Here is a 72,089-nt window from a genome sequence, read left to right on the forward strand (position 1 = left end):
GACAAAAAGATCTTGGGTTTATGATCAGTTAAGGCCTACAATCGATTAAGACGAATAATTGGTTAAACCACGACACCTATAAACCCAATTATCTCCAAGACCAGAATTCTTCATTTTCAAAAGCCCAGTCCTGTGGTTTATGTTTGTTATCACTTTGTAGCAGTGGATGTTAGCTGAGCAATATGAAGATTTTAATTAGAGCCAGAAGCTTATGCATGATGAGATTAAAATAAAGAACGAAAATGGGATGTTTAATATATTTTATCAATTTTAATTTTCTTAAAGCACATGACGCCTCTTTCCTCAGGTCACTGTGTTTACAGATTTTTCAGAATTGTCTCTACATTTCTTATTTTGGGATCTAATTAATTTTTTTTTAGGGATGCTCTTTTGATTTATATTTGTCAATGCACAAAGCCATTGACCCATTGCTGACAACATTTTCTCAAGTTGAAAGTACTTTTTAATAACTGAACTCTACATACCCAATGGCAAGGAAGTTCGTGCAAATTCAATTTTACTTGACAAGTATAACAAGATCATAACTATGTGGAAGTTAATTTAATGAGCATAGATTTGGTATTTTTAGACAGAAGGCTAATCTGGAGGAAATATTTGTGGAGTTTGTTGGTGATAAAATAATTACATTGTGAAGCACAAACACACCTGTTTGCGGTTTCCCATATGAATTTAGCTCTTCAACCCTTTGGAATTTGCTCAACAGGAATTAGTAGGATTAAGCCTTTTTATATTAGTAATTCAGCAAGGAGTTCCTTTCATTCTCTATTCCATGTGGCTCTCTCCCTACCTTGCAGATGCCATGGTACTTTGAGCTTTCAGGTGTTCAGATTTAACTCCTCAGGTATAATTCAGAGAGAATACATTTCTCTCCCTCCATCTCATTTCCCCAAATTCATCATCAGCACCCCTTGCCTTACGATCAGACTCACTCTTCATGTCAATAGAAGGATGTTCTTATGATCAAGGCTCTGTGGTAGTACAACTATGTCTTGAGCTGCAGAAGAGCCATTGCCTGAAAACTCACTGTCTGTGTTAGGGTGTAGTTACCCTGGTCTAGAGCAGGTCTGGCTGAGGTCTATATGATTCAAATAGAGTGCCAGCCATTGGCTTGGGTTGGTGTGGTTTTCTTCTCATTTTTCCTTCTCACAGAATTGATTTTGGTCACATTTGCCCATATAAAAATGGTTACTACCATTGTTTGCCATCAGTGGTTGCTAAAAAATGTTCTTGTGCAGACACCCGCAGATGGGAATGTCAGGTATGGGAGGAAGATACGGAAAACCAGAGGAGGACAATGATGGAAGATGTGACATAAGAAAAAGTTTGGGAGGGCAAGAGGATGTCAGGACAGTGAGCAGCTGAGAAAAACTGCGTGAAGTAAGGCTAGGGAAGAAAATAATGGGAAAATGGAGGGACCCTAAGCAGGAACAGGAATAAATACCTTAAGAAGAGCAGACAGTCTTGTGGATGCCATAAGAAGCAGATATGTTTTCATTTTCATTAAGGAAAATGTATACCTGTGACTCACTGAAGGCAGATTTGCAGATATTTGTGATTCAGATCTGCAATCAAGTGAGTTACTTTTCCCCAAGCTGAAGTTCTGCCAACTGCAGCATCCAATCACATCTGGCTTTGTCTCTAAAGTAATTGAAAGGCATTTCTGAGGCTAGCTGCATTCACCTGCATTGTATCAAGCCAGCGACGTGCAGTGCCTGAGATCTCTGTGTGGGTCCAGCTTGTCCTTGTGATCACGTTATGTGAGGATATTGGGTGGATCATGCGCTGGGTGCCCACAGCCTGATTAGCGTTTTTTGTTCTGCAGCAGGTGGGGTTCACAACAATCTACATTTGGCTCAGTTTGTACAGGTCAGTGGAGACCATGACAGGCTTCACACCTCTCCCAGGACTGGCCAGGTCACGTACAGCATAGACAGGGATCCTTCCTTTCCTTTTGCAGACCAGGTGGAGACACGACGTCACTGCATTTCCTCTTGGTATACACCAGGTTGAAGGCCTGAATTTCAGACTATTTTTTCCATTCTTCTGTTATGGAGACTTCTTTGGGTATTTTTCAGGATTCATTTTCCTCAGACATTCCCTCACCATGCAATGTAAAGTGGAGTTCAACACAGAACTCATCACTGGGGCAACGAAAATAAATTTGGCCTAAGTTTCACCTGAAATCACTGTAGAAAAAGACACATCTTCTGGTAGTGCTTATATCTTTTGTTATGTATAGCTAGGACAGGTATGGTGCTCCCAGGTTGGACTCTGGGGATGACCTGCATCTGCTAAGGTTATACAGAGAAAGGTGAGAAAGACTGACCTCAAACTGGCTGTCTAATTCAGAGTAGATGCCCAACTATGTGGTTAAAATTCGGTGAGACATTATTTTATTAATTTGTGGTAGCAACTGTATTAGGAAAAGTATGGTTTTGTTCCCTCTTGTGGCATCAGAAACAGATAGTCTAACATTTTAATGGAAACTGGTATTACATTTAAATTTGTGGAAGATTACATCGGATCTTTTCCAGGGGTATTGTCATTTCTTTAAACCTTCTTGGCACTTCTGAGTTATCATTGTTGAAGATCAACCAACCACCTTCCTCCCTCACAACTTCTATTCTTCCTGAAGCTATAACACATGTTAAACCACAACATTTTGGAAAATATGTTTGTATTGTTTATATCGGATTGTTTGTGAATAGGAAGTAATTTTTCTACAAAAATTAGTTACTTATGGACCAGACTTCTGTATGAGCTTGGATTTCTTTATTCTTATTAGGAGGTCTATAAATAAGAAATGCTGCTTTGTGCTGTTTCCTGTTGTACCAAACATGGGCCTCTTCTGAAAACATTTCTTCCAGCCAGGTATTAATTCACCAGGCATTCTTATCTTTCTAGTTTTAGCATCTTTTTTCAGGATTTGTGATGGCAAACAACTAGTCCCTTTAGTCTCCCTTAATAGTCAATGAAGAAAAACAGGCACTTTTATGATACAGTTCAATTGCCCCGTTGTGAACATTTAATTGAGGATGAGGTAAATCATACATTAGTGACTGTTTCTCTCCAAAGGAGTAAATACTACTAGATCACAGATATTTGGTTATCAGTGCACCCTTGTTTTGAAGATGTGTTATATATACAAATATATATCTATATATGCTATGTGTGTGTGTATATATACATACATATATACACGCACACCCCATATATCTAAGTTGTCTCTTAGTTTGAATATATGGCTTGGATTTTGTAGTCTTACTGCTCCTGAAGCATAATTTCTTGGTCATCTCCCAGACTTTTGTTTCTTTTTTTCTATGCAACAATATTATCAGGCTGAAATCCTTTCTTTTCTTGGTGAGATGAAAAGCTCTCCTTTCATATGTCTTTATGTAGGACTGGAAATCACCCCACCCTTGGGGCAGAGAGGATGGAAAGAACAAGGAAGGTGCACAGCTATGAAGCTGTGACCACACTGACTAGTAGGAGAGCTTGAGGGCTTTACTCAAGGCTTCCCATGGGCAGATGGGAGGGAAAAGTCCCTGAGGATCAGGAAACTTGCAGTTGAATCAAACAGATTTTATTTTTTTATTTTTTTATTTTTTTTAGATTTAGAAAGGAGCTTCCATTGGAAAATTACTGTTATGCTTTTGAGCTATGTTCTACCAAGAGTACAAACCTTGATGTGAGATTTGAAATCAGTGATCAGTTTTGTCTTCTATCTTCACCTTCTTAGGCAAGATTTGATGCACTATAGGCTGATGCTAGCTTTTTCTGAATTGCTTTCAGACTCATGTGATTGGTATTGGATTTGGAATATTCACTGTTTACGAGTCAAACAATATTTGGGACATCTACTCTTCACATTTCTCTTGGCATTTATATTGTGTATGCAGGTAAAGAACTGGTGTCCAAGGACACAGCATCTCTCTCTCCTCAGTTCATTCAAAGATGTAGGGAGGAGGGAAGCCATAGTAGGTATTCTGTTTTCTTTATAGAGAAATGTTACCCATGCAAATAAATTAAATGTCTTGGCATGCTAATGAGTCTTTTTTTCCCCCGCCATCTTTTTAAGGCATTCCTATTCTTTCTCTTTTCCCATATGTCCAAATTTGCAAATAATTAGTTGCCTCTGCTGAAGTTCATTAACCATTGCTGAGCCTTAAATTGAGATTCAACACCATGGTTTCCTGAAGTCAGAGCAGGCTGAGTCATTAAAAAATGACAGAGTACACAGTGTGGTGGGATGTAACTTTCTGATCCTGTGACAGATAAAGACTCTTTATAGCACTCATTAATGACTCATGCAGTATCTTTGATATCTAGAGAGTTTGTGGCCATTTTGGTTACTCTTCTAAATATCATAGAATCACAGAATCATGTGATCCTTTAGTTTAGGTGGTTTAGGTTGGAAGGGACTTTAAAGATCATCTAGTTCCAACACCCTTGACATGGGCAGGGAAACTTTTCACTAGCCCAGGTTGCTCAAAGCCCCGTCCAACCTGGCCTTGAACACTGCCAGGGAGGGCACATCCACAACTTCTCTGGGCAACCTGTTCCAGTGTCTCACCACCCTCACAGTAAAGAATTTCTTCCTTACATCTAATCTAAATCTACCCTCTTTCAGTCTAAAACCATTACCCCTCATCCTATCACTACACTCCCTGACAAAAAGTCCCCACCCATCTTTCCTGTAGACCCCTTTAAGTACTGGAAGGCCACTATAAGGTCTCCCTGAAGCCTTCTCTTCTCCAGGCTAAACACACCCAACTTTTTCAGCCTGTCTTCATAGGAGAGGTGCTCCAGCCTCCTGTTCATCTTTGTGGCCTCCTCTGAACTTGCTTCAAGAGGTCCATGTCTTTCTTATGCCGGGGGCCCCAGAGCTGGATGCAGTACTCTAGGTGGGGTCTCACAAGACCAGAGCAGAGGGGCAGGATCACCTTCCTCAACCTGCTGGTCAGGTTTCTCTTGATGCAGCCCAGGATATGGTTGGCTTTCTGGGCTGCAAGTACATATTGCCAGGTCATGTTGAGCTTCTTGTCAACCAACATCCCCAAGTCCTTCTCTGCAGGGCTGCTCTCAATCCATTCATCACCCAGCCTGTATTTGTGCTTAGGATCACTCCAACCCATGTGCAGGACCTTGCACTTGGTTTTGTTGAAGTTCATGAGGTTTGCACGGCCCCACCTCTCCAGCATGTCCAGGTCCCTCTGGATGCACATCCCTGCCCTCCAGTGTGTCAACTACACCACACAGCTCGGTGTCATCAGTGAACTTGCTGAGGGTGCACTCAATCCCACTGTGCATGCAACCAACAAAGATATTAAACAGCACTGGTCCCAACACTGACCCCTGAGGAATACTACTCATCACTGGCCTCCACTGGGACATCGAGCTCTTGACTGCAACTCTTTGAGTGTGACCATCCAGCCAATTCCTTATCCACTGAGTGGTCCATCCATCAAATCCATGTCTCTGTTTAGAGACAAGGATGTCATGCGGGAGAGTGTCAAATGCCTTGCAGAAGTCCAGGTAGATGACATCAGTTGTTCTTCCCTTTTCCATCAGCTCTGTAACCCCATCATAGAAGGCCACCAAATTCATCAGGCACGGTCTGTCCTTAGTGAGGCTGTGTTGGCTGTCACCAACCATCTCCTTAGTTTCCATGTGGCCTAACATATTTTCCAGGAGAATCTGCTCCATGATCTTGCTGAGCACAGAGGTGAGACTGACTGGCATGTAGTTCCCTGGGTCTTCTTTATTTCCCTTTTTAAAAACAGAGGTTATGTTTCCATTTTTCTAGTCAGAAGGGACGTCACCAGACCACCACAACTTCTCATATGTGATGTACCCATATTTATGTGTCTTAGCCACTTCATCTGCCAGTTCCCTCAGGACCCACAGATGCATCTCATCAGGTCCCATGGATTTGTGCACCTTCAGGTTCTTTAGATGGTCTCAAACTTGATCTATGTGGGCAGTTCTTCATTCTTCTAGTCCATGCTTTTGCCTTCTGCATCTTGGGCAGTGTGACTGCAGCCATTGTCAGTGAAGACTGAGGCAAAAAAGTCATTGAGAACCTTAGCCTTCTCTATATCCCAGGTGATCAAGTCTCCCTTTTCCTTCTAGAGAGGGTCTGCATATTCCCTTGTCTGCCTTTTATCACTGACAAACCCATAAAAGCTTTGTTTGTTGCCCTTGGTGTCCCTGGCCAGATATAATTCTACTGGGGCTTTGGCTTTCCTAACCTGATCCCTGGCTGCTTAGACAATTTCTCTGTATTCCTCTTAGGCTCCCTGTCCTTGCTTCTAACCCCCACAGGCTTCCTTTTTGTGATTGAGCTTGTCCAAGAGCTTCTTATTCATCCATGCAGGCCTCCTGGCATTTTTGCCTGACTTCTTCTTTGATGGGATGCATTACTTGTGAGCTTGGAAGAGGTGATCCCTTAATATTAACCAGCTTTCCCGGGCCCCTTTTCCCTCCAGGGCTTTATCCCATGGCACTCTAACATGCAGATCCCCGAGGAAGCCAAAGTCTGCTCTCCTGAAGTCCAGGGTATTGAGACTGCTGCGCACCCTCCACCTAAAGGTGTTAGGAGCTTGATCTCCACCATTTTGTGGTCACTGCAGACAAGGCTGCAATTTTATCAGTTGTGAGTGCTTACTTTTATCATGTTTAGCATCTTGACTGAAATGTTTTATTTTCCTGCAAAAAGGAAGATCCTGGATGACTGGAGTATCCTCTTAGTTGCTAAAAGCAGCTAATCCAGAATTTGGTGGTCTTTCAGTGCATCAGGAGCAGAAACTCTGCAATGAGTTTAATCTTTCCAGCCAAGCACAAAGCCATCAAAAAGGTCTGCCTCATGTCCCCAGATGCTTTTGCAGCGCCCAAGCAGTCACTGGTTGGCACTGTCTGCTTTTGCATTGAATTAGTGCTTGTCCTCAGCAATAAATTTGCAGATCCATGAGGTTTCATGCATTATACATGAGCTTAAGTTATCTGGCCCTCCTCACTCAACCCCTCTGCCATATTTCTGTCTCACATACTATGAGTGATGCCTTGCAATATCTCACTCTCTATTCTGAATTGTCACACGCATCAGATCAGTGTGTGTGTGATCTCCAGAGCACTTGTATCCAGCAGGTGACATCTCTGGGCCAGAGAGGCAATAACCTGTCTGGAAAAACACCCTGAAGTTATGGGGAACTTAATCTATATTTTTAAACTCATTTCAACAAATCAGGTTCTTCAGAGAAGGAAATTTCTATTGTAGAAATTGTCTTTGGCCTCTGCAAGTAAGTAGCATGTTGGTGTCTAAAACACCTTTTTTTGGGTGTTAGACTTTGTGTTCTTTACACCTGTGTTTCCCTACCATCTGGGGTGTCAAGCCCTCATTCACCTTCTCTTTGCTTATAAGCAGGCAGGTAATTAAAAAGGGATGCTAAAACCACAGAGAAATGGAAACTGTCCAGAAGAGAGAAAAATATAGCTTAGCTAAGGGAGCTGAAGAGACCAAGGAAGAGGAAAATTAGAGATAATTGTCTATATCCACCTACCAAGTTCTTCAATCTTTAGTTCCTTTTCTGTTTGGAGCAAAAGATGTAGGGTAGGTAGCCTTGTCCAACCCTAATACATCTCTCTGCGACTATTTAAGCTTTTAGGGTGAAAGAATGTGTTGGAGACTGGATGAAAAATATGTACATTTCTAACAAAAACCCCAGTAACTCTGGAGCCTCTCAGCTAACAGGAAGAAGAGACCTGAAAGGGGATTGAATCTGCTTCTGAAGAAACCATTGTGGGGATGGAAATGGTCAGCAGTTCCTCAGATATCACTCAAAGTAACAGCTACTCCTTCCAACAGCACCACAGCCATCCCAGCCCCAGCTGCGTATTTGCTGTCCTTCACAGACCTTTTTCCTTGAGGGTTGGAAGGCTTAGTGTGTCACCATGCTGGGGTCTGAAGGCAGAAACCCTCTGCACAGAAGCTTGAGAGACACACAAACTTTGAGCAAGAAGCCGGCCCGACATCTGGGGAGAAATTTGGAGGAGTAACAGCAAGCAAAGTTTGGGGAAAAAAAATTCCTTCTTCTTGGAAATGCTCAGAGATCTGTGAGATAGGCAAGGGTGAATGCTCTAAACCCACAGTGCTAGCACCTTGCTCATCTGGCTTCCTGTGCTCACCCCTGTGCTGGGTGTGAGACACGACTCCAGGTTTACCCTGCACTCATGGCTCCTTTGAGCTGCAGGGAGATGGGAAAAAAGAAGAGCATTCAGCCTGTCCTGCAAAACGAGCCTTGCAGCAAAATAAACAATTTTCAAGGTGCTGTTCTGATGTCACTCAATTCCTCTTATGAAGTCATCACTCAGTGCTTGTTGCTATAACAACCTGTTAGCCTTTTTTGCTATTACTCATGCAACACAAATGCCTACAGGCGTGTCACTGTTGTGAAGTTCACCTTTAAAATGTTCATTTAAAAACATCTCTCCTATGCAATATCTCACTAGGACAAAGCACACAGCTTTGCAGAAATATTATTTTTGAAGAAAAGCCAGCTCCAAGTCATCTTGTGTTGTCTGAAGAAAAAAATCGGAAACTAGAGGAAAGAACATTCTTTGAGCAAACCAGCATTTTAGCTGAATACTTTTCTCTTTTATGTTCAATATTTCCAAAAGGTTTTTCAAGAGCTCATTTTAACCACTTAATTTCTGGTTTTCAAATTCTCATTCTGTGTAAGGGAGTTCAGACAAAGCAGCTTTGACTATTGTGATCAAGCCTGTGGCTTTCTGTATTTGTCTTTTTTAAGGAATGGTGACAAACAGTGCAAGTGCCCCAAGGAACAGTGTTTATCACTTTGCTGAGCATTATTAAACTCATGTGAAATATATGTCACTTTGGTAACACTAAAGACTAGCAGGAAAGAAACCTATGCAACAGGACATATTATGGATGGGAAATCCCTCTCAGTGGCATTTGAAATGCTGCTGCTGGTTCTGCACCGACAGTTAACTCCATGGAAGCAATGAAAAGGTGTAAGAATGACAGTAAGCCAATAGAGTTAATCATCTTGGAAATATCTTCAAACATTCTGGGGTGTAAACAAGCTCATTGAAGTATTTATTGTCTCACTTTGTCTCTTACTGTTGAGTTGAGGGGACCTCATGACCGTGCTGCCACAGACCTCAGCACTTGGCACTCATCTCCTGCTCCTTTCCCAGTCACGCTCTCTGACAGCAAACACTACACAGATTGCCAACAAAAATCTAAAACAAATGGTGCTAACAAGCATGGGTTGGATCCTCAGAGGTGCCTTTCTCTCTCCATTGACTACAGGAGAAATCTAGGGAGATAAGCCTCCCATTTCAGGGCCAGATGGAAGTGTGCCAAGCTCACACAGGGTTGTCCTGGCCTTGGTGGCTTCTACCTATGGTGTGAAAGCAGCTACGGCTGTGCTACCTTTTGGGACATTATCCTTTAACTGATGCGATATGTGTTGTCTGAGTGTCAGAAGTTTGAGGGATGAGCACTATAAAGTAACCACTTCCATGAAATATGCACAAGCTTTCAGACACAGTTTAAGAGTTCATTTATATTTTGACTTAGAGCTTTTTCTTATTATTATTTGCCCCCCCCCCCCCCCCAATTTTAAAATGTATTTTATGGTTTTCAAAGCTTTTGGAGCTCAAGCCAATTTTAATTTTAGTTCATTTTTCTGTAAAGTGGAGCTATGAAATGCTGGTAAAGAGACATCAGTTTGTCCCAGTGAAGCTGGGTACATATGTGAACCTTAACTGTATTACACTGGGACTCCACTCCCAACTCACATCCCTGGGGGTGCAGAACACTGCTCTGGTGACAGGAATACCTGGTAGGGGATGGCTGACCTTCAGGCAGCCCCCGTGTCCCAGCACAGAGCACAGGGGTCAGCCTGGAGCTTTTTATGGGATTGCATTCAGATGAACCCTGCCTGCCACATCATTCATTATTATGTCTCCAGCAGTAGATTTGGCTCATGTCTTGCCAAATATAAATGGGCTAAACTCTCCAGAAGGTGTTCTGGGAAACATCATAAACAATGGAAGTTACAGCCTAATTTGTTTGTCTCTCAAAAAGGTTATATTCCCTCATCTCTGGAATTCACGGAAGCATCTTATGAAGTGGTATCCAGACTTCTCCTGTGTGGGGTTCATGCTTGGAAAATAAGTAAAAGTAAGGATTAGAGGTACTTAAAGACAAGTCTTATTTCAGAGGAGTAAATCTACCATTAATGGCTTAATTCTTCCAGTTTTCAGTCAGCTAAGCTTTACAGTTTAAAGATGGTTCTCCAGTCAGTGACTTATAAACTATGAATCCTTTCTTTTTCTGTTATAGACAGAAACTCATTCAGAAAAAATGCCATGGAATCAGTCCAAAACCCCATATTCAATAGATGGAAATATCAAACAAGTGTCCAAAACAGTCTTATGCCTTAATAAAAATACAAAGTTCAGCTTGCGTCCCCATGCAGTCATATTCATGTAACACTGGTTTAGCTACAGGATTCATGAGTCAGTGTTTCCACTGTCAGGTTTCTGAAATGTGGGCTGTCAGCACTTAGCTTGACCAGTACAATATCACAACATCCAGGGTAAATGACTGCTAAATTTTGTTTCGGTTCTAGTTCAGGGAGATCATAGAAGGAAGCTGTGGGAGACCTGGTATTGCCTGATTGTCACATCTGAGATTAAGACTTCTTAAATTCTTATTTCAGTGTCACTATTGATTGAGCATGCTGTTCTTGCTCTCCTCTGTTTTTCTTCAGTTACATGATCTGACCTCAGTATTTTGTGATTAACATTGTTAGAGATGTAACTAGCTTGGGAGCTGGGGAGGATAGTGAGATTTGAATGGTAAGGGAAGTACTCAAGAAACCACATATCAATGATTTAAGCACAAAACAAATGGTTGTCTGAGCTGGACACATTTGGGTGCACATTTTAGCCAAGTCCTTCCCCAGGTAGTACAACCCGCCCAAAAATGGCTCCTCCACTTATGGCTTTTGTTGGTTTAATGAATAGCCAGGGAGTTGCAGCACTTCTTTGCTACTGCCTTAGGAGGCAGCAAGAGGATGAAAAATGCTGCAGTGGCCCCATTGCATCTTTGAAATGTTTTACATCGTTCTGGACTTGAGACTGCACAGAGATATGAGGAGATTTCATGAATAGGGATTTTATTAAGTTAGGGGAGAGAAGCAAATAGTGCCCAGCTGATGGCATAGCCTTGGCCATGTTGGCTCCGTGGGGTGGGCAGGAGGGGGGCTACAGAGAAATCAGGAGCTTTGCTTCACTGCCAGAGGGACATATGACAGGGAGGAAAGGAGCTGGTAAATGGGGATACTGAGCATCTTTAAGCACGATGTCAGTCTCTGCTGTAGAGCTGAGACTGGCTTATTACATTTTCAGTTCCAGCTCTAAAAATGAGGCAGGTCTCTGTGGCATGACATTGGAGTGTTAAAAAGGCCAATCTCTTTCTGTGGTCCAAAGTGATTCCCTATTTATGTGCATGAGAAGCCTGTCAGCAGAGCCCTTCATTTGCGGGTGAATGTTAAAAGCTGTCTGTAGTAAAGGAGTCTGTGGGGAATAGTGCCCACAGGTGATCCCTCTGTGTGCGCCAGGCGGGCACAGGTCCAGGGGCTGGCTGCAGCAGTCAGGTTTCTTGCTTAGGGCAACTCATCAGCTTTTGCTGAATTACCAGGCAGCTCCTTCATCTACAACAGATATCAAATTATGCCTGAATCAGCTATGCATTACCTGAAACTCTGGGAAAGGCAGCACTATGAAAATCTTTGGGGGCTATTTATGTTACCGTTGGAAACCAGTGCCTCTGTGAAACCTGAACTTCACTGTTCAGGAGCAAACCCCACAAACACTCCTTCCTTTTATGCTTGTAGCTCATCCCTCATCAATTCATGTTCCTCAGTCATCAAAAGGAAAAACTGAAAGGAGAATGATGCCTCACCTCCAGGTATGTGCCTGTTAGACTATGAGTATGCTACTGCTTTCTCTCTCAGTTCCATTCCATGTATTTATGAGTATTGTTCCTTGTTTGATGAATATCTCAATTTGCTTTTCTCAGATTGTCAAAACAGATTGTGACTCTCACAAATGTATTGCAAGTAATTGCCAGATATTTTTTATGTGCTGTACTTGAGCTGCAGCTTAATCATTGGAGATCTTTGTGAAATCTTGATTAAACTTTATTTCATAACTTTAAAAAAAACCCTGCTTGGACTGGAAGCAGAAATCCTGTGATAAGTTATATTTTACATTCATATCCCCATTCATATTAACAGGTATACTCCTTACTCTGTAATATTAAAATCACAGAAGCATAGAAACCTTTAGGCTAGAAAAGACGCTTAAGATCACCAAGTCCAATCATAAACCTAACTGGCAGTGGTGGACTGCCAAGTCCACCACTAAACCCTGTCCCTAAGCACTACATCTACACGTCTTTTAAATACCTTCCAATGCTTGACAACCCTTTCAATGTAGAATTTTTTCCTAATAGCCCATCTAAACCTCCCCTGGTGCAACTTATAAAAGATTAAAAAATATACAAGATTTTTATAATAATCTATGTCATATTGTGATAATGTGTTATCAGGTGACTTAATAAACCTTTAACAGGCCCCTAACATGTATTATTTCTCCTGCACAGTGTATGTTATGAATGAATGTTTCAACGGACAAGCGTGTCATAGTCAAACATGCAAATGTGATTGTCAGTTTGTTTTGGGAATTTCTGCAAGGTAAAACTGAGATAAAAAGTAGTCAGATTTGTACTGCTTGCTATGAAGGATTTATTAATAGTTCTGATTTTACCTATAAACGATATTTTTTCACAGTACATTTTATGTACCAAGGAATAAATGCATCATAGGTACTCTTGAAAAACAGAGGCAAAATTTACCTTTCAAATCAGTGAGGGTTCACACATGGATGCCACCAAGAGCAAGCACAGACCATAGTTTAGCATGCTGCTAGGGATTTTGGAGGCAAAACTGAAAGGGGCTGATCAAGTAGAGGATCAGAAGCCCAGGTTGTCCCATCTCCTCATGTGCACACAACTGCCTGGTTTCTTCCAGGCTGGGTGACTGACGGACAAATAGGACTTGTTTTACAAAAGGTTTTTGAAATTATTCTCTCCGAACTTTCTCTTCCTAAGACAAAAACATTGATTAATCTCCCAACTCACAGATGTTCCTTCTTCCTTGTCAATTAACTTTCTCTAGCCCATGATACCATGCATTCTGGTGGGCTGGTACCACTTCAAGCCATTGGCTATACTCAGTATTCAAATGACTCTGACCAGATTTGAGATAGATTACCTTTAGACAGTTATGGTGAAAGAATTTGTGCAGTGACTGGAGGATATCTATAGAATATGGACATTTATTCACACTGATCACTAGCTCCATCATAAGACCTTCTTTTCTATAGTTTCCTTCACTGTAATAGAAAATAGTAACTTTCTACAGCTTTTTTGAAAAACTATTTTTTAAGAATTATACTTCTGTTTGAGAATTTAGAATAACTTGAAAATCTGTAAACTGGGATCCCAGGCATTTTTTCAAGAGATAACATTCAAGTCCCAAGGCTGCTGCAATTGTGAAATCCTTCCACTATCTGTATAATCTCTTTCTCTTCTCTAAACTAAAGGTTTCCCTCCCTCACAGCAAGGTCCATTTTTCCACAATATGGGATTACCCTGTCTGATGGATTGTCTCTAGCCCTTTAGGTATATTAACACACTGATATGTTTCTCTCTGTGCTGGTAGCTAATGTTACTCGCCTCTAAATCAAACCTTGCACACTGATGAAAAACACATTTTAATCCCTGAATTTTGAGAGGAATTACAGGTACTCAAAGGACATGTCTGCCAAGCACATAACATGTTGCTGGGGTGGTCTATCAAATCATCAGATTCCTCTAAGATTAATTGACTGGCTTTAACAGATACAAGAAATCTTACTCTATTATAGCAAAGGGTTACATCTCAACACAACTCTGAAAAAGATTACTAAAGGAAAATAACAAAACATACTATGATTTTGCTTCTATGGTTGGGAACAACTAACCACATTCACTCTCTTAGGCTTGATGTTCCTGGTCATTTTTTAAAGTTACCCATCGGTGCTTTTTTTCCCCTGGAATTGCCCTGCCTTGCCAAGCTCACCTCCAGTGAGTGGAAGCCAGTCTTATGAAGGGAGAGAGGAGAGGTCTTTTCAACTTGTAATTTTATACACTTGTCCATGCCTGAAATCCTCTCAATCAGGTTTCTTCATTTCTCCCTGGTTCTTTGCACTGGAGTTTTCTCATCTTCTTTTTAAAGCCATAATGATCTGAGGCAAGAGCCCATTGGGTGCTATGAATGAAGCATTCTGGGGTTTTCTGGAGGTGGAGATATCACAACAGATGCAAGACTTGTTTCAAACTATCTAAATTATGCACTGAAAGCAGTATTCACTATATAAAATATTCATTATACATGGATCTTGCCAAACTCATATTTTCTGTTATATTATACCGTCTTCTTAGAGATAGCATATAATATAGCAACAATTTAAAATTTGACACTTAGACCACTTTCTAATTTACTCTCTCCCTCTCTGTTTCTTTCCTTTATATCCAAAGGAAGAGACAAGAAACCTTGAAATAGGTAGCCTAAGATAGTCAGTTTCTAGGGAAGCCTCCAGTAGAGACTAAGCCCTGAAGCATTCAGATAAGGCTAAATCACAGAAATGTAAAAACAGTCCATGAGCCACAGTTTAAAGAGCCCATCAGCCTTTTCTTTCTAAGAATCCATAAGGTACATCTCTCAAGCAATACATGCACATTTGTCTAACTTACAGCATCTTCACATCTTCATTAAAAGCATGAAGATACTAAATATTTTCTCAGATGTCATAAATACTATGTCATCTGGGCAGTAAGTAGCCTTTAGATGTTATGAAGGAGAGTGATAAAAACATTATTTAGCTTCTTTTAATATTTCTCTCTTTCTCTTTTCTTCCTGCTTTTCCTTTGTGCTCTGTACAATTGGCATCTGGATTGCTTCCAGAATGGGAAAATTAAGTAAATGGATGACCTGAGTATATCAGTGAAAAAAATGTTTTGCCACAAGGTTTGGGTTTGCAGAAGAATTAATTATCCATTGCCTCCAAAAGTAAATATCCATTAAGGAGCCTTGCACAGTGCTTTATTTTAGATTTGGGAGAGATTCACTTTTACTGAATAGTGGAAACATTCAGGTTGTAAAGGATCTTGGGAGGTCTCTAGACCAGACTCCTGCTTAAATCAAGATCAGCTACAAGATTAGGCCAGGTTGTTCCGGGCTTTATTCAGTCAGGACTTTCTGAGCATTTATTTTTTCATGATAGATAGTGGTGGTGTTTTTCTAGCTGTTTGGAATGGAATAGTCTACAGTCCTAGTTTCTTACAGAGTCCCTTTACAGCCTAACTGCCAGCTTTCACAAGTGCCCTGGTCATTGCTGGGTTTCAGGTGTGGTGGCTTGAAAGTTCAAACAGAACATCTCAGTTAATGTTAAGGGATAATAGTATTACCATTGTAATGGTCTAAGGATGCAGGGAAGGAACGCTTGTACGCACAGGTAACACCTATATTTAACACCTTATTAGACAAAATGACACAGTGGAATAAAGGGATCAAATTTTCTAACTGAGTCCCTTTGTCATCTTCACTTGAGAAATTAAAAAGAAATAAATCTTTTAAAACAGCATGCGTAATATTTGATGAATAGAGTATGGACTGAAGGAGGAAGGAGAGTATCATTTCCTTTGGTAGAGGAAAAGTGCTTTGAAATGCTACATGGAAGATGTTGGAGAATGTAGGTTCCCTGCAGGATTTCTTAGACATCTTTGACATTTTAAACTCATTCAGACTCTTCAGTCTTTGATTTAGAAGAACATCCCTCTTGCATATATGTTGTAGAGCAGTCACGAGTTTGAGTGTATGAAGGAATTATTGGATAAAGTTCTTTTTTCATCTAGGATCATTCTAGCCTAGTAACTATCATAGAGGACCATGACAATAATAATTGTTCTATGAAAGAGTCATTCAACCTTAACATCTACTCAAACAACACTCACATAGACCTGTTGTGAAAATGCCAGCATCACCCATTATTACTATTACTGACTGTACTGACAGGGAGGTCTCACCCTGGGGGCAGCAAGGGCTGGCTGGTCCATGGGGACAGACAAGCTGGGAGCCAAGCATGACCCAGTGCAAACCCTGCCCTCACCCACAGGTACAGTCCCACAGGAGCTGATAACAGGGTCTAACAACCTGACATGGCAAACAATGAACCAGGGCCAAGATCGATCCAAAGGCTCCAGCCAGAAGCAGTGTGAAACAAGGCCAGAGACAGAGCTGGGAAGAAGCTGCAACATGGCTCCAAAACCCATCCGTATGGGTACACCTGCAACATCGCTGAGGCAGGGATTGGCAGCTGAAATGGGGCTAATCCAGTGTAAATGCAATAGGAATTTCTTGCAGTCAAGCAAAAGAAGACAAATACATCTTTATATCACAACAGTTAAATGTTCATTTTTGTTGAGTGTTGTTCCAATATCAAAGAGCCCTCATAAATAATCTACTAATATTGGGCTTTCATCATAAGGTCACTTGCTTAATCCCATGTAGGCAGTGACAAATAGCAAGCTGTGTCTGACTCAACCATTTCTCTCGCACCCTGTCATTATATACATTTGGAATAAAACTGCTCTATACCCTGCTGAGTAACCTTTACAAAGCGTGCTACTTGTCGGATAGAGTTCAAGGAAAGACAGAGCAATTCACACTTGGCATAACAGAAGCCAACTTCTAACTGGATTGAATTTCCACAGTAAAACTAACAATTTTGGTACCAAAATGCAAATAATTACTGTTACAGCTGTTTTCCAGCATCCACAGGTGTTCTGGCTGCCTCTCAATCTGAATGAAAGGACCAGGACTCCAGGTTAAAAAAGCTCACATTCCTGCTTCTGCAAAATTCACTGGAAGCCAGTGGAAATAATGTTCATAGGTGCACAAGTGTCCTTATGAAAGGCCACAAACTTTACATTCACTCAGGTGTTTGGGAAAATTTGTTCAAGGTTAAGATTAAGCTACCAGGCAAGGAACATACTTGGTTTCTGTGAATAAGCTGGAATTTGATGCAGCCCTCCTGTGTCCCATAAGAACATGAAAATGGTCATACTGGTTCAGAGCAAATATTCACTTAGCCCAAAAGTGTCTGTAAGCAGGTACCTATGAAAGCATAAAAGCAGAAGTCTGTATGATATTTCTTCCTGCTACCTTACCCCACCTTCACCAATTTCAGCTCAAAAGATTTCCTCTGCCTATCCTGACTTGTCTGTTCAGTAATATCCAAGGGATCTTTCTTTTATTGAATTCCCCATTTTCCCTTGAAACCATTGTTTACCTGGTATTTCCTTTCATTTTCTTTCTTTTTTGACTTCTAACAAACACTAAGATGATGGTTTTAAGGAAATAGCTGCCATTTCCCAAGGCCTCACTCCTGAGTGGTCATGCTCTGCTCAGAAGCCAGCATTTTATGTGTGAATCGTTCACCATCATGTGCATCTTTGTACATTTATCTATATTGCACTTCATCTGGTATCTTACTGCCTTGTCACTCATTTTCTTAAGGTCCTTCCCAATGTTGCTCCGTCTATCTTTGACCTTACTACTTTGAGCAGCTCTGCATCACCAGCAAACCTTTCCAATGCTCTGACCTTACTGACACTATGAATATGTGATGGAGTTGGTCTGGAGGGCTTCAGGGCTGGTAACTTCTTAGGTGTGCTCCTTTTGTCACTCATTCACGTTATTCCTACACACAGGACTGTCTTTTCTTTCAAGCACACTCCCTGCATAAAATACATGCAAATTTTAAAACCAGAAATTTAAGTATTTTTTAGCTTTTCTTCTCTGCAAATCTATCGCTGTCTTGGCTTGTCCATGCTTATTTATAAATATGGCATTCACTTTGCCCAGAAGGCAAATGGTATTACCTTCACAAACGGTTTTTCTGTATCTTCAGCGTGTATACATTTCTGTGTGTTCTCAAATATGTGTGTATGGAAATACTGAAACTAATATTTAATGTGAGTGCCTTTGACTCTATTCTCAGAAGGTTTTTAATAATTGCTATACTTTCAGATGTGGTTAATATCAGAAATGTAAGAGAAGGACTAAACTACCAATTCAACATGCCTTTCCCATGATGTTTTGTTTATTTTCACTTCATAGATCAGAGACTGATTACAGGGACTAAACATGCTGAAGACACAGGCTTTCCCTTCATGAAGATGCAGCATAATGGACAAATTAAGCATTTAATTACTTTTCTTGTATTACCTACAGTTTTAATTTTTAGAAAAGCAAGCAGATTGAGTGTTAAATTAGTTTATCATTTTTCAGTGCATGATTAGATTTAAAACAAGTGTCCTTCCTGCTCCAAAATGCAATAGTGTATTCCACTTTGTGACCACTGCTCATCTGCATGCAGAATTTTTTCTCCAGGCAGATAAAAACCAAAACAAATTAACTTCCTTAAAAGCTCAATAAATCCTAAAGCCTGGCAAACATTACGGATCTCATGCTCAGCAGTACTACTTAAGAAGGGAGATACTATTATAATGTATTTTTTTTCGAAGAAAGACTTAATTCAACAGAGATAAAACAAGTTTGGATTAATAATTGCAGTCACACTAACAAATATTAAGTCTGTTGTCATAAGCCATTATAAATTATGTCTTATTATACAATTCATATCCACATTATTTTAATGCAAAGATACTTATAACTTTATTATATTAATAAATTCATCTTCACTCATTACCTCACATTGTTGAAAGTATTTCTTCTTAGACCTTCTGCATTAAGATTTGAACTACACTAACAGCCAACTATCTGGTTTGCAAATGTTCTCCTAAAGTCTCCAACTTCTGAAATCAGAGACTTCTACCATATTCTGCCTAACCCTAATTTAGTAGTTTTAAAGCACATATAAGTTAAAACCTTGGAATCTGTCACACTTCATCAAGCAACAAGGAAAATGTGTTTCAGAATGAAAAGGGCAGTGGTCCCGTCCAAAGTCTAGAAATATATAAGCTGAAGACCAAGATATCACATTTAAATCTTGGTCTTCAGCTTATATATCAGACATCTCTATGTCCTATGAGTGCTAATACCAGTATTGCAAATGTATTGTAAGAATGGTTTCTCATGTTGTATGTCAATGTTTTTATCTAGGAGTTATATTGAACATTATCTCTACTAAAATATGACACTCTGCCTCAGAAATATCACTGTGAAACTTTGAAGGAAGAAACCTGATGAAAGTGTTATATTTAAATTGTATGATGGGTTAATTTTATTCTCTCAAGACACTGTTCACTGCTACTGCCTTTATTTTAGTTAGCTACCTAAATACATATTTTATCCTAAAGTTATGCTTTGCATTTAGCTAGATGTTTGGTGATAATGAAATAAAATGCACACATATGTAATTACATACATTGTACGGGGCCTTAGTTTTTTAGGGGCACCTGCCTGTGGTGAAAGCACCTCCTGCATAACTAGGGGAGCAGGTCTGGGGAAACCCAGCAGCTGTGTGTCCCTCCACATCTGCTTAGTCATCTGAGACAGATGATGCTACATCATTTGGCATCCAATATCAGCACTGCCAACAACAATGAATTGGTGTGAAACCTGTTTCATTTGAACTGTGCTAGATTTGGAGATGACATGATCTATAAATATTCAAGTACAAAGCTGTATGAAAGACCAGAGACAGTTCTGCATGCTAGACCAAATTCTTCCATGGCAGTCAGCAAGTTCAAGGGAATCATATGAATGAGATGTAGTTGGAGAAAGATCTGATGTGACAAGAAATGATAAATTTAAGTGATATAACATAAATTATATGATATAACAATGAAGCATTCATAGCTATAAATAATGCAAGATTAGCTTATTGCAAAATTATCATATTGCTGTCTTTTAGATGTTTTATGTATGGGTCATCCTCTAGCCCTTTTCACTGATGTGGCCTTTTACCCTCTTGGGCAGCTCTTCAGCTTCTGGATGGAAGCGGCACCTTCGGGTACTGCCAATGTGTTAGTGCTGTTGCTTGGCAGAGGAAGGCACTGGGCAGCAGGCTAGCAGGACAAAAGTATACGCCTCCTGTTTCTCACCAGAACGGCATGTGTCCAGAGCAGGCAGAAAGGACACTGGGGAAGGAAATGGGCAGGCAGAGGGACAAGTAAGGGTAAATTCAAGCTATGAGACTGAACAGCCTCTTAATACTCTGAACTCATCCCAATTTGGAAATGCCACTGAATCCTTCTCATTTCTGTGTTGAGCCTGAAGAGCCAGACAAGTCTGCCCTGAGGAGAGTCTGAAACAACAGTTGCAGTTTAAAATGGCATTCTGAGATTAAGCAGAAACTGAAAAAAAGACTAACAGCCCTCAGTCATGGCACTAAGCTTTCCCTGAAGAAATGTGAGACCCTAGCTGGCTCAGGCACTGAGGTTAGCAGATCTCACACAACCTGTGCTTTCTTCCCAAAAGGTTATTATTCTCTATGGGGACAAGGCAAGGGGGCTTTTATGGGCTGATGCATGGCTTGGCTTGCAATGATGCTCAGGTGAAGCCTGTCTCCCCACTCCTGTCAGTGGGGAGGGTGAGCATCCCCTGCTAAACTGGTGGACAGTCTCTTTACTGCATGAACCAGGCAGACGGAGCAGGCTGCAGGTGAAACCTTGGCTGAGGTGGGGAGGTGCAGCTGCACTGGGCTACATTTGCATCCTAGGTTGCTCCAGGGCTGCAACCCATTCTTCAGACTAACAGTCTCCGGGATTTAGCAGAGAAATGGGAAGGATGCAGTGGCATTTCTGTGTTGATGTGAGTTCGGAGTATCTAGAGACTGTTCTGCCTATAATGTGAAACACTGCAGTTTTCTCTAATTCTCTTGCCTTTATGGCTGGAGTTAATAAATTCCTGATATCCCCTACATGGTGCCAGTGTCTAACATAATCTGGAAAATAATTTAATGCATCAGAAGTCTTTCAGTTCCCTCTTGTGTTAGTTCATCCTTGCATAAACTGGCTGCTTTAGAACTCCCTTTTTATGTCTTTCCTTAGTAAATATTAGAGCAACATCTTGCATTGTCCCGTCTCAGGTCTTTCCAGCTGGAAACACCATAGTTCTGCAAGGAGGAATGTTGGAGGTGGACCAGAGAGTGAACTCAAATTGATAAAATGAGTTAAAGGTAATTACCAATTTACATTGCAAAGTGATTATTCCTTTGGAAGTTATTTTAACCACAAATGCTGTAAGTAACTTCTGTCTAATGTAAGTGAAAAAAACAAAAGACTGAACTTTTTTGGCTCTGTTATGTTACAAATTTGTACATGGTCACTGCAATACTGTGGTCAGTTTCTCCCATTCCTCCATTTACTTTAAAATATTTTTACATATGATACAGAGAAATCAAATATAAACAGCTGGGGAACTGCTTAGTATTATTTATTGCTTGCAGTCTGGCCCAGGGGTCCCACTTGGAACTTCAGGCTCCTGTGATGCTAATTGTCATATGTGCATGCAAACAGTGATAAATCAGTTTCTGCCTTGAGGAGCTTAGAGCCTGCTAAAAAATAAGAGATTGTCTCGTCGTTGTACATTTAGATGTTACTGATCTGTCAAGTCTCTTGTGTTGGGGAGAGGTTCCCACAACTGGCTCTTGTCCCACACTCCCCCTGCGGCTATGCGGCGTCTTGCGCTGCACCCCAAAATCTCCCCCGTGATGTCTTTGCCACCGGTTGGTGGTGTGAGGAACGTGAGGTGCAGGAATGAAAAAATTCTGCAGAGCTGCATGAAGATCAGTGGTATGCTGCCTGACATAGACTTGCCCTCGAAGGAAGATGGCGTTTGAAGTGCTGCTCCATAGGGCCAGCCCCACCATCACGCTCCTGCCCATGCTGCTGCGGTGTGATCTGATGAAGAGGGCTGCACACCTCGGAAAAGGAATAAATGAAGAGATCCCTGTGCGAGAGCATAGTATAGTCTTAAAAGATACAAAAGCCCACGAAGTTGAACCTGGAGGACAAACACTCTATGTGAAAGCATGTTTATTTGTTTCAAAAAGTTACTTGGGCTAAATTGATACTTTAGGGCCTGGATGTTAAAATCCAGTACATCGCATGTGGATTATTACTGCTTATCGTTACTTTCTTCATTAACGGTTACAAACTCCTTTGAAATCCCCAGATGACTCCTGAGGAATAAACAAGCAGAGATTATTCTGTATTGCAAAAACCTTTAGTTTCTAAGACATGAGGTGTTTGCTACTGACCTGCAGCTGAACCTGAGGTGAAGCTACCTGGGGCAGTCTGCAGACTGTCAGGGTGGATCTGCAACCTGCCAGACCATTTTTGTTTGTTTCATTTGACCTATTTCCATTTTTTTTTCACATTCCTATTTCAATTGGTTCAGTCTTATGTCTGGGCTTTCAAGAGCCAGGGATGGGGGTCACGTATACTTGCCTCAAGTCTGTGAGGAACTAACCCCCTTGAGACCATTGAATGAATGGTTTTCAAAAGCAGGTCTAGGAGAAACTGGAAAAAAAGGGGGACCAGCATCCAGCAAATAGTTGTGATTGATAAACTGATTTCTGAAGGCAAAAATCTTTTCTTCTCTGTTTCTGGCTGCCAGGGAGCAGCAAGGTCAGGCTGCCTTGCAGGGAAGGAGCGCCGGGAGCCCAGTGCGATGCAGGACTGGCGGGGCAGCCACACAGACCAACCCCAGCAATGTGCAAGGTGAGCAGACGGGTCGGATGAGAGTTCAGTGAGCACCCAGCAAGTCCTCAGCAGTGGGGCAGGTCCCAGTCAAGCCAAGGAGCCAAGTTCACAGCTACTGATCAAGGAAGTATGAGACGGAATGTAGACATACCTCTGATGGAAGTGTGGTGTAACTCTTGCACAAAGTGCAAGACCTTCAGTTTAAAAGAAGCCTACAAAGGTGGGGAGAGAATCTATAGACACAGGATTTTGCCAAGGGTCAGCAGTAATGCCCAAGGAAGCCCTATCTCATTGCTGCCAAAGCTTGGTGGTAAACCCAGGCACTGTGGATTAGGTGCAAGCGGAAAGGGAGGCAGATGACGGTAATTACCTCATACGTTCCTATGGCTTCTTATTACTTCAGTCACATAATTCAAATGAGTGACTCAATTGTCTAAAATATGCACATTTTAAGAATATTGACTGTATTTTTCAGTGATGTGAAATATTGCTTCTCTCTGCATTCATTGGAACCACAATAGGTTATGGAGGTCTGGTTTATATACTGGTTGCAGGCTCTACTGCATCTACAAACAGTCTTCACAGTATAAAGGCTGATCTTTAAAAAATGAAGAGATACTATTGTTGCAAAAAAACAGCACTTCCCAAAAATATATTTAAGCAAAACTTGCTTCACCTGTACATATCTGAAAAATAAATTACTTAATAAAATGTGATGTCAGGAAAGTCAATAGAACGTTTTTACCCCAAGTGATTTGATGGCATTTTGTACTGACTGAATGGTGCCCTCTGGGGCTCTAATTCTAAAATATAATGTAGACGCTCTCTGAAGTCAGACAGTTTTAGAAACCTGGATGGAAAGAAAATGCAGAGCTCTATAGATTACAGCACAGAATTTCCCCCGATCAGCCCAGTGCTACTGATCCTGACATTTATTTTATTGCTTTTATCTGGAAAAAGCAGCACATGGCAGCAACTGCAAATAGGTCCAGTGAAAGCAGAAGATAACACTTCTGAGGTGCAGAATAAACGCTTTGATGTGCACTTTTTAAACCATTATTTTGGAGAGAATTCTGCTTTCAGACTGAGAGTCCAGGTGTCTCTTGATTATGACAATCCTCTATCTTATCTGTATATCTTTCCAGGCAGCTTTCACACTGTATTTATGAAGTGCATACATTACTCGGGACCTCATCAGTAATAAAAAATCCAGCTATGTGAGCTGAAAATGCAAGATGTTTTCCATTTTTTGTGCAATGAGACTGAGACACTCCTGCACTGTAAAGGTCATGAGTGAAACCTGACCATTGCTAAAGGCCATTAAAATTCAAATTAAGGAGAAGTGTTGTTGCTCTGACTTAGGACCCCATTGTGATGCAGCGGAAAGGTACAGGACTGGCAGGCATGGAGCACCAAGCTGGGGTGTGAAAATCTGGAGTAAGAAACCCTGGCTTTTCCCTCAGCAATTTTGGTTCCACCATTGCTCTCAGGAGAACTGAGGGAAGTGAAAAAAGTCAAGAGACAAGCCTGAAGACAACACTTCTGGGTTCTACACACCTTTCCCAATCACACACACATATTCCTTGCAGAAGACAATGAAATAAATAAATTATTGAATTATAAATGGAGACTGGAAACACCTTTAGTTGAGTCAGAGAAGAGAGCAGCCCCACCCAGAGCCCCTGGATAATTGTTTGTGGAAGGAGAATGTCCCACTGAGGATGGATGCTGAAGCAGGCACGTGTCTGGGGTGGTGCTGTTTTCTGCATGAGTAACTAATCCCTGAGGGTCTTTCGAAATCATCGCTGGCTTGACTTCTGTCTCCAAATACACAGTCATCCCTGTCACAGTGAAACTACTGAAGGAAACACCCAGAAAAAGTACACATTAAGGATTCCCTTCTAAAAAAATATTTAAGCTCTGCTGGAGCCCTTCAGAACTCTTGACCGTTCTTCCTCTGCCAGGGTCTCTTCATTTAAGATAACCTCTGTGGTTTAACTGAGACAGATCAACAGACAAGTGTTGTATAAGAGCTCCTTTACCATTTACAGTCATGGAAACTTTGGCATTGATAGGTAGCTGAAGGGCTTCTTGAACCACCAGCATTGCACATTTATGCGGCAGCTGCAGTGCACCTGGGGCTGTTTCAGGATGTCTTCCTTGCAGATGCTTCATGGCTGCCCATTAGCAGCCCAGGCACCAGCCGGGCTGGAATCTCTCTTCCACCCCTTCCCAAGCAGGTAGCTGGCACCTCAGCTGAGTATCTGGTGTGTAAGCAATGGTGGGCTCTGAGCTAGCAAAGGCTTTCATGGACAAGGACTAGACACTGGTGCTTTTTGTTATGTCCCCTGCATAAGATATTTCCTCTTTCTGCAACTCTTTCTAGTTTGCACATGACACCTAGACCTGGAATTTTCATGGACTTCAGCTCCACTTATTTTTCATGCCAAATCACCACATCCTCTCTAATTTTATGTCCTTAATGAGGTGAGCAGCTTAAGCTATGCCTTACCCATGACACCACATCCCACCTTTCTGAGGAGCTTCTGTGAACTGCACAGGTTTACTTTGCTGCTGTACAGGGATATACACCTTTCACGGTTGGTGTTAGTAGTGTGTAGGACTGCAACAGTTCTTTTTTCCTTCTACCCTTTTCTGTCCATTTTTCCTTTTTCATTTCCCATACTCCTTATGTGAGTGAGTGTGGGTCCCCTTGAGTGGTTTGCAGCTGTACAAATGGATTCATCGGTGAAGAGGTGATGAAACCATTAAACATAATTATTATATTTAATGGAACTATAAAGATAAAACTATATGAGCCTTATTGTCTCATATTGTATGCACAGAATATACAAGCATAATTGTAGTGAAATATGGTTATTTCATGGAAAGATTTCCATGGAAATGTTAATAGATTGAACAGTATAATCAAAAAGAAGGATGGAAAGTCATAACATTAAAAATTATTATTTCATTTTTTAAGAGAAATTAATCTCTCTGAGCATGATTCTGGAAACATTCTAATTAAGCCCAGCAAGTTTTAATACCTGCTCTTTATTTCACACCTTTCAGATGACACAAGGAGAACTGTAATTACTGACAACTTTTAAGTCTAAAAGATCAAAAATGTGACATTTCTTATGGCAAAGAACATGAAAGAAGATCATTTGGAAGAATATCTATATATGTTCCTTTGACATGCAATTCTAAGAATTCTTCTGTTTTCCTTTAGATAAATCTAATTCTGGGAACAAATGGAGTGACTCTTGGGGAATGTGTTATATGCCAGAAATCTGTGATTCTACATTGTCCCTGTATCGTGCTCTTTTCAACCATCCAGTGACAGTCATTAAAATATTCCAGTGAATGATTAGATGAAGAAAACTTTTTCAAATTTCCTTTTTCCCTAACTTCTGCCCATTCTGTGATTTTAAAGATAGGAATTTATGATTATATTTTAAAATGAAATTTGCAAGCTTAGAAAAATAACTGTTAAAATAAATTCTCCTTCTCACTGCTCGCTTCCACAAATGTCACTGTTTATCCACAAGGGCAGGTCACACTGCTTGGCTGAATAAGTCTTCAGCTAGTCACACTACGACCCTTTTTGTCATGTGTAGTCATGAAAGATTTGCTGCAGAGGTAATTTAGGTCTCTTCATTCTTCCTATTGGAATACACATGATCTTTCTTCTAGGTGAATGAACTCATCCTAGCCCTTGCTATGCCCCAGGTGAACCTCCGGACAAGTTGCTGTGAATTATAATGCTTGTATTCAAATGCTGTGTTGGGTTACCACTGACAAGACTGTGGTGATTTATGTAGGAAATCTTAAGTACTTGTCTTTCTAATAGAGTCTCATTTCCAATTACAGTGAGTACACTTCTGTCTGGTATTTACAGGTCTTGAAAATGTTAAAGTAATTGTGTCAAATCTATGGATGTCGGATTACATCTGCCAAGGAATGTGCAAGTCCACCTACAGTTTCAATGCAATATCTCTAAGTTTTCAATTGCAATATTTTCTTACTGTGATGCAGTTACTGCTGAAATGACGTGATGGCATTTTTTGAATGCATGCTTTACAAACTGGTATTGTAAATGTGCCATCACTGGCATTAATACAATAAAAGCTGTGTTTGGAATTAAGTGATAACTCAGAACACACCAATGATTTTCAATTTGCTAACTAATGACTTGCTCAGTTACAAAACTTTATCTGAAATTCACCTTCTATATCTGTGAGACTTTTGTGATTCCTGGCCAAAACTAAAATTTTAAATGGTGCTTTTCAATTATAAACCAATAAATATCCATTATAGAAACAGCAGCATAGATTCAGTAAAGTACCAAGTGTTACCCACAGCGGGTTTGGCTTTACAGAGGGTGTCTGGGGCAGATTCCCTCCCTCATGCTCATGCTCATGCATGGTCTGTGAAAAGCAATGGGAATCATCTGTCACAGTGATAGAAGAGGAACTCCTGTAATATAGGTAATAAACAAATGCTGTATTGAACTCAAATTAGCATTCACCAATGAAGAATTAAGAAGCAAGGTCAGAGAAAGAAATAACACCAAGACTAAGAGGTGCATAGGCAAAAATTTATCTTTTATGTTCTGCTAGGCAGAATTTGGGGATAATAACCTGATTTTGTGTGCTAGTGAATAGCTACTTTTATTTTCTCTCTGTCACTTGATTATAAGCATGAATGAGAAGATTTATTTTAAGGGATTTTGATTGATTGGGCTGGGGGTGGGAGGAGGTGCAACCTATTTTAGAGAATGCGATGCAAAATTGATACAGTTATTAATAAGCATTTGTGGTTGCATAAGCTCAAAGTGGTAGCTGCTGGCATGAAGACGAGTCTGTGCAAGGTGCTGTACAAATGTGCAGGGACTCACAGCCCCTGCTTTGAAAAACTGACCCCAGAAACGAGTTGTCCACTTCTGTTTCTCTACCTTGAGCTTAAGTTGCCCAGTTGGGCAACTAGGTGCCTTCTCTATGATCACCAAGTGTCTAACCCTGCTGTGTCCGGTTTACATGACCCTGCATTTAAAGATTCATACAGCTGTAAGGTCTCTTAATATTTTGCACAGTGGCAGAACATGCACGCACTGCACAGGAGCCCTGTCATAACAGAGGTTGTGCTTTTCTTGTTGCTTGCCCCAAGATAGTTTCAGGCCAGCCAGTTGTGTCATCTTGGCTTTGGCCATTGAGGTTGATTTGTGCAAGACAAGAGAGAGATGCTCTCTCCTGCTGAACAGGTGTGGAGGACCAGCACTCCCCAACAGAACCTCCACACCACCTTTTGCATAGGACAGTGTTCTCTGGTCCTTTTGGAGGGGATGAGCAGAGCAGAGGACTTCTGCTCCCACCCTGTGCAGCTATCTCCTGCAGCCTGGCTGTGTCTAAGGAGTGTCAACAGATGAAAATGATTTTTAAGGTTGGGCTCCTGTAAACCTGCTGGAAAAAAAGACAAAAATGAGCTGGTTAACCTTTTCACACACTCCTTTGCAGCCTTACATCTGTGAAAATAAATCCTAGAGACACAAGTACATTATGATATACAAAGTCACCCTCTTAGCTCCAGTAAGTCTATTCTTCCACTGCAGTGCAGCACTGTGAAGTCAAAATATATTTCTTATTCTCAGAGCAATGCTATTCTGTGCTGAAACAGCTTCTACTTCCCAGCACTTTATCTTTACTTACTTTTGTTTTCAACTGACTGTCTTTTGACAGTCAGAAACAAATCGATGCCGTTTAAGTAAAAAACCCGAACAACATAAACTTCCCCCCTGCCCTGGATCTGTAGATTGTTGAGGTGAGATTCTTGACACCTACAAAGAGCACTTTTTATTTTCCCTCAGACTTTGTGATAAAACATACTCTGAAGTTGTGCTCTAGATTTTTTTAATTTTTTTTTTAGCTTAACATGTTTTGAGGAGATTAAACAGAAGACTATCCAAAAGTGAAAAATCCAGTGTCAGTCACAGATAGAACATGATTTGTCTCCAATTAATTGCCTTAGTCCTTGACAGGTTTACTCCTGCAGGTAAGTTTTTCTCTCTTCCATTAAAGATGCTGAAACAGAAGCTGATATTATCTTCCATGTAAAACCTGCACCCAGTATTTTTCTTTATCTTAGGCATGGTTCACTTTTAAGTTAAAAATATTAAATAGAATCATAGAATGGTTTAGTTTGGAAGGGATCTTAAAGACCATTTAGTTTCAATCCCCCTGCCATGGGCAGGGACACCTTCCACTAGCCCAGGTTACCCAAAGCCCCGTCCAACCTGGCCTGGAACACTGCCAGGGAGGGGGCAGCCACAGCTTCTCTGGGCAACCTGTGCCAGTGTCTCACCACCCTCACAGTAAATAATTTCTTCCTTACATCTAATCTAAATTTACTCTCTTTCAGTTTAAAGCCATTACCCCTCATCCTATCACTACACTCCCTGATAAAGAGTGCCTCCTCATCTTTCCTGTAGCCCCCTTAGGTACTAGAAGGCTGTTATAAGGTCTCCCCAGAGGCTTGTCTTCTCCAGGCTGAACAACCCCAACTCTCTCAGCCTGTCCTTATAGCGGGGTGCTCCAGGCCCCCTGATCATCTTTGTGGCCTCCTCGGGACCCACTCGAGCAGGTCTATGTGAAAAAGCGTAGGACAGTGAATGAGAAGCAGCAAACTAGTGTCCCTGGAAGTCAGCTGAGGGGTTCCTGCTTTTGGGCAGGACTGAGGCATTCTGTGACTCACTCCCACGCCTGGCTGAGAGCATTCCTGTGCAAGGTTGCATGGGGGGAGGCAGAACGTGTAAGGGTGGCTGTGGGTGCTGGGGGTGAAAGCCAGCACTGGGGGCTGCAGCCACCACTTCCCCCAAAGGTTGGCAGCTGATGCCTGTTCTGAATTCAGAGAGGAGGAGGCCTTGAAGAGGAGCTTTTCTTCACTCCCTTCTTTAAGTAATGATCTCATTTTCGCTTCTCTTTTTGAAAACACTTTTATTTTTCACTACTATTTCCCTATCTGGTAGTATTTTTTCAACTATTTTTACTTTCTCCTTTTCAATTTTGCTTCCTCCCATCCATATCAAGATTTCCTTTAATGCCTTTGTACATCAATCTTTCCATATTCCCTCCTCTATTTTCTTTGTTATTCTCTTTCCCAGGTTCACTTCTCTCTGTATCTTGCTCTGTGCCTCCTTACTGAAGGCTGGGAAGGCTGCATGCATGCATGACAGCTACAACAGCTCTGGAGAGCCTCCACCTCCACAGGCTCCCTTTGCTGTCTTCCTCTGTTTTTCCAGTTAATGGAAGTTTGGACAGATGAGGGACTGTGTAGTCTATCACACAATTTATCTCTTTAAACTAAGCTTAGCCTCTAAAAGCCAAGAAAATAAGAAATAAGTTGAGCTGCACAGAAGAAGCCGCATAACCTCAGTGAATTAAATGCTCATGTCTTTGACAATGCCCTAAAGCAGATTTGTAGGAAAAAATATAGGAATAGGAGAAGCACATGTTATATTTGCTCTAAGAATTTCTAGCCTCCATCCTGCACTGTCAGAAACTTTTTGAGCCTGCATTGCCTTTATATATTTCTCTTCAATGCATAGTATATGACAGTGACTGTAGGACTGAGGGGAAAATGTTATCTCCTGAACTAATCCCTGCACAGCTTAGCTCAGGCATTACGTCTGTCTGCGTCTTTCTACCGCAGCTCACAGAGAATGGCAAGGGCAGCGATCAATGCTCTCAGCCATTTTGCAAGTGAGGAGAAAGAACATGATTCAAATCACTTGCACAATGCTTCTATTTCCATAAAGTTAATGTAAGCCTTTCAGTGCTAGATATGGAAGGTAAATTGTTGCTACCTCTAATCTGTGATATTGCTTGGGTTGCCATTGCAAGAACTGGATACCCTTTAACAACACAGTTAGCCAGTCCCCACCTTTTCAATCAGAGCATGGCAGTGTGCCAGAATGCAGAAATTAGGCACTCAGCCCCTAATGCCTCTTATTTCCTCTCTGGCATCAATTTAGACTCAGTCTTTGCTGGCATTTTACCAGTTGTAGCAGAAAAGTATTAGAATCTAGGTTTTAACTATTTCATTCTAAACTCCATAGTTTTTTTTCACTGAACTTTTTATTTGCTAAGAAGAAATACAGATTTGTTCACCCCAGGACTATGTATGAATTTAATGAATTGTTTTGTTTGGAAAAATATTTTTTAGCAACTAGATTGTCAATATTGGAAACTTGTGCTTCTGACCTTGGTTCTACCCATGTATTTTCCCCTGTACTCAATAAACACAGAATAACTAGTCACCCAAAATGTAGTACATGTGGGTTCATTTTTTTTCTCCTTGCCTCGGTGGGTGCCTTCCTAGATAGTGGCAAGCATTGCTTTTCACTCAAATACTTCTTCTGATACAGTCAGTGAATCAGAGATACCTGTTTACAGGTGACTGAGTGCATCCCTGGATCTCTACCTCTTCTTGGGTGTAGTACTTAGATAATCTGCATGGCCCCACAGTCCAAAGACTGAATACATTTGTTAGCCCAGTTTGCCTGTTGGACACTTTGTCCTCTGGTGGCTGCTGTAGCCTTCACAAACAGACAATCATTCAGTCTAATGGCCATGAAGACTTTGTCCTTGATAATCCTAATTGATCTTTTTCCCAGAGTTGCACTCCTCTGATGGCAGGAAAGTGTCCTAACTGGCACATTGTATACATGACCCATGTATTTCCACCCTTTGCACCTGTGCACACTTGTGTTTTTTGTTAGCTCTTCTCTTTTCATCCTCCAGCTATGCTTGTGCAGTAAATATCTTGTTTCAGCCTTCATCGTGCTGAGCTAAATAAGCCAAACTGCTAAGTTTCATCTATAAAAAAAGCTCCTCTTTAGCCTAGTCATCTCAATTATCCTTTGTTCATCTCTTTTAATACACATGACTGGAATACTACATGGTCTTCAAAATAAGATACAGTTTCATTTCAGGATTAATTTTGTGGGATTTGACCCTAAACAAATACTCTTAGCTTCTGTTTTACTTCAAAAAACTTTTTGCCGTTGTGTATTTTTGTTTTGTTTGTTTGTTTGCTTGTTTGTTTGATTGGGTATACCTCTCCAGAAACTACTTGTAAGTGTTTTGCTTTGGCACCTGAATTGATAAAACAATTATTAACCTGCTACGTGCTTTCAGGTGTTGTTTGCTTAGTCAGTGCATTTACAAATGTTTTTAAAACCTTGAAATGCTTCTGATTTCTGATGATCTAACCTTCCTAGGGTGCTAAAATGTCCATCAGGCCAGAATCCTTGACGTATCAATCTAAATGGGAGAGACATCTCAGTACCAATGAAGATCTAAGCCCGTGTCATGACACAAGTTTTATAAACTCCTTGGAGTGTGTCAAACCCTCCTTATGTTGGGCTAGCAGATGCCATTTAAAGGCTCACTCTGAAAACTGATCTGCTGCAGCTTTTATAGAAATAGCTCTTATTGACAGAAATAGGGAGGAAGAGCTCTGTCCTCTTGCGCACTGGATTCAAAAGCTCTTTGGCTTTCATGCAGTAGCAGCTGTTGCAGCTGTCAAACCACACTTCTGAAAGCTATCCCCAGTACTGTAGACATAACTGGGGATAATACAGCTGAGCAGGAAACACTGTGAGGAAGAGAGATCTTCAGACATGTTCTTTTAAAACTCCAGAATTCATTAAGCTTTTGGTCACAGTATTTCTGACATTGCAGGTGCTTGCAGATTTATACACAGGAATGATTCTTCTTTCATGCTCTTCTCTCTCTCTGCAAGTGCTGGTAATGTGAATGCAAACAATCATTTTCATGGACACCAAAACCCAAGCAATTACGGAATAAAAGCCCTTCTGCTTCTGTTGGCAATGCATGAAGTGGCAGGAACCTTAATTATGCTTGAATTCACAGTAATATAATATTCAGGAAGTGAGAAAATCATCAGGGCATGAAAAAAAAAATGGTCTTTTTTGCTTTTTTATGATATTGTGAAATTGTTATGGACATGGGCCAAATCCACTTCTCGGTGATGCTGATGTAAATTAACAGGCACAATTTACTTGCAGTGAAACCTTAACTTGCATCAGTGGAACAGGAAGCCGAGTTTGCCACATACCACAATGGGAAGGTAATTTTGACCATCTGTCTAATTGCATGTAAAGCAGTTGGACAAACTGTCCTCTGTATCTTTGAAATTTGAGTCTGAATTGAGTCTGAAGTTTGAATTTAAGTCTTAACTTACCACTGAGAGAGGCTGCACAATGCCATAGAGAGATGCAGTCTCTGAATATCTTTGAATTACAGAGTTTGAAGTCCATAACCAAATGCCATGGCTTGAGTCTCCCTCGCTCAATGAACAAGAGGGAACTCAGCAATCCAACTGGAAAAACAGCATGAAACTCAAGTATAGCCAAACGGCCAATAACTATATCAAAGTGAGTTAGAGTGATGCTGATCAGAGATTCCATCTAGAAAGCATGCTTCAAAGAGCTACTCATTTTTGTCTGATCTGCATATTTCTAGCCATTTTCTAAGTCACCATAGTTTATTAAAAAAAAAAATCGACACTTGTTTTTGAAGTGTGAATTAAAATGTATAGGGGCAACATTTTCAGTAATGAGTAGTCTGAAAAGTTTGCAATTGTATCTGTCACCATGTTCCTATTGTGTGGCTTTTAAAAGTGCAGATAATCGATCTCTGAATTGAAAAGGAAAAAGCAAGAAGCAAAAAGCAAAAATGGTATGTGGTGGGATGGTGGGAGCGGGGGTCTGTTCCTGGGTGACTGGAATAATTCACTTCAATCCGGTGCAAGTACTGGAGTTTTTGTGGGTAGTAAGTGCATGAGATCAATTAATAAGAAATTATATATTATGAAGTACGGTTATAAAAGTTTTTGTTAAGTGAAATGGCTCGTGGAAGGCTAACTTATATAAAATGTTCCTTACAGTATTACTTAATCAGAATTTTGTGTTGCATTCCTGAACTTGTTGGCTGAATGTCTCGCTGAATCACTTTGGAATTACTAAAAGGCCAGTTGTTTCAGCAATTGACTGATGCTGGGAAGATGTGAATTTTCAATATATCCAATGCTGGTTTTTAATAAGGATAATTTTAATCAGAACCACTCCTAATTTCCTAGTTCACAAACTGGGATCCTGAAGCCATCTGGAGAAATGTAAGTTATTTCTAAAAGAAAAAGACTAGACCTTTAAGAGAAACTGAAAAATCTTGTCTCATTAATTTAAAGCACATTTTTTTCTACTCCAGTTTGTCCTGGTCTTATCTTTTTTGTTTTCTTTGAGATTATAATTGGACTGAAAATGAAACTAATTGGAACTGTTTGTGCAAAATGCTGGCAGTACCTAGCTGACTGATCCATCCATTTATTTTTAAATGAAAACAAAAGGAACACAAGATATTTTTGACTTAAAAATGTTAACAGTCTTTACATTTTAAATGGTTTCTCTATATGATGATATTGTCTCTGTTTTCAAACAATTTTCTGAAAAAACCCTTTCAAACGCTCTGTATTCTATAAGAACAGGATAATCCAAGCCTATAGTAACAAAGGTGTTGATTCTGGCTGGGCAAAACAATGCTTTAAAAAAGGTTTCTAAAAAAAGGGTTTTATCAAATGACCTTTGAAGAACAGACAAAGATAAGCCATATGATATACACAACCAAAAGAGAGAACTGAAGATGACAAAGAAAGAAAAAAAAAAATCACTTTTCTAACTTGTTACAGAGTCTTTCCTGAAATGCTTATATGATTTGTCAATAATCAAATTTTGTTTTTAATTTTTTTCCCCCCTGATATATATTTGAATAAAATAACAGAGAAGTACTGAATGGTATAGAACTGAGCCTGTGCTTGGGTAGTAGGCAAGATGAAAGGACCTCACTCTTTATACTTTCCAAATGACTTTTCTTTTTTTGCATTATTTATTAGATGGAATAACCCTTTTAAAACCTTGAATGAGGCAGTGTTTCAATCACACACTGGCTTGTCTGTCGAAAGGTCAGTCTCTCTAAATGTCAGCCAGCTCTTCCTTTTGTATTTATATTGAATTTGGTGATTTATCTGGTGTGTTTCCCAGCATATCTGTCATTAGACAACTGGGTTTTTAAAAAAAGGCACTGAGCCAAAGAGAAGCTTAATAAATGGTAGATGGGGGTAAAGAATGATTTGGAAAAAGAGTGCAATTTTCCCAACTCTAGCAGACTGAAATGATGTATTTTAGGTACTACATTACAGTAGTTTCTGCATACCTTGAGTCACTAAGTCCCAAGAGCACTATATCAAACAGGGAGATGATGCTTCTTCAAACTTTTAGATTGTTAATGAAGCATAGAGACCCCCAAACCCATTAAAATCAGAGAAATCTTAAGGAGGGAGTTGTCTCCTTGAGACAAGTCTTCCTCTAGAAGACACCTCCATCTGAGATTGTCACCTATGGGTCCCTTTGTGGCCAGTGAGAAGAAAGGCACTTTTGGGGCATGAGTCCTTATGTCCGTGTAAATATCTACCTTAAGATGAGAACTGGATCTTGGATGCATCCTGTTCTTATAAAAACAACCATAAAAGGAAGGTAGGTGACTGACTGAGATGTAGATGTTTACACTGGAGACCTCAGGAAGATTTGCGTTACTCAGAAGTGTCTGGACACAAGAAGGGCCTGGCACCCTGGGTTACAAAGTCCCGACTCACACCCTGCCTAAAGGACTGTCCTTCCTTTCCTACAGACAAGTATGCAAAAAAGCCCCCCAAAAAGGTTGGGAATTTGTACTTTTGGATCAATACAGCACTACAGTTTTGAAACACAACTGCTGGTCTGAGCATCCTGAATAAAGACATCTGGCATATGCTGAGTGTTCAGCAATGCTGAAGATACAGTGAAAACTGAGCTGCAAAATTCTATTACCCACACCGGGGATATGACTAAAGATCACTTTTCTTAGAAATACCAGAGTCACATACTGTATTGAGTCACTTTAAAAAATAGGTGCACGAATTAAGATCCTGTCCATTTAGGTACATGAGTTATGCTCAGCTCTTGGCATCTAATGAAACATCGTTCCAAAAGTGAGTGCCAAAATTCACTTTATAACTAACAGAGAAAAGTAAGTGCCTTTGAGGACCTCCAGAGGAAAATCCAATCTGCTGAAATGAAGGCATCTAAATTAGATGTCTGGATCCCAACCTGTGTAAATAGCTGCTATATCCTTTCATTGTGGCAATATATCAAGCAGATAGTAAATGGCAATGACACTGGCTCATGTCAGTTGTCTCCACATATACATATAGTGGAACTATATTACAGACATTGCAGGGTGTCCTATCTAGTCTCCAGCTGCTGCTGCTGCTAGAGAAGAACATCGGTCTCCCATAGATCTAATGTTTATCTGCACTGTCACGGGGACATCTCCCTACCCTCTCCAGTGGCACTGCATACCTGTGTGCAGGCAATTGAATTATGCCCTAAGAATGACTCTTCTTGACTGAACTGAGATTTCTGCACAGTGGAGGTCTACATCAGCACTAGTTATGCTCAACTGTCTTTACAGTCCCGGAGAGAAACTGGCACTTGAGAGGGCGATTCATCAACCCTTTTTCAGAGATCTACATAACGGTGCAGTCAACTCCACTCTATGAGTGTCCTTTCTGCCCACTGAATATAAAGGGAGACTAAAGTTATCAGCTCAAATGTATATAATTTAAGTAAATGAATCCTATGCTAAGTTACTGATTCAAAATCAAATCAATAGCATAAAAACAACTGGCTTTCTTATAATTAATACACTGGGTCAATCTGTCTTGACGTTTTTCTCTTTGAGGAAATTATATATTGAAAAATCAACAAAATATAAGTGTGGTTTAAATAATCTCATGCCTTTCTGGAGTAATTTTGCCCTATTTAGTGATAAGAAAATAGTTACAAATATGTTTCCATACTCCCACTTATTCCTTTTATCATCAATCGAAGTTTATTATTCTATTTTTTTCCTCCCTTTTCTCTTTCAGCATATATTTTCTTTAGAAGTATTAGAAATTCTAGGGTGGTGGGAGGGAATGAATTTAGATGGCTGACCTGGAAGTTCTACCCGATTCCTCTGTATTTGCCATTCCAAATGCTTTTTTGGGGGGTGGTTTTAATAATTTGTACTAAATGATTTTAAATCTCTTTTGGTTTTAATTTGTGAGAAATATCCTGTTGAATATTTATCATTCCCCACCAAACAGATGATTACAGAGCAGTTTTGTTCTCAATCCTAAATAAGTCATCACATGAGCTTTTAAGATAAAGTCTAAAGGATGAAGAAATTATATATAAACTGAAAAAGAAAGTTTGCAGGTAAGTTTAACATCACAGCTGCAGGTTTGGTCAAAGGAGAATTGTATTTTGATTCCCTCAACACAACACACAAGGGTACTTGTGCAGTCTTTCACTGTCAGCATTTACAGGTTGCAGTCAATGAGTTCAGCTAATTAAAGATCGCTCTGGGTCTGTATGGCTTTTGTGTTGTCTCTTTAATTCTTTAACAGGTTTACTAATCCAGAAAACACACTTTAGTTATACAGAAATTCTCCTGATGTATTAAGATGAGAAGGCTTGCTATGTACCCAGTTCAACCCCGAAATAGTTTGCTTTTTTCCCCTCCCACTATCCCCCTGGGAAGCTTGTTCTACAGCCTTACTGCTTTAAGGAGTAGGATGTCTCTTCTGATATCCACCTTCAGGTATTAAAAGACGACTGAACCCAGGTGTTGTATGCTCTGGTACCGGCTGAATTAAATTAGTGTCCTATCAGTTATGGTTTTGTCCATATTACCTGTGTTAATCTCAGTCAGCAGCTGTTGCTGTCCCAAGAAGACTTTTTCGTGTCTGACACTCCATATCAGTTCTTCTCCAAATTAAAACAGAAATGTCCTGATTTGCAAGAATTTTCTTTTGTAAATGCTTTTGTTGTGTATGAAATGAAATTTCAAAACATTGCAATTTCTTTTTAAGTGGAAGTCCCAAGCTCTGTTCAGTGCTGTTCAACAGCTCAGTACCAATTATGATGCAGACCAAGACTGAGCCAGCGATGTTGCTTTGACCATGCCTGTGCTGTGTGTAAACACAGGTCTTTATATGCTCAGAGTTAGCAAACCAGCAGTTTTCATGCATACTAAAGAAAGATTCACTTAAAGAGATAATGTTACAGAATAATGAATTGTTCCCACAAACCATCTGTTCTTCTCCTACGCTAAAAAAAAAAAATCTGAATCCAATTCCTTTGTTTTGATTAAAGGCTTCTTTGCAAATTATTGTTTCTGAACTTCAAGAAGCAGAGAATGCCTTAATGAAATCCTGGATTGGAAGAGAAATGTAATTCTTCCCTGTATACCGTTAATTAATGGATGTTACTTATCTGTGGGTTGTTAACAGTTTTAGAACCCGAACCTCTGTATTTTTGCTGTAAAACAGTGAAGCTATTGTTTATATCCATCCTGACAGAGAGTTCAAGAGAAAGGGAATAAGAAAATCCCAGGGTACAAGATCTGCCATTTGTGAGAAGTTTCAGCACTACTTATAAAAAGACGCTTCTCTGATTTAGGAGAGGAACATGTTTTTAAAGGCATGGGTTTTGCGCATACTTCACAAGCTGTCTCAAAAAAACTATTTAATTTTCTCATCTGGGAAATGCTCTGTGCAAGCCTCAAAGTTCACAAAATGCAGAACCTAATCCTTCCTTGCTCTTCTGGCTGGTCCCTCTGCTCTTCCTCCTCAGGCAAGCTCCCCTGTCACCAAAAGGCCCTCCAGTCTGTCATCAAACTGACCCCCACTCTGGGGGGCGTAAGAAGACACCAGACATGCCAAAACATACCACAAGATAGTCCTATCACAGGTCTCTCTGATGAACAGGGTCTGATTTTTAAGACCCAGCCTGAGCCAGGCAACAAATATGGGAACCATATTTCCTTAGAACCTGTCTTCCATAGCCCCACATTTTAATACCTCAAAACCAAGAGTCTTAGTATATATAATAAATGTAATTCTCCTTGATTTTCCTGTGAGTTGGGCCCCAGAAGCAGTGCATCTCAAGGGACTGAGATGGCTGACAGAGGAGAATGGCTAAGCCAACAGTCCTTGTTACTGCAGGTAAATTTCTGTACCCCTGACATTTATCTTTCCTCTCCTCCCCCTGCATGTCTTCCATGACTTGATACACAGGTAGGAAGGATAGCTTGCCTCCTCTGGAGCATCCTCGTTCTTGCTGATGGGATTATTCCTTTACCATATGTATAGTAGAAAATGGACATACCACAGGAGAAGGTGCAAGAGAAATATCCAAACTCCTGGGAACCTTGGATCTTGGCCTGTCTGATAAGACCTACACAGTGGTTGATTGCACAGCCTGCTCATGAGGTACCAAGTCCTGTGAAGGAGAGGCATACTTTAATTTCTAACCTGTGTTACAACTGCTTATAGCTACTCCTACCCAAAAACCAGCTGAAACAGCTGACATTCACTGAGCTCATTATGTGAAAAGTTTGTTCATCTGCTAGTTTATAGACGAGTACATCAAATTACTATGACTGCTTGCATTGATCTGAATTAGGACAGAGGGTTTCAGAATTATCAAAATAAAATCCTTCATGAATGAAGAAGAGCTGGCAGTTTCTACTTCCCTACAGTAACAAACAGGATGCATTCAGTGGCAGTAGACTGTATTTTTCACCTCTGCAATGATGAGAATATTTGCCTGGATCCAGTTCTCAGGGATTCCCAGTGGCCCAAATCACAAGGGAAACTATCCCTGTTTTAAAGGAAGGTTTACAGTTATCAAATGGATGAGGGTTTCCATATGCTCATAGATATCAAGATTATTTATCACACTCTGTGGGCCTTCCTTAGGATTACAAAAGCAACAAGATCATAGACTTTCTGTAGGAAAAACCTATCTGCCCAGTACCTGAGCCCTCTCAGAGGATTACAGGATCTGTCAGGTCCAGACAAGTTATCAGTGTCAAGAGCATGGTAGAATCTCTGTCAATGTCCTGTTGCCTTTCAGACTTTCTCCTCTGACTAATGTGTTTTTCAGGAAATGTGAACTCCAACTGGCCTTTGGAGTGCTAACAAGTATGGTGCTGCTCCCTTCCTAATGTCTGTGCTGGAACACAGTGCCCCATAACACTGTCTTTCAGCTTCTCTTTGAAGCTGGCTCACAGATTTATCTTAAAATGTCTGTTAACTTGGATTTGCTTCTAATATGAAACTTAGTGCTAGTAGAGCTTCTTACCCTTTTTGTCCTTCCACAGCACCAAGGAAATCCCTTAAAGGTCACCTCAGCAAATGGCTATCTTGGGTGCCATGACCTCACAGCTCTTTCCCTGGTTGGCCTTCAAAATCAGAGGGAAATCTACAGTTTGTTCAGGGAAAGGCATCAAGTTCATAGCAGTTATTTTGGATTCCAGGCCATAGAGACTTTCTCTCTCACAAGACAGGTAAAATCCTATCACAGATCTGTTCTGAAACCTCCAAGCTCAACAGCTGCATAAGTCCCATTCTTGGGAAAGAGGGTTACTGTAGAGGAAGTCTGACAGACTTCATCTACAACTTTATCTAAACTATGGACAACAGATTAAACAGATGTATCATACTTGCCTCAGCAAGACTTTCTTCCCATGAAAGAAGTAGGAAGAGTTAGTCCAGCTGTGCAGTGGAGGGCTCCTGTCCACACTCTTAGTTACTGAACATGGACACCTCTACTGTGGAAAACAACTGAACACATTTGGGCCACTGATGCCTTGGGGCTCAGCATTACTTACTTAGCATGCAAAACCTGTCTGTACTCAGAGGGCCTAATCCCAGTGGCACTGCAGGTTGTTCTTCATGCACTGAATAAAAGCAAGATTTGTATTGGGTGAGAAGTTTTATTGTGCAGGTCCCCTGAGATGCACAAGTTTTAAAAACTGACCACACAAATTAAATAGAGAGAGACTGGAAAATATCCATCTTTCTTGTAAAGTTAATGACAATCTTTCCAGCTTCCAAAAATATACTACTGCTTATGTTCTTTGCTGTCAATAGCCTGGTCCTGGATTTTTTTGTCTCCATGCTAGATCATAAAGTTGTTCATCCTTAGCTCTTTCTACATCACCCAGTGTACATAAAGAAAACAGCACAGCAGGTTTCCTTTTAACGAATCTGTTTTCTGAGTCCTGGTGAACATAAATTAGGATAATCTCCACTGAAGTCAGCAGTGATATATCAGCAAAAGCAGAGATGTGAAGATAAGTTCAGAGGAGAGACAAACAATAGGGGCTGAACCAAAACAGACTCTGAACATTGCTGAGAGTTTAATACCAACGTTTCATAAACATCTCCTTGTTTTAAAAGGCTGGATTGCAGGCCTGGGGAAAGTAGGGTTGGAACAAAATCTCTGGCAGTGTCTGTGCTAATAAGACAGACAAGACTGTGCTAATAAGGCAGAGGAAGAGTCTGTTTTACAGCAATAACAGCCAGTGGCACAAAGCTCCTTGTCTCCATAAAAATAAACACCCTTCTGTCCCAAATGTGAACTTGTCTATACTGCATAGAGGGGTATACATGGCTCATGTTATCCACAAGTGTTATGTAGGAGTCTGCTCTGGGCACCAAAAGAAACTAGTCTAGCATGAACTAGACTAACAATTAAACAATGTGGACAATCTTTTAAATGTTCAGGTTCTTATGCACTTGTTCCAGCACTATTTAGTTTACAAGCCCAGCTGCAATTTCATAGAGCCCTGCAGTCAATCCCCTGGCCAGTACAAGATCAGCTCTACCACCTACGACACTCCTGAAAAACTGCTTTTTAGCCTTTTCTTTAAAAAATGTTGTATTGGAAACTCTACACCTGCTCTAGGCAACCAAGTCCAATGCTCTGTACACACATTAATAAAAATTTTCTTCCTATGGTCCCACCTAAGTCTCATACTCCCTCAATTTATGTGCATTATTACTCATCGTGTCCACTGAAAGTGCAGAGCCAAATATAGACAATTTACAACACATATATGCCATGATTCTGGCCCATCATTTGCTTACATTTAAGTGTGGAAATATGATGAAGTAATTCAAATACCATCATCAACACACATTCTCTTACATGCCAAAGGAAAGGAGCAAGTGCTATGCCATTTAATAAAGTCTATTTCAAAATATTATATTTTAAACAATTCATCCTAAGATAAATAAACTGTGAATGAAAACTCTCCACAGTTCCACCTAGAAAAAAAGATCCAGCACTAGAATGCAGGAATGATCTTTACTTCTGTGACTTTTGTGACTTTGCTCATTTATAAAGTGCCTGTTGCTATAGCAGTTAAATGTTAGTTACAAACATGGATAAACAAAAATTCTTGTTATCAAAAATGTGTTGCAATAGTTAATGGCTGATTTTATTCCTATTTCCCAACTAAATATGCATGCCATGATCTGACATGTGAAAACACTGGCCATTGGGATTGCAAAGGCCATATATAGGGACATTTTTGGTTTATTCCTGTCATTTGCCTGAATTGGTATATATAATCCTGTGCAAGTTTCCACTGCCGTTTAGCACTTTAATAGAATAAATATCTGTAAGAATGTTTTGGAAATTTGTTATCTGGATGTATACTGCACTCAGCTCCTGGGATGAAGGACTACGTGCACTATCAGTACAGAACAACTAGTCACAGCCTAATTTGGAAGTGGTGTGTTAAGGAATATAAAACCATACACTAATGATCTAGAAGGTCTTCAGGCCAGCATGAGCTTAGGCAAGCAAAATGTCCCAGAAATATGTCCTGTCAAAAGCCCTCATGATGCCAGCTCTCTGAAACTGTACCCAAACAGTGCAGTAGGCAGAAGCTGTTGAAGGCAGGATGTCCTTCACCCTCCACCCTTGTGTGCATCGAGCCACCTTCTGAACTCCTTCCCGGGGCCATTTCTTTCTGCCAAACTCGGATTTGCACCACTGCAGTGGTGGGAGTACAACCTTGCATAGAAATGACTTCCCAAATCCGTTGCTCATCAGTGCAGACAATTCTGGAAAGAAAGCAAACAGCATTTGGCAAAAAGAAATGGTAATGAACAAGTCATTAAGGGTTTCTGGGTGCTGTATACCTGACTGACCTCTTTGTTTGACCATCTTTTTAATCAAAATGGCACTTGGGACACATTTGTCCAAAGCAAAGGCCTTGCAGATCTCCTGTGGCAGCTTTTTCAGGGAGCCACTATCAGCTTCTGACAAAATCAACACGGAAAAATGTCCCATCTGTTCAGATATTGGGTGCATAGCTGGAATTGAGCACAGAGCTGAAAGGCAACACAGGCAAGGAGCGGAGTGCAGCAAGGCAGCAGAGACCAGAAAGGACCAGGGGATATGACTCAGTGTCTGACAGCATTTTCTCTGCAAAATAGAAGGTAAAAAGATTTCTGTCTTTTTCTGGCTGTGATGGAAACATAACACTTGGAGCACTCTGGTTTGTCCAGGTTGCTTACACAGCTGTGGGGTACCAGCTCATGACAGTCAGTCACCTCTCTCCTTCACAGGGTCTTTCCACAAACACGTCTGCTGACGCAAGGCTTCCCTTAGCCCTGTGGTGTGACATGGGCTTCACAGCTCCAGCACCCAAGGACACACAAAGCAGGCTGAAGCAAAGCCTGAGCACCAAGCCTCTACTCTTGGCTGTGTATCTTGTGAAGCAGCCTGCTGTTGCAGTTAAAGGCCCATCTGTGGGTAGCAAAGGGCTTACAGCTGGACATGGAGTAGGACTGTAGTGACAGCACCTATATTTGCCCATCAAGGGGATTACAAGGCAACTAGTGGCTCTTCTGCTGAGCCTGGTGGCAAGCTGTGCTTCAGAGAGATTCAGCTGCTCAGCACCATAGCTGCAACCTTCCTGGGGGACTCAGCAGACAAAATGTTCCTGGTAAGGCAAGAAGTGCCCTGCTGGTGCTGGCACCACTCCTCTGACTGCTACTTTCCATGTCACTAATTTGGTTAAGCCACCTCAACTGGGATAATAGATGTGTGTTGATTTTTATACTATTATACATTATTTTGCAATATGATGCCCCAGGAAGGCTGCACCACAGGGACATGAATCCTCGGCTTCTCCTGGAGGTGTATCAAAGAGCCAGTAGAGCATGTATCTGGGTACGTTAGATCTTGGATTAGGATATATCTCTTTACAGACTGTGGTAGATTGACCCTATCTGGCAGCTAAGTCCCCACCCAGCTGCTCACTTACACTCCCCTGGCAGGATGGGGAAGAGAATTGGAAGAGCAAAAGCAGAAAACTTGTGGGTAGAGATACCAGGTGAAATTTAATAGTTTAATAGGTAAAACAAAGCTGCATGCAGAAGCAAAGCAAAATAAGTGAAAGCACTTTTAAGGGTAAGCACTGCTCAGCAATAACTAAAACATCCTTGTGTTATCAACACTGTTTTAGTCACAAATTCAAAACACAGCACCATATGGGCTGCTGTGAAGAAAATTCACTGCATCCCAGCCAAACCCAGTACATATCCTCATATATAAATCCCTTTGCTTAGTCTCTCTTACTGCTTTTTAGGGCTTGCTTTTTTTTTTTTTATTTTTTATTTTTTTAACACAGTGGTGGTGCTAGTAATGTTGTTAGCTATGGGTTATTAATTCAGCATTTAGTATAGAGTACTTAATGCTTTTTCATCAGAAATGCAGAGCTTTTTTCTTACAGAGAGTTAACCAACCAGGGGCTGTCATTCTTTGCAGTATCCCAGCTGAAGACTTATCCACTTACGTCACCTTCCTTCAGTAGCTGAAATTATATGCTATAGAAACATATGGGTAGGAAGGGTTTTGGTTAGGAAGGGCAATGTCTGCAATAGCATCATGTATCAGCTGGGAGAATTAGAGTAAGGTGCATATTATAACAATTAGTGTCTCATCTCTTAATTTGACCAGATGCACATTGTTTATTTCAAGTGGAAGTGCAAATGAATTAGGTTTGACTCTGATTACTCTGATAGTAGTTTGACAGAGGAATGTTTGCTGATTCATAAAACAACAATGATGTTATTCAGTCTGAACAGTTCCTAGACATACATCAGTAACATATTCCAAGAATAATGAGTTTAAAATAACTTAAGTGCAGAACTCAGCCTTAGGGCAGACAGCTGTTTTTAATCCTTGTATATACAAAAGGAAGAACTTCATTTATTCTTTTTGCTGTCTCTGTAGTGACCCCAAATTCCTTTAATGATACTTTGTCATATGCAGTTGCATTTCAAGAAGTGAAATACCTGCTGAGGGGGACTACCAGTTAGTGCAATTCTGGAGGAGAACAGTGGAGACAACAGTGCCAAACTCTGTTGCAAGAGGGAAAAAATGAGTGCAAAGAACAAAAAATACTCAAAGACCACAGAATATAGGTGATGAATTTTTTGCCAGTTTTGTAGGTCATAGCAGACTTTCTGTTATGGGAAAATATTCAAGCATTTTGTTGTCCTCAAGAAGTTGTTATCAATGGCATTTACTGCCATAATCTAGTACAAAATTTCTTTCATTGCGATAAGCTTAATTACTCAACCGGAGACTACATCTGTAAATGAAGCAGGATCCCAGCGAAGACCTGATCTCCCAAAGTGGCCACAGAGTCCCTGGTGGCATCTGGGCTCACTGCAGGTATCAGCCAGCTGGTTTGGATGACTGTGTTGGTGAGAAGACATTTGACAGCCAATCTGTGTCAGCTGGCTCAAAGGCCAAAGCATCTTGTTTCCAAGTCAAGCTGTAGCCAGAGAGTGGCAAACAGAATGTAGCCACCCTTCTCCATGACGGAGACTTGAGGTCATCTCCCTTCACCACTGGTGACTGCCTGAGCTGGACTCCTCTGTGTTGCCTCTTTGGATGCATTTGCCTCCCATTTATGTCATGATGAGGCTTTACTATGCTGGGGGATACCAAAAAGCACACAACCTATAGGATTTCCTGCATTGCAACCTCATGTGCTGTCACCCCTAAGAAAATACTATTTTTACTGCACTTTGTTATCTGCATACAGGATTAAGGTCCACGTGAAGTGACATGAAACCTCTTGCTTCCCTCTGTTGTGTGAAGCTTAAAATATTGAGCTGAGGGTGGCCCCTGAGCCAAGGGCACAGGGAGAGTCTCAGTTCTGCTGTCCACTGAGCAGAGGTGCCCCACGCTGCTGCCCTTGCACAGCATCTGCTCCATCCCCGGGGCTGGGGACTGCATCACACTCGCTCCCCTCCCACAGCAGCTCTCTTCTGCCACCGCTCTCCTGAGAGCCAACCTGAGGCTTCATCCCTCCCTGGCTGGTGTGCATGGAGAGCACTGTCACGCTGCCCAGCCTGGCTGCTCTCCGACTGGCTGTTTTGGGTTTGCATGGCAAGGTTTTGGTAGCAGGTGGCTACAGGGATGTCTTCTGTGAGAAGCTGCCAGAAACTTCCCCCATGTCAGACAGCGTCGATGCCAGCTGGTGCCAAGATGGACACATCACCGGCCAAGATCAAACCCAACAGAGATGCTGGTGGTGCCTCTCCGATAACATATTTAAGAAGGGGGGGAAAATATCTGCTCAACAGCAATTGAAGCTGGAGAGAGGAGTGAGAATATGTGAGAGAACCAACTGTGCAGACACCCAGGCCAGTGCAGAAGGAGGGGCAGGAGGTGCTGCAGGCACCGGAGCAGAGATTCCCCTGCAGGCCGTGGGGCAGCCCATGGGGAGGCAGCTGTGCCCTGCGCCCAGGGAGGGGAACGGTGGAGCAGAGACCCACCTGCAGCCCGGGGAGGACCCCACGCAGGAGCAGGGGGATGGATGTCCAAAGCAGGCTGTGACCCCACGGGAACCCCATGCTGGGGCAGGCTCCTGGCAAGACGTGTGACCCTGTGGGGGACCCGCAGTGGAGCACTCTGTTCCTGAAGGGCTGCACCCCATGGGACTGACCCACACTGGAGCAGTTTGTGAAGAGCTGCAGCCCGTGGTAAGGACTCATGTTGGAGAAGTTCATGGAGGATAAATTAAAGCAACGTAAGATTTAATTATAATATTTTCCCCTGTCCTTTGAAATGGGAAATGTCCTGATACTTCAATCATTCAGCCTATGGTAAAGTGGTAAAGCAAGTCCTTCATCTGGGTTCATGAGGAGTTTAGATATATCAGCAGAGGGGTTAATAACTAAACAAGAGAGAACCGTGGTGAATCATGTCCATGTGAGAATGGAGTGCTCTCTTCATCTCCAGTGGCTGTCTGGCTGCCCTGGTATTTACATCAGCTAATTTCTGTTCTCATTTGATGCATATATCATGATGTTTTCTGGAGATACAATTTTTTGGGAAAGAGCTGTAATGTTTATGAGAGAACTGCATTGACAGTGTAGGAAATCTTCATTATTTACTCCAAAAAGCAGGAGTGCTGCAGGGCATTGCAAAGCCAGACCCATCCCTGGCCTTGGCCTCTGTCTGTTATTGTGGAGTGATCAGCGTAGGAAAGATGAACATTCAGTCCTCGGGGTTGGGAATAGGACATTCAGTAAAGTTCAGTCTTCAGGCTGGTAGCACTAAAAAAGGGATCAGTGAGCGAGCTGCCTTTTTTTAACTTCCATGGGAAGGTTATAGAGCAGATCCTCCTGGAATACATTTGCAAGCACATGAAGGGCAAGAAGGTTTTCAGGAGCAGCCAGTATGGAGCTCCCAAAGGCCCGCCATACCCAACCAACCTGATATTCTGGCATGAGATGGATGCTTCAGCAGATACAGGACAGACACAAATGTTGTTTATTTTGACTTTAACAAGGCCTTTGACACACCCCCACAGTATCCTTATAGCCAAATTGACTTAAGGGCTGGATTAGTGGGTGATGAGGTTGGTAGAAAATTGTCTGGACCACCCAGGGTTGTGATCAGCAGAATAAAATCACCTAGCGTATTCCTCGGGGGCCAATGCTGGGTTTAAGACCATCCAATGTCTTTATTAATGATCTGAAAGATGGGATGGAGCAAGTCTGTGCATGATCAGAATTGGTTAGTGTTTGATATACTGGAGGAAGTGCTGACATTCAGTGAGACCTGGCAAAGCTGGAGAAATGAACTGGCAAAAACCTCCTGAAGTTCTGCAGTGGCAAACGCAGAGTTAAGCACTAGTATTGTAGTACATTATCATTCTGTGATTGTGAGTAAAGACATACTTAAAAATGAAAAAAAATCCCCAGACAAACGAAAAAAACACTTTTATCTGAAAGCTATAAATTTCAGCATTAGGACATCAATTATCGTGCCTGAAATTTCTGCCAGCTCTTCAAGCATCTGGTTAATTGTGAGATTTTGTTCTTTTATTTTGTTGTTAATTAGCTTGTTTTCTGGCAAAAATGTAGGATGTCCAGTCTGGTTTAATGGGGTGCATAGAGGGTTTAGAGAGGGCATTAGAGAGTTATAGACTTAGGGTAACCAGAGGTTATTTTTTTTTAATAGGGGATATGACCTTTTCCTCAGTCTAGACAACACAATTTTGCTTGTCTGTACTGAGTTAAGAGATCTCACCACCAAAGCTGGGAACAGTAATCCACTTCTGTGCCATGCTCTTGAAAGTATCCTGTCTTTGAGGGACACAGGGAAAAATCCCATGTCCTGTAAAAAACTGAAACCAGATGGTTTCCCCAAATTTCCTTTGGGTAACTGTGACAGCCATAATATTTTGGCATCCCTTTTTTAGAACTACTTGTTATACTATATCCCTTATGTCTTATGATTCAGTTGTGGCTGTGTGGTTATAGAAGATCCTTCGAATCATCCACCATTTATCACAAAATAATTTAGGCGTTTCGGGATTCAAAGCAGGGCCAACTTCTAAATCATGTCAGGTTGCTCCAGCCTTTTTTGCTCAACTTCTGAAAATCTCTGCGTATGGCACAACTGGCCTTGGTTATAATTTCTAAACACGAAGGCAAGTTTGGGTCAACAGAAAGAGAGAGCCATATTGGTGCTCCAAGAACTGAACTTCTCACAAATGCAACAATTTTATATAAATTCATTGCAGTTCAAATAGAATACAGATTGTGGGGTTTTTTAATGAATTCATATGACTTCTGCCTGTTGTGCATTTTTTATCCTATTAAGAGTTCTTGACACCACACCTCTGTGAATTTCATTATTTGGAGCCTAGTAATTTGTTCTTTGATAATATAGTTGTATGACACTAGCTTTATTTCCTTTTTGGATAATATTCTGTACTCTACTCTTATTATTGCTGATGTAACACCTATTGTGCATTGGCACACTGCCCCTAAGTTCTTATAAGGAAAGGTATACAAAAATAAACTGGTAAAGCTTTTTCAATGTCCTGTCCTTCGAGGTGGCTGATGGGCTGCAACACTTCAAAGCAGTCGATTCCAGACAGGCTCAGCACAAGTGGAGGTTTGGACTGTTATATTGTGTAGCTATATTGTCCAGCACTTCATATGACTCTTGCTGTGAAGGTGCAAGGCTTTTTGTTGTGTTTCTACAAGTCACTGGGAGAGAAGATGCTCCCTGCTTGTGAGAAGTACTAGAGACAGTCCATAGTGAAGAGAAATGGAAAACTTAACGTTGCTCACAGCACCACACAGAGATGAGCAAATGCTGGAGGACTGTGCTGGTAATCCACACAGTGCAGTTGTGTGCAGAAATGCCAGCTCAGCCCCTTGGTTTGGGTTATTTGCCCAAGCACTACTTCTAGTTCTGGACCTTGTTAGTCTTGCTAGCTCTGATGTAGACATGACCAGACAAATCTTGTGACATGAGATCAAGTACTTTTATTTTCTCTCTAAATGGAATGAAGTTCCCTACACACACATAGAATAACTAGGCATGCACACACCTATTCTATGGTTTAAGAATATATTTAAGTACTCTGAAATGCATTTGTTTGAGCAAATTGTTCTGGTGTTAGGAGTATCTATCAACTGCTCCCTGGATAGCTGCGGTACTGTCAGTGAGCTACAGGGATCTGCAGATGAAGGATTTACCTGCCCAGAGCAGATTTCCATATTCTGCCTCAAAATATGTCATTGCTATCAGCCTGAGACATTGCTGGAGAGCCATCACTGATGTCATAGAGTGTGTCCAGCTGATCTGGGACAAACGACAGCTCCCAGAGTGTTTTAGAACATAAGTACAATATAGAATAACAGAAACAGAGGCATTAGTCTACCTCACCTTACCTGGACATAATTCAAATATGATACAGTAAAACCCTCCTAAGCCCTCTTGCAGGGTACTTAGCGCACTATAGACTCAGCCAAGACAAGGAAAGGCAGCATTGCCTTTATCTTCTTGTGAGGTATCAAATGCAGGAGCTACCATCCTGCTACGTTTCAGCAATAGTGTTGATAAGGCTGCCGAAAGAAGAAAACGGCAACAAAGAATTAATCTCTATAGGGCTTTCCAGTCAATTTCTGGTCCAGCCTGTGTAAGTGGGTCACCTCAGATACGTTCTTCCATATTCAGGCTGAGGACATTGCAACCAGCCACCATGGTGGACATCGCTGTAATACCAGTTCTCCTCGGAGACAGTTGCAGCTGGTTGTTATTGCATTTCTCACTGATTTGGGTATCTGTTCTTATGATTAATTCTTTCTTTCACTTCTGGATGGATGACATACTTTAGCCTACCCTTGAGAGTAAGTTAAGCAGTTGCTTCATGGCCTGGATAATAGACCTTAGCTGGATGGCAGCAAAACCAGAATTAAGCATCAAGTATGCAGCGCTTTGGCACCTCTAAGTAGTGCAGAACACATTTCCTCACCTGTGCAAGTACCAGGACACCACCAAACTGAATTAGCTCCTCACAGAAGGTTGAGACAAGCTCATATTTTCAGCCCTTACCGCTGAAGTGCTTTATGGCTCAAGGCTAAGGATATGCAGAAGGCTGCTTACAGGCTTGTGCAGGCATGCAGATGGCTGTTCCCAGACTTCCTCCTCTGGTACATCACTTTTATGATAAGGAGAAAGCTTGTCTGAGCAGAATTCACCAAAAAAAATCACTCTGAGACCCTTGAAGAAACTCCCTAAGGGCAGAGGTGTATCACAGATCTTATTGCCTCCAACTTTAATGGAAAAGTTTCATTTTTCAGATGCCTTTTCTGCCTTAGATCATAAATTTGTCTATTTTAGATAAGTACTTGTAAACTCCACAATACACTCTTACAAAATAAGTCACTTCACTTTCCCCAAGGGAAATCCCCAAAAGGTAAACCCCATATATGAGAAAGATAGTCATGTTAATTAATGCACTATGGGGAAACCTTTAGGTAACTCAGTGGTGAGTATGTCAGGAACTTTGATATAGAATGAAACACAAGCTTCTTGTTACCAAATACTTCATGTGCGTTGAAAATATTGTATACAATGTTTTTTTTTAATATTCAGGCAATTTTATAAACAAAAGATTTTAAGAAGCGCATTTTGCTCTTACAGAAACTTCCTTACTTTATTATCCATATATACAACAGCACATGGGTACATGTTATATGTTTATTTTTAGATCAAAATAGCTCACAAAATAGATAATTAGCAAGTTCATAAATACTGTTTTCTGAATGTTTCTATGCCTTTCTTACCAAGGGGCTTATGCTTCCCTCTGAGTTCTTGTAGAGGAGAAAGGCAACCTGCATCTTCCTCCCACTGTTTTGCCCCCTTCTATAAAATCAAAGAAATCAAATACTAACACATAAAAGTAGACCAATTGTATTTTGGACCTCTGGAAGACAATTTAGCAATATAGACATGCAGATATGTGTAGCTCTTATGGATTTGACTGATTAACCAGCTCACAGCAAAACTTATTTTTCAGTGATCCTGTTAACAGATTTGAACAGGGATGAGGGATGGAGGGCACATGCTCTGAATTGCAGAGTAATGCAGGTGAAACCACTGGTAAATCTGTCCTGCAAAATTCATATTCCTGGAGATGAGGTTTCGTTGAATACTAGTTAGTTACTGGGAGAAGAGTTAATTTCACCTTGTACACTTTTTGTATTTGCTTTCTTATTATGTATTTGTGAGCTCCTACACCAGTGTTTTTGCAGAACTTCAAAGAGGGTGGAACAGTGTTTTAACAAGTTTTATATCCTGAGAAACAGTCATGAGCTGTAACAGATTACAAAATGCTGTCAACTGCCTTGGAGTACTGAGCTGGATGGGCTCCAGCAAACAGTACAGAGAAAGGCTGTTCCACCCTCTGATCCTTACCAGGGAAGACTCAGAGAAGATAGCTATTCTCTGCTGTTCCTGGCTCTTTTCTTCTACTGCTGTCTACTCATGTATATTGTGAATAAGTAATTTTTTTCAATCTAAATGCTTTGGTTAAAAAAAAAATAAAAATCAAGTATCCCAAGAGGAGCAAGATACCAGAATTCCTCTTGTGGCTTCTTTCTTCACAAGTGCATCAAAAATTCCTCACAGAAGATCCCTTGGAGTGACCAGCCAACACACTGGTTGGTTTACCCCAACAAACTGTGTTGGGTTACTCCAAGTTTGCTCCCAAGATGTGCTGAGCACCTGCAGATGAAATTGATACTAAAGAGTCTTAATTTTTTCACATGACCTTTTATTTACCAGCAATCTGGGACTTTGTACCCATCTGGTGTTGCTGAAGATGGGGAGTTGTGCTGGGGTGTCTGCAGGGAACACACTTCCTCTGGAAGGCAGGAGTGGAAGGGGAATCAGGCACTCCAGGCTGCCTCTGCTTACATCCACTGTCTGCAGAGGGGCTCAGAACAGCTCAGACAGTTGATGGCGCATTGCATTTCTCCACAGCTGTCAAGTTCAGTGAGAATTTGGTGTTTGCTGTGCAAAAGCTGTATCTTTAAAAAACCTGTCTAAAAAATTTATAGTTAATTCTTGGCTGCATGCTGTAACCTTGAATCTTCAGCTCGTATTTTGCTCTTTCACAAAGTGTAGAAGTCAGCAATGTCCCCCATGGTGGATGTACAGCTGAGACAGGGTTTCCTCCAGCCCTAACTGCTGACAAGGCAAAACGAGATTCATGTTCATGTTTGAGTAATAAGAGGCTGCTGTAACCTCTCTCCTGGGACCTAGAGAATACTAGATCCTGGTCCTTTACCCCTCAAGTGGCATCTTTATATCATCATTGCATTGATGTGTACCCATGGGAAAGTACCTACGCTGAAAGTGCATAAAACCAGGCTCTACCTGAGCAACTGGCCCTGTGATATCAGCACCCATGATGGGAGAGGCTCAAAGCTGGTGTCCCTCCTCCAGCTTATGTACTGTGCTGGAAGAGATTAGTGCATGTGACCTTCCCCGTGTGAGAAGAAAGCTGAATCCCAAGTGTTCCACATCCCAGCTTCTGCTCCTTGCTGAAAAGCAGGTGCTGTTTCCCAGCTGCTCTGGCTCTGGTGTTTGAGTGAAAGCAGCTGTAACAGATGGTGGGTCACCTGCAGCACAAGAAGCACTCCACAGCCTAAGCACGCCTATGCTGGCATTGGCCTCCAGAGAGTGTGAGGTTGAAACACTTCACTTGTGAGTCCCAAAGGGCTGGGACACAGGTGGCTGCTGAGCTGGTGGGATCTGCCAGGTGAGGGCTCTGGGAGCTTCCAAGGTCCCACTGCCTTCCACTGTGCAGAAGCTCCTCCAGGTGCTAAGGGCTAGGGAATGGGTATGGGGATGTCAGCAGCAATATACCACTTCTTTGCCTGTTGCAAGAAGAAAAATCTTGTAGCGTCTGAAATACTTTGCTGTTCCTGAGTCAGTGGCTCACAGTACTGACACAAGGAATGCCAAGGGCACAGCTGTATCTTTGCGTGACTAAATATGCTGCTTTTCCCCCATGATACTGACACTGTTGGGTCACTATCTGCATCCTACCTCATACCACCTACCAGACCCTTACCCTGGCTCACTGTTTGTCCTAGAGATAAATATCAACCTTGAGGGTCTTCTGCAGCTGGAGATTCAAAATAGCTGATGGATTAAAAAAGCTGAAGGTATCCAGCATTTTTTTTAACTTCTAGGTAAATTAGCAGAGCAAAATCCATTGCTGCTATGCAGTGGCTTAAGTTGATGTCTTATGAAGTGTAGAATACATTCGCCTACAATCTGTTAAAGTGGCTATTGAGGAAACCTCAAGGAAACAGCTAGTCCGTGGTTATGTATTAGTTCTGCAAAGTAAAACAATGAAGTGCAGAGAAACTCTGGGTAAAAGGCCTTGAACTCAAGTGTCTTAATTTTTCTTTCTTTCTTTCTTTTTTTTTTTTTTTTTAATTAACCTTAAAGAAATTGGTGTGAAAGAAAACAAATTGTGCAAATCTTGTTCCTGGCAGATTTACCAGTGAGGGTGCTTTTACCGGTACAACTGCATGTAAATCCAAGAATTAGAAAGACAGTCTAGCCTCGGGCTGAGAGCTGGTTTATAGGCACTTTTGAGGTTTAATGACTGTTGTTATTGCAATGTTTAAACGATTTATGAGGTAAATGGCTGAGATAAAATCTAGATATCACTGTTTCTTAAAGCTGTGGGGATACTTACATGCCTAGACAGCAACTTCTTACAGATAGTTTGTGGAGAGTGTTTGCTTTTGAAAACTCACTTAGTTTGTCAGATCCTCTGTCTCTGATCCCGTTTACCCAAAAAGAAGCAACAGAAGTATGGTGCCCTGAGTAAAACCCTACTACTAATTCATACCCTCTCTACCATGCTAGCTGACTTCTGAAAAAGGTGTTCTTTAAGGTCCATGGAGAACAGAATTCATCAAACTTTTCCTCCCACTATACCCCCCTGTAATAAAGGGAAAATGCCACAATGGAAATTTTTCATGAGGTTTCTCCTGGAAGAAATGGTATAATGAGATAATAGGAGAGTTTGCCTCTTGAAATCTCTGCCTAAGATCAGTGCTGTCTTTGAAGCTTCACTTGGAGAGATGTCACAGTATTGGAACAGGCAACTGCTGTTGTGCTGTCTGCTTTCAAATATATGAGATACAAACGGGAAAAATTCCTTTATGACTTTTATCGATGACTTTTCTACAGGAGAAAACCTAGGTTCAAGGTCTATGAATCTCATAGGATTTTGCATGATGGAATTTGCTGAGGAATGATATCTGAGATGTGAAGGACTAGAACTGGAGCTAAGGGCTAAGTGCTGATCTGTGTTATTTAATTAAACTGCACTCTGACCCCTGCCCTAGGTCTTGGTTGTTGATTTGACTCACTTGTGAAACTGGTGGTTCCATGGGTTTGGCCACACCAACTAACTCCCTCCCAAAAATTTCCCAGTCACGGTCTCCAAATAAAAAGATATTTTCCAAGTGCCAGGTAAATAGAGAGTATGAGATGACTTGGACTATGAGGCCATGAAAGTTGTCATTAAGCTTTGTTCCTGGTGCTGAGGGGAAGGCAGGACTAAGCGTTCATCTTTTTCATGGGAAGCTGTATATCAAAACCACATTAATGTCTGTTATGGTGTTTTCCACTTCTGTCTGCCCAGCTGGGCATTACAGGAAAGTCAAAACAGTTTCAAAGCAACAATTTTAGAGGGACAGCTCTGTTTGAGGAAAATGAAATGACAGCCAAAAGTGTGTCTGAGAATCAGCCTGATGCAGCAGTAGTTAGTGAGGAAGACATAGGCTGAAAAAGGAGATGTACGGCAGCCATGAAAAAAATGCTCTAAAAGACCAGAGGTACTCTTCTCAGCATATGGCAGCAGAGCACAGTCACAGTGCAGAGTGATGGCAATTTCTGCACAAAAGACAGGGTGTTCCCAGCAATAGCATGCACTTAATGGGGAAATATCTTCCGTCAGCCTAGAAGATGGAAGGAAGAAGGAGATTAATGGTGATATAGCAAAGCTATAAAAGGTTATCGAGCAGTGGAACGTTACCATATTTGGTCTGTCACGTGTCACTGAAAACCACTTTCTAGGGGGTTTTCTCAAGCAATGCAGAGCAACCTGAATGCTGATGACAACAGCTGAGGGCAGAGAATGCTGCTTTCAACAGTAGCTGTCATACTTGGATGAGACACATGACAACAGTGTGCACTTGCAGCCCAGAAAGCCAGCCATATCCTGGGCTGCATCAAGAGAAGTGTGGCCAGCAGGTCAGGGGAGGTGATTCTGCCCCTCTACTCTGTTCTAGGGAAACTCCACCTGCAGTGTGGTGTTCAGCTCTGGGGCCCCCATCATAAGAAGGACATGGACCTGTTGGAGCAGGTCCAGAGGAGGCCGTGAAGACAAGCAGGGGCTGGAGTGCCTCCCTGGTGAGGACAGACTGAGAGAGTTGGATTTGTTCAGCATGAAGAAGAGAAGCTCCAGGAAGACCTTACAGTGGCCTTCCAATACCTAAAGGGGGCCTACAGGAAAGATGGGGATGGACTCTTTATTAGGGAGTATAGGGGTACGACAAGGGGTAATGGCTTTAAACTGAGAGAGTAGATTTAGATTAGATGTAAGGAAGAAGTTCTCACTGTGAGTGTGGTGAGGCACTGGAACAGGTTGCCCAGAGAGGCCCCATCAAGGTATGACAAAAGGTGCAGACTTTCTCCAGTAGCTGCAGCTGTTACGGTATTACGTCTTTTATGCTGTACTGTATACTAAAAAACTTAGTTAAAAGTGGAAACAGCTCATGATCTCTGGATCTGAAGTTGCATTCGATAAGGATCAAGAGGCTTTGGTGATTAAACTATACATGAGAATTATTCAAAGATAGCATTTCTGATACAAGGTGTGTAAACACTTTCCCGTGTAACTGATGAATTTCAAATGCCATGTGTACTGGAAGGAGTGTTAGTGTCCAGCCCAGATTCTTCTCAGGATGGAGGGTGAGGCTCTTCAAAGAGCTCTGTTGCACTAGGATGGATGGAGTTTAAAACTCTTACAAACTCTTTTCTAACCTTTGAGAATGCCTTCAGATGATATGTGAAAAATAAGAGCTAATACAAACAGCTTCTGGCTGAAAGAAATGATCCGATTCTGGTGGGTTATAAGCATTGCAAATTACCCATAGAAAAATCATACTGGAAAATCAGTGAGCATACAGTGGCTGTTTCTGAAGTTGTTCCAAATAACCATAATTCCTGTGTAGTTTCTTTGAGCCCAGGTTTTAAAGCATTTTGCAGACATTAATTACTTCCACCTACCATGTGGCAGGGCAAGCGGAGGGATGATGATGCAAGGACAAATAACAGTAAGAGACAGTCTGCATGACTGTTAGGAGATACCCTGGCTAGGCTGAGATATGTCCCTAATGCTTCATGGCCTTCAGTGAATCGGTGCCAACTTCCAATTATTTTCAACTGGATTCCGCAAATGATATTCACTTCAATGGCACTATATACATGAATGAGACAAGTACAGAAAATAGAGAGTTCAAAAAGTGTAACTAAAAGCATTTTTTTCTCTTGGAAAATGTATCAACTCCAGGCCTGCTTACAGCCAGTTACTTAGCAAGAGTTTAAGTGCTTTGGCTATATGGGACCTGTAGGTCTGAGTAGCCCTAATTACTCTTCATTACCCCTGCCCCTGATTATATAACTACCCTTTAAGAGTCATTTATCTACTAAAGTGTCTTCTCACTTTTAAAAACCCCATGTATTAGTGAGTGAAGGGAGAGAAGAGAATAGCCCTCTTTAGAAAATAACCATGGCCAGAATTTCAGTACTGATGGTCTGGGAGCCAAAATTATGTCAAATAAAGCTGTCAAGCATCAGAGACACAGCTCTATCCTCCTGCCCAACGACAGGGTAATGCCATGTGCCAGGAGCATTGTCCTTGTCCATTTTCTTCCTAACCTCTCATAACAGGGCCTGTACAGACCCCCTGTGCAACCTGCTCCCATCCTGCACTAATTTCTCACTCCAGAAAGCTTGTAGCTATTGATAGCCCCCTTGCTGTAGTTAAAGCCCATTAAGTTTTCTATGCTGAGCACAGAAGAACATGTTCCCTTATGTAAGCAAGCACTGATATCTCTCCCCTTTGGCCACAAGGCAATAGTAGGTTTCTTTTGGTGTCAAAGCTGTCTAAGAGCTGCTCTCCTTCCTGCTGGGTAGTCCCCTCTTCTCTTGCTGTGCCAGTCCCTGCCTGCCTGAGGCTCTGCAGGGAGCTCAGCGCAGTGACTGAGAGCTTCTTCTCTGTTTCTCTTACAGGGGCTTATCTAAAGATAACCTCAGACCTGGAGTCCAGCCCAGCCCTTGAGCTATGGATATCAAACTGCAGTGGAGATGCCACTTCCAGTGGCTTTACACCTGAGGAAAGCACTACAATATTGAAACTCTGTCTTCTCCAGCTTTGACAGCCCAGATATAGACTGCTTGAAGCACAGAGCCCAAAGCGGTATACGATCTGTCAGTCCCCATAACTCCTCACTGGAGTGAGATTTTTTCCATGTGTGTTTTCCTAACATGCCCCTAGATATGTCTTTGTCTTCTATAAAGGTGGTATAGACTGAGGCACATGCAGTTTGTGACCTACTGTGTTTAAATATGTATATCTTGACTTGTGTTCCTGTGTTCACCCCACATGCTCTTGAGTATACAAAGTGTAGTTGTTTTTCTCATATCCTCTGAACACTGGGTTTATTTCTGCCCGAAATGAAACCTGTATACAGTACCCCACTATAGGGAAAGAAATGTCCTAAAGAACGCCTGTTTGCTTTTTTAACTAAGTATCTTAAATGTCCAGGCCTGTGTGAATGTTCAACTTGCTTGGGTTTTTTTTTTCTGGAGTGGGATTTTGTGGTTTTTGTTTTGTTTTGTTTTCATATGTGGGCAGAGTTTGACTTGGCTTGTTAGACTGCTTAATTATCAGGCACATAATCCATCAGTGTCTTTCTGTGAAGTAAGTGCAGTCCTGTAGCTCCCACTCCTGGAGCTGGGAGGAGCTACCTGGAGTCAAGCTCAAAGCCTCTGGCACAGATTTCCCCCTCCTCTGCCCCCCAGTCTAGGAGTGATGGGGTGTCACTGGCAGGAGGTACTGCTGTCCAGGGGTGGACAGTGCTGTACAGAAACGGTCCCTCTAAAATCCTGCTAGCCTGTGGCTTACTGCACTCCTGCATCTTACAGCAAAGCTTAAGAAGAGATACTTGTGTGCTTGGCGAGTCACCCTTGCCTTTTGATGATGTGCTATGAAAGAGGAAAAGAAAATCAAAAGCTCTTCTGACAGATCTGTCAAACTGCATTTTTCTCCCAGCAAGAATTTTAGGAGATCCAAGAGCTTCTTGTGGTGTTGATGGTGACTTTATAATTTTTTTCTTTCCTGAACTATATTTGACAGCAGCAGAACAAACTATAAATATCACTTTTTAGAGAAGTGGAAAGATTCTATTCTATTTCTTCGAAGAGATCTACTTGCTGCTTGTCAAAACCAAAATACTTTCAGGAATCATGAATTCTCTATCAGGGAAAACTCAAAGCATGTTAGTACCTGTGATAGTCTGCCTTACCAAGTAAAGTACAATCACAAAAAGGGGCTTGCTCATATTCTCTATTGTTGCTAATGCTCGAATCACTTCAAACTGAATTAAGATGCACTTCATTTGTGCTTATATCATTAGCAAAATATTTGTGTGTACAGGCTGTCATATGAATAAATCTGAGCTTTTGATTCAGGCCTGTCTTTAAGAGGCAAGTATATTAAACCTTCTTGCCCTGGGGTACTTGAAATCTGATACTTCATTGCCTTGCCTTATATGCCCTTACACATGTATGAAGGTAAATAAGAGACACCTTTTCAATGGAGAGGGTGCTTTGCTTAGCCAAAGTCTCACTTCAAATGGCCTGTCTCTTCTACTCTCATTTCATGCAAAGGAATAAACTCTTAAATATTTTTGAAATAGTTGAATTATTCCTCTTAACTCACTTAAAGGAGTTTGACAAAGATATTTATAAATGTTTATCCTATTTTCCTTCTGAAACTTATGATCTTAGAGTCTTTGCAAGATGCTTTCAAACTATAGTGTACTAGTAACTTACACTGGCCATGAAGACTTAATTCTTCACAATAATATGAATATGTATGCATCCATATATATTCATATCTATATCATTCTGGAGGTTTGGTGTTGTAAGAACTTCAGTGAGAAGCTTTTATTTAAATGAGCTGGCTCACATAAAGTTTGTATGGATTCCAGTCTATCAATATTTCTAAAGATGGGCTGAACTGCAAATTTTTGATCTAAGGTTAGGGTGCATATTTGGACCTTCAAATCTATCTTATTGTTTTAATTTTAGTAACTTGGATATGAGCAGAATAATTCATGCACCCTGCTCAATTCACACTACAAAAGTAGCCAAGTATTTAAATAGATCTACTATTCTTTATGCTCTTGTGTAAAGAACTCTCCTCAGTTCTTAGAAGATTAGAAATAAAACAAAGGACCTAATTTCACAGCAGTGTTCCCTCTCTGAGTTTATTCAGCAAATTCTGATCTTTCACAGCTGACCTACAGCAGACTTCCCTCTGTAAGTCCATTAAACAATTTGTGATACATATTGTTGTGAGGCCAGAACTGAGCTGAGGATATTTTGCATTTTGTCAGAATTGAAAGCAGGTGAGACTTTAACAGAAAAGGTGGCATCATTCATTAGTGGAAAGCTCTCTGAATGAGCCTGATATCTTAAATAATTATAATTGTGTGCCTCTTCAGTAAGACATCTCATATTTTGAAGGCTAGTAATATCAAAATAGAATTGTTCCCTATAAAACCGACAAACTTCAAGGACTCATGTGAAACAAAGCAGAGGAATTGTCACTCTTCCTCTTTGAGGAGTAACAAGCTGATAGAAGATGGTGGCATAAACTTAATATTTTGGGGTCAAGATGGAATATTTTGTATAATATAAACATAACATTTAATTATATTAATGCAGGAAAGGTCTTAAACATGTCCCTTGGATTATGACCATTTCAAGTTAAAAATTGTGGAGAAATTACTACATCATATTTGAAATCTGTTCAAAGTCATAAACTAGTGATGACAATGTTGAGATCTGTGGAAAGGATCAGTGCTTATAATAATACTAATAGCAGGGCAAAGTAATGCTCTCTTGACTTGAAACTAGCAGCAGTGAAAATGTTATCAGGTGCCCATCAGTGTATTGCTTGGCAAAATATCCTTAAATTGGTAGAAAAGTCAGTGAGTACAGTCACTACTGGCTCTTCAGCGGTTCATTCCCATGGCCTTCCCCACCTGTCTGTTCCCTTGTCCCACAAAAGAAATTATAGTAGATAAAATATCTCAGATTTCCAAGTGTCATGTGTGAGTGACCTGGTCATGCAGTTCAACTAGTTCTGTTGTACAAGTAGTTGCCTTGATAGCAGAGAATGGCAAAATGCAGGCTTACACCTACACCCTTGCCCTCACCCATCCTTTCTAAAAGACATTTCCCCAGAAACTCCTAGTTAGTTTGAGAGTCATTTTTCCACTTTATTTTGTTAGTTTCATCAATAAGGTCAACAAAACTTTGTTGAAAAAGTTTGTATGAGTAAAAGCTGAGACATTCATCCAAGTATCCCTTGTCACTAGTATCCTGGGTAGCAATGAGGAAGGTCAGTTATCAGTTTCAAGTTTGTGCTTTGAATTAGACATAGGATCCTGGAGTACCCTCTGTGTTGACAGCCCAGCTACTCGGCACTGTTGCCAACCAGTCACCCCGGCTCTAAGCATCAGCTTTTTTGGGGCAGGATAGACCATCCTGCACCCCACTGAAGCAGGAGAGCAAGAGCCATGTCTTGTATGAGAATGGAAGCACGTTAGTACTGGAGGACTGAGTTGCTCCAATGCGTTTCATCCCTAACTGCTCTTATAGCAGTGCTGTGTGTGCTAAGTTCCTTTCTATTTCTCACATTGAGCACACAAGTCATTTTTTTTATGAGAATGAGGTTCCCAAGACCTTTAAGTCCTGTGGATGTTATATGAAATGGGCTAAAAAATAAGCCTACTTATTCTTTCTTTTGAAACAAATTGGACTGTTGTTGACTTGTGAGTGGGATCAGGAGTGCTTTTTACCAGGCAGAATTCAGCCCATAAGAAATCTGCCTGAAATAAGGGATAAAAGTGTTTAAGATATGGTCAGAATGGCTGAAAGTGCAGTACAGGCCTTTAGCATCCTATCTGGTTTGCTGTATTTCTATGGCAGCTTTGAACAACGTTCGACAGGGAAGTAGAGTTGACTTTTGGAGAATACCCAGAAAATTCCTTGGTATTTACAAGACTGAAGTTTAATTCTTAACTATAGTACTTGGTACTCTTTTCTGTATCTACTGAATTTCTATGGAACAGTCATACACATTTTAGGCCAGAACATTTAGACCGCAACATTTTAGACCAGAAACTAATACACAGAATCAGAGAATCAGAGAATGATTTCTGTTGAAAGGGACCTTAAAGGCCATCTAGTTCCAACACCCTTGACATGGGCAGGGACACCTTCCACTAGATCAGGCTGCTCAAAGCCCCGTCCAACCTGGCCTTGAACACTGCCAGGGAGGGGGCATCCACAACCTCTCTGGGCAACCTGTTCCAGAAATGCACCACCCTCCCAGTAAAGAATTTCTTCCTTACATCTAATCTAAATCTACCCTCTTTCAGTCTAAAACCTTTACCCCTCATCCTATCACTACACTGCCTGATGAAAAGTCACCACCCATCTTTCCTGTAGCCCCCTTTAAGTATGTAAGGCCACTGTAAGGTCTCCCCAGAGCCTTCTCTTCTCCAGGCTGAACAACCCCAACTCTCTCAGCCTGTCTTCATAGGAGAGGTGCTCCAGCCTCCTGATCATCTTTGTGGCCTCCTCTGATCTTGCTTCAACAGTCTTTCTTATGCTGGGAACCCCAGAGCTGGACGCAGTACTCCAGGTGGGGTCTTTCTTGTAATGGTGCTGCTACATCTGGGGTATCATGAAAGCTTACTGTTGTGGGGGAAGAAAAAAGAAACCTCCTTGTCTTTTAATATTATTGGAAGTTCAGCAGTGCGTGAAACCCTGTTTACAATTTGCTGTCATAATTCCTTAAATTCAAATTGTAGAAACAATAAATTTCGTTAATATTTGTGAAAAACGTTTCCGATAGGAACTTTTGCTTTTTAGCAGTTGATTTTGGACTGTCTTGAAACTTTCAGACAAGATTAGTAGCCTGAATGCAGCCAAGTTCCAGACCGCTGTACATCTCCTGTGGCAAACTAGCACTTCTATGAATTTATTCACTTGTCTCGCAGAATTCCAACAGACTATCAGGCTGTTCTGCTTATGAGCAAAACCATGCTTCTGTGAACTAGAAGCTACTGATGCATAGATGTACCTTCTGAAAATCAGCATTGTGGGAACATATTTATTTTGTTAAGCTCAGGTGTCTGGTGGGAATGACTTAAATGCCTGCTAGCAACTGAATTTCTTAAGTGGGAATAAGATGATGTCTTTGTGTGACTTGCCAGTGAAAAGTCATTATCAAACTGTCCTGTAACAATCAGAAAACTTTTTGAAAATATTTAAATTTTGGTAATAACCTAACAGGAGTTTATTCTCCGTTTAGGTGCTTAAACAAGGCTTATTTTGAGTAAGTTCTTGGAAGCTTGTTGAACCTGTTCATTCCCTTAGCCAAACTCCCCCTTTTCAGCTCCGCTGTGAGCTGAACTTAAGCCTCCCTCATATTCTGCTGCCCTATTACCTGTGATCTCATAGACTCAAGGCAAATGACTCTTTCTAGAGAAGGTAAGTAGAGCCAATAAGGAGCAGCATGTTGAAAGATGGGAGTTGCATGCTCTGGGAAGTAAAATATGATGAATAATGAAGGATTAAATTATAGCCAAGTCCCATTTGATCATGCTGGTTGGACTTTTAGAGCATCTTGATGTACTGTGATATCTTGAGAAAAAGTGGTGTGGTGAGTTGACTCCAGCCAGTAGCTAAGCACCCACACAGTCACTTGTTCAATCCCCTTCCATGTGGGATGAGAGGAGAACAGGAACAGGAAAAGTGAGAAAATTTGTGGGTCAAGATTATGAAAGTTTAAAAATGAAGGAGAGGGGGAAAAGAAAACAAATGATGCAAAGGCAATTATTCATCACCTTCTACAATTAATGTACCAAGCAATAGCTACCTTGGGAGACAAAAATCCTAATGTTTTTATTGCTGAGCGCAGTGTTATATGTCATGGAGCATCCCTTTGGCCAGTTTGGGTCGGCTGTCCTGGTTGTGTTTCCTCAACTTCTCACCCACTCCTGACCTATTCACTGAGGTAGCACACAGTGAGAAACAGAGAAGTTCCTGTTCAGCAACAGCCAAAATACCAGTGTGTTATCAACATTGGTCTGGTCACAAATCCAAAGCACAGCACCATATGGACTGCTATGAACAAAATTAATTCCATCCCAGCCAGAGCCAGAACAACAGCAAATTGGGAACTGCATACCCGATAACATAACTTTGGTGAACAAGCTGGTGCCAGGTGGATTTTTTTTTCGTATTCATCATTTCCAGCAGGCAGTAGATTTTGCATGAACTGAAGCACTCTTGCTCAGCACCCATGCCTTGTAAAAGACAGCATATACAGAATTTCTAGACAAAATGGGCACACTTGTATTTTTTTCTAGAAATCTCACTAATTACTTTTTTTTTGTTGTTTAGAAAAAACACTGATAGGATTTCTCACCCGTGTTATTCTAGATCTTTAAAATTTGTTTGTCTTGATTTAAACTCTATCCCACCTCATTTACACAAGCATGCCCTCAAAATTCCCATGTGCTCCATATAAAGCACTAATGGGCTGACAAAGTAAATAGAGTTTGAGTTTTCTATCTGTTGGGGTAAAAGTGAAGGGATCATAGTACTTTCCTTTAGGAACCATGATAAAGTCCCCATCTCATGGATAATTTGCATTCCTGTTGGTTGCTCTTTGTGGGTTGCCTGTTTAGTGCAGTGATGTTGTAAAACGTGATTGAATTTACTGAAATTACAGTGCTGGCCTCTAGCCCTTTCTGTAAATTCTGGTGCAAGACTTCCAGTTACTGTTTCTTGCCAAGTAGGAATGAAATTAGTTCATAATGTGATGCTCTAAAGCAGTTGGCTCCACAAAGTCATTTGGCTAACCACTCTAATGCAATAAAAAATGGAAGCTTTTCTGTATTTAAAAGTGAATTTGGAAAGCTATTCCCCTTGAGGTAAATGCCCAGTCATTAGACATGGGCTGAAGTGGAGAACCTGGCGGCAGGACACTCCTGGGTTATGAGAGGGCTCTCCCTGCTCCCTAAAGGCCAAAGAGGTTTCAGGAGGTTTTAAAGGCCAGTGTAATATCCAGCCTCACCACTACATCCAGTGCAAAAGACACAGCTTGGACTGAAGTTGCAGGCCTGGAGGATCACACGAAGTCACTGATGAGGTGAAAGTTGAATAGGTTAATTTTGCACAGTCTTTGTTTCATAGACGAGGTCCTGGTACTTGGTGAAAGCTTGCCTCTTAAACCCCACAGCTTAAAATCCACAGACAATACAGAGGCTTACCCATAGCCTGCAAACTGAGAGAAGCTAACTAGGCGTTCATAAGATCGCTGTGGATGACTTGTCTTCCTTGTTTTCACCTGGTGTTCTTTTCATTTCTATTGTTGTATCTCCTGTAGTGCTGTGGACAACTGCATGGACCTTCTGCCCAGGCAAGGACTTCTACTGGTGCTACATAAAGTCTGAGAAAAACCAAAGTTTGGAAGGGACTTATCCTTTGTTCAGAAGCACTGGAATCCTCCCTTAACAGTATATGCAAATAAAAGGCAAATCAGCTTTGACTCTGTGCACCTCGCTGTCTTTTTGTCACCTCCAAAATTTGAATTACCCCAAAGGGGCTGTCACTTCCTTTTGGACTTCCCTAAACTCTGTGGGTGTTCAGCACATCTGCAATTAAATTAATTTCTTAAGGGTGTAAAGGACAAATTCTGAGTCCAACACAACTTAACTCCTGAAGCAGAGTCTTGAGGCATGTACATGCTCTCTCTGTGAATAGAGCATGGAATGACCGAAAATGAAATTACTGACTTGTCAATCCTACATTAACCCACTATAGAGGGAGTTTTCTGGGAGATGAGGAAGAAGTATGCTGGATCATTATCCCTGCCATCTTTGGAAGAATGAACTATCCTTTGCGTTACTGCCTAAAGGAGTTATCCACCAACAACTTTTCACTTTGTAGAAAGGGTTTGCATAATTGGTTTTTGTGTTGTCTTTGCATCAATGGACTTTACATGCCTCATGGTAGGAATGAGGCAGAATTTAAGATAAAGCAATTGTCTCATCATCCTGTCATAGCTGCTAGCTGAGAGCACCTGTTGCTCAAATGCTGCACAAGAACTTACATTGTGATAAGTATAATATCCAAGGTTGACTGACTACTACACATGGCAACATCTTACTGTCAGCTGTTTGATGGAATTTGAGCTCCAGGTCGAGTGCTTGGCTCCTTCACAGCACTGCCGGGCTCCTTCACAGCACTGTCGTTAGGCCAGTGCCCAAGTGGCTATATCAAACCAAGTCATCAACTGTGTCAGTAGCCATGCTCCTCTAGCAAATGTCTTGGTCATCATCTTCTGCTGAACGATGCTTTGTTCTTGCTTTTTCTTCTCTTTGAGTAGGAGTAAGCAGACATGTAACTGTAACAACTTTCAGGAACAATATACCTTTGCTATGTGTAATTCATTTGAAGATTCATGTTCAGGGTAATTCCTCGTTCTACAAGTCATCTTTGGCTCTTATTTATTCCAAGGATACTTTTGAAGTAACCTGGAAGTCATCTGAGACAATGGGTAGGGCTCGTGTCCTATGTTAATAAGTAGGTGTTTATCAGGTAGACCCCTAACACTTCTGATGGGAGATCAAGCCTAGGTTAAGTCCCCTAAATACAAGCAACTACACATAAAATGTCTAAGCTCTCATCGCCATTAATGAAGATCTAGTAAAAGCAATCAATGAATGATTCAGCTGACCAGCCACTAGGTATCTGGTTTATGGTGAGCTGAATTGCTCTTCAGGCTCCAGTGACAGTAATGAGAGCTTAGAAACCTTGTGCACCCAAAAGTACCTAAATGTAGGTTCTTGTTTCAAACTGATTCCTGTACCCAATGTTCCCTAGTCAATGAAGAACAACAGGCAATTTTAAGGAGTGCTTCGTCTGACCCATTTTAGAAATCTGCCTTAAAGAATGCATTAATTTCCTCTCATCTAACAGGAAAGTAAGGCTGTACCTTTAAGACAGGTATACAGTTAAGCAATCCTGAAACTATCCAGTTGATTAAATCCCCACATTGCTATGACCAGAACCTAAACTAAGATATAGTTCTTGATATAGTTCTTGATATATGTTACCTATTTCTTAAAAAAATACCTGGAATAAAAAATACATATATATATCTCTCTACAACTTCAGTCTCAATCAAGGGCAGAAAAAACTTTGTTTTGCTCCTATATCCATATTTAAAACAGATTTTTTTTTTTTTCATAAAATACATGATTAGTGTTGTGCTCATTCCTGTAAGATGTCTAAACTGAAAATTCAGTAGAATACAAATAGTTGGGTTTCTTTGTGTCCTGTACATGAAGAGTTAAAAATATATGTCTCACTTCTATATTATTAATCAGAACTGTTTAGTTGTAATCTCTTTGATTCCTAGTAGGAAGGCAAGTCATTACACAAATTAAAGATGTGAGACCTGCATAGAACTCTGAATGGCAGCTGTTAGAAGATGAAGGACTAATAAGTTCTGCGGCTCTGGCCAATAAAGCAATTCACCTTTAATTGAGAAATTCCTTCTTTTATACATGGAACATACATAAATGAGCATGGAACAATCTGACTTCTCAATTTTTTGTATATATTAATTTAACATTACTTTCATTATTCCTTTTGATACAAGTAGTCTTCAAGATATTGTAAAATGCCAGAATACTGGCCTCTTTTGTAACTCTAAAACTCCATTCTGAAATACTGAGCAAAAGGTGTGTGATGAATAGGACTTTTGTAAGGCAGTCAATATAAATGAAACAGTTTTTCATTTAATGTAAAACCTGTGTCTTATTAAATGATGTAATGGAAATCAAACATCCTAGAGAAGGAAAACTTCTTCACAGTCTGTCTCTGGTGTTCACTCACAGGACTTCAGTCACTGATGAAATGATGCTGAAGAATCCTTTTAAGCTCTAATTACCGGCATTCACTTAACATTAATTCCTCTTTATTATCTAGTAGATGCATGATTAATTTTACTGCTAGGCATTTGCTTGTCCTTGCAGTTTAACTGTTTCTTCTGGAATGCACATCAGAAAGACTCAGCCAGTGCTGGAAAACAAATTAACAAGCTTTATAGGAGTTCAGATTGAGGAGAGCAGAAGTCATATCCTCTGATAGCTGTTTCCCACTGAGGGCACAAAAGTTTGCCTGAACTAAATAAAGTGGATAACTGAGCTAGAGATGCTCAATTATTTCTTTGAAGCATTTCCCTGGTCCGACAGAGATCCCAAAACTGATCAGCTGCAGAAACGCTGCTGTCTAATCTCTGCTGAAGACTGCCTAAGGAAACAACCGAGCTCTACTCAAGAAGGAAAATAAGTATTGGCTACTTTCTAAAACCACTGAGTTTTACATTATGTTCGTCTATAGATTGTATTTCTGGTCACCTTGTGACTAGTGACACGATGTGGACACCTAAATCTTGAGGATTTCAGACACACACCAAGAGCTGCAGTGGTACCACTTTTTCTGTCTATAACACCCTCCTGAATATAAATTCTGACATTTTAAAATGATACCCTATCTCACACCTGACTTTCCCACCTTTCAGGACCTCTTAAAAACAATTATTTTGGCTTCATGTCAAGAATGGCAGATATTGTTCTTAGAGAAATACCTCAACAATTTCACCTATCCCTTTTTCCTAATGAAAGGAAAGTGTTGGCAAGAGAGTGCACTTTGGTGCTTGTTTTTTTTTTATCTATATATTCAATTTATCAAGACTTGCATGTTTGTATGTTAGGCACGCACATACACACAGATCTATTTCAGTATGAAAATAAGTCCCTGATAAACATTTTCAAATGCTTTTTTTAAGCGAAGATTCTATTTATATAGCAATGACAATGTGAAGATAAGCCTCAAAGACAAAATTAGACTTCCAGCAGAATAATTAGTTTCCTTGGAACAGCAGGCAAACTACTAATTAAGAAGGTGTGAACTAGGGTTGAAAAAAAGGGTTGTAAAAGGTTGTAAAAAAGAGTTGTAAACTACAGGCCTGCAAAATAAAACAAAATACCCCTTCCTGGCTAAACTGGTGAGGCAACATACTCTAGTTCTGCTTGTAATGCGGATGACTCATCAGGACTTTGCAGTACCACTACGTATTGTATTACTTCATAGGTCTTCAATTATGCAGGACCTCTTGGATTCCAAAATCTGCTTAGGAGGGATGTGATTGAAGGATCTTTTTATAGACCTGGGTCTGCAGTGTTATCAGACGGAGACAGGCTCAGTGCTTGTGCTTCTCAGGTGGGCAGCATCACCACTACTGAGCTGCACTGGAGCATGTTTTCGGAAGTGGAGAGTCCTACTAAGCCAAGGTTCACACGATGTGGGGTTAGCAGACTATGGGGAGCTCTGTGAGTATGTGTGTGTGCGCTTAAATGTGGTTGAACAAATTCAGCTGGTAAATATGGAAAGAGTAAGTATCTGCATAAGATTGGATGTGATAAGGCTGCATGATGCTGTTGTACACATAGGTTAATTCCACTGGCTCATAGTAATTTTTAATTTGAAGTTAAGACTAGAAAACAGGAAGAAAGAACTCAACTCTGTACTTTGGCATCATTGCCTGTACACTTCAGTCAGTGATTACTCAGATAATTGCTCAAGTGCACAAAAATATTTTAGAGCAATTCTGCTCTAATTGTTAATAATGATATTTTGTCTCAGCAAATGTGCCAAAGATCAGTGCCAAGATTTTAGATGTTAGCTTACAGTCAGTGAACAAGCACTGATTAAAGAAATCCTTTTATCCACTTACTAAAAAGAATGCATGGATTTTTATGATGTGGAAAGGCTAATACTTTATTTCTCTGACTATAATTTTACACCTAGCCTAACTTCTGGTTTTATAGGCTGGATTTAGCAAATCACCTTTTGTCATTAATAAATGAACTTCTGAGAAGTTGCCCCAGAATGGGACGTGGTGCCTTGTCTCCTTCATAAGGCATCTTAACAGCAACACAGGAAGCAGGAGAGTGATGGTTGTGTTTCCTTATACCTGATAGGAGATGTGAGTCTGCCTGGAGTCACAGTGCTTCAGATACATAGTGGCTAGAAGTAATTCTTATTAATGAAACTGCAAAGAGCTCTGCAGCTAAACTTTGTCACGAGCATTACTTCAGCAGTTTCATTTCTTCTGCAGAATGACCTTTTTCTTGCTGCAGGAGCTCTATATCTAGTAATTATTCAGTCTTTTCATTTCTAAGGTGTGTTACTATGTGTGTGCAAGTCTCTGTGCATTGAAGCTTAAGCTCAAGCCAGTTTTGCATATGTATGAGTTGGAGCCATTCAGTGTGGAGAAAACAACCTGCAACATCTATTCACACCAATAATGGCATTGAATTCAAAACCACCAACCTGATAAGTTTAGGGAGAACAGGAACCTGAATACCATCCAGCTGTAACTTCACCTGGCTGCAGCTCTTGCCAGGTTATCACCCAAGGACCCTGGAAGGCGTGGGGCAGCCCTCCCCATGTGCCACCTCAAGGATCTGTGTGGCTGTGCAGTGAACTGGGGTGGGAGGTGGCCCTGTCCCCCTGGCTTTGGTTTGGCACCCAGTCACCAACCTTTCTTTGGTTTGACACCCAGACAGCCAAACCCCTGCCAGCCCTAGGCACTAGCAGAGCTGGGCAGAAAGGGCCTGGGGGAGATGGGAGGTCACCAGCTGCTTTAGGGATGTGGGAAGTTCATGGTGTCTTAAAGCAAGTTTTTGAACAACAGCCTGAGGCTATGGCTCTGAGAATAGTATTTTTCCCTGTCTGGTTCCCTGGAGGTGACAATGCAACAGGGGCAGCAAGCAGGGAGCAGGGGGGCAGGAGGTGTGTTTTCATGTCTGCAGGAATCTGCAGCACAGCTGGGCTGGCACAACTGGTGCATCACCTGGGGATGGGAGCAGATGGGACAAGAGCCCTGTGTGCTGGTGCTGCTGCAGGAAAGTGGAGATAAACCTGGAGCTTTGGAATTGCATAGCCATGAGCTGTGATCCTGGCTGAGTGGGAACTGCCTGCGGACAAGCAGAAGACATGCCTGTTGGCTACTTCTGCTCCCTTCTACAGGCTCTGGAGATATGATGGATTCAGGGAAGTAGTTCCTTGGTGATCCCTGCCCAGGGAGCACTACCTAAGGAGCAGCATCTTGCCCGTCAACTCTGGGTTTCTGCGAAGTCTTCCCTGCTTTGCAGGAAAGCTGTGCATCCAAAGCACTGGAACAACTTCTGGGCTGTGACTTTGGGACCCCCTGGCAGAGCATGGTGAAGAAGGGCTGCATTTGTGACAAATGCTGGAGCTGGCCTCTGCCTTTAATTAGGTTTTTCTCTTCCCCTCTCAGACCATCCTTGGTCACAAACGTGGCACCACACCTGGCCTTTGCTGCTGATGCTACCTGCAGCCCAAAGGGTGAAGTGGCATGGAGCTGCTGCAGGCAGCGCAAACTTTGCTAGGTGACATTCTCTTGCCACAAGGCAGGGGCAAGAGCCAGTGAACTGCAGTGAGCAGCACGTCGCTGCAGCTTGGTTGGGATGCACCCAAAGCCCTTTAAAGGCAATGGAAAGACTCCATTTTTTTTGCTGGGTTTTAGAAACTATTAGCCTTTATTTCTGTCAGGAGCCTTGTTTCACAGTAGATGGCATGCCCTGCCACAAATCACTCAGAAGAAGCAGCAAGCACTGAATATAGGGTACCTAAAAGTGCATACTCAAATGTGTCTTATCTGGCCAAAGCACATAAAGCTATTTCTGGACAGTTTTCTGCAGACTACTGCTCTGTGTTTCTCTCAACAGTTTATAGCCTTTCCTTCTGAAGTCAAAATCTCAGACTTAGGACTTACTGGCACTCTAAAAAATGTCTGTTATACTGTATATATCATCTAACAAAATAATGACCAGTGTGCCAGACAATAAC

Source organism: Athene noctua, chromosome 1 (assembly GCF_965140245.1).
Source record: "Athene noctua chromosome 1, bAthNoc1.hap1.1, whole genome shotgun sequence".
Classification (NCBI taxonomy): domain Eukaryota; kingdom Metazoa; phylum Chordata; class Aves; order Strigiformes; family Strigidae; genus Athene; species Athene noctua.